Here is a 72,089-nt window from a genome sequence, read left to right on the forward strand (position 1 = left end):
AGCAAAGGTAGACGAACAAAGATTTCAGCCACAACGGCCAGGAATATTGTTCGGGATGCAAAGAAAAACCCACAAATAACATCATCTGAAATTCAGGACTCTCTGAAAACTAGCGGTGTGGCTGTTTCAAGATGCACAATCAGGAGGCACTTGAGGAAAAATGGGCTGCATGGTCGAGTCGCCAGAAGAAAGCCATTACTGCGCAAATGCCACAAAGTATCTCACCTACAATACGCCAAACAGCACAGAGACAAGCCTCAAAACTTCTGGAACAAGGTAATTTGGAGTGATGAGACCAAAATTTAACTTTTTGGCCACAACCATAAACGTTACATTTGGAGAGAGGTCAACAAGGCCTATGATGAAAGGAACACCTTTCCTACTGTAAAGCACAGAGGTGGATCGCTGATGTTTTGGGGATGTGTGAACTACAAAGGCACAGGAAACTTGGTAAAAGTTGAAGGAAAGATGAATGCAGCATGTTATCAGCAAATACTGAAGATAAATTTTCACTCATCAGCCCGGAAGATGCACATGGGATGTACTTGGACGTTTCAACATGACAACCATCCAAAATACAAGGCCAAGTCGACCTGTCATTGGCTACAGCAGAACAAAGTGAAGGTTCTGGAGTGGCCATCTCAGTCTCCTGACCTCAATATCATTGAGTCACTCTGGGGAGATCTCAAGCGCACAATTCATTTTAGACAGCCCAAGAATTTACAGGAACTGCAGGCTTTTTGCCAAGAAGAATGGGCAGCTTTACCATCTGAGGAAATAAAAAACCTCATCCACAACTACCACAAAAGACTTCAAGCTGTCATTGATGTTAAAGGGGGCAATACACGGTATTAAGAACTGGGGTATGTGAACTTTTGATCAGGGTCATTTGGATGTTTTTGGTTGTCATTAAGATTTAAAAAAGAGAAAACACATTAATGGCTTCACCCAACCAATAACCATGAGTGGAGAAAAAGTTTTTTTGTTATCATTCATATTCTCTGAAACAAGGCCAAGAAAGCAAAAATTCTGCCAGGGTATGTAAACTTTTGTGCACAACTGTATCTAATTATATGCTTAAAGAAATAAGTAATCATCTGAAAACTGTCTCTCTCATCAAGGAAGACTAGATTCATTTCAGGAGCTCATATGATTGGCAGGTTCCTTTCCCATCTGGTTGCATCACCATCAAGTTCCTGATCCATTGAACGCCTTCTGTGATGTGCTGGAACTCTCTGTGGCAATGGTGGAGCAGGTGGCCAGTCAGATATATGGAATGTCCAGGGCATCACAAATAGGTCTCATGTTGCTTGGATCTTTGAAAATTTACAGCTAGAATGGGTACCCCCAGGAGTACATCAGGCCATTTTCCCAGAGGGCATCAAGTAGTGGTTTCAATACCCTTCTTTTAGCAAGTGTCATTCAGGATAGATATGTGAGCAATTATATGCGTTTTCCATTGAAATCACCAGGACTCAACTCCTCTGCTTTCCTCACAATGGCCTCTTTTACATTGAAAAAATGTATGCGACAGGTAATGTCCCTTGGACGCTCAGGATCTGGGCCATGATTGCCTATTGTACGGTGTGCCTTTAAAATCTCCAGCTCCTTATCAATAGGATCACCAAGAATATTATTGAATAATGATCGCAGTGTTGGCATAATCACTTGTGCATTGATGCTTTCAGGTATACCCCTTATCCAGATATTATTGCGATTTTCTTGATCATCAACCATATTAAACAGATGGTTTATTTACTGGCTGTGAAGATCCAGTGTTAGTTTCTGAACATTATGATGGCCTCTAACTTGGACGACATTATCCTCTAATCTCTGTACCTCGTCAGTAAGCTGTGACAGGATAGAAGTGAGGGGACGTATTTCAGTATTGTATGTGGTCTCCAGCCTCTGAATATATTGCTCCATATCTTCTTTAGTAGGGATAGACGCAATCTGATATACAAATAAGTTATGTTGTTCCCCATATCAGAATAACCTGTGGCTGGGAGGTAAATGTCCCTGTGAAGCAAGCACTGCTCAGTATGGGGGCTTTGGTGAGCGTACAGGGAGATTTGTGGAGCTGTTTTCTTGTGAGGCCTACATTAAGAGAGAAATTGCTGCAGGACTTACAGGCTGGAGCTGTCTGGCATCATGAGGGTTTAGACTGCTTTTTTCCATGCTGAGGTGAGGCAGTAATAGCTCTGGAGCAGGAAGATAAGACCTTCCACAAGAAACGCTGCACACCAGGCATGCTGACAGAGGTGGAGGACCTCAGACTAACCTCTGATCTCTTCTTTCTTTCCCATATCGAAAGTCATGTTGGAGGCTGTAAATTGCTTATAATTCCCCCAGGAACACGGTCTGACGAGAGTGCTTTCAGTGTGTGCATTCTCTTGGTGCTATGTCCCTCCTGTTGATGTTCAATACATCCAAAGGCGAGGACAGTGAAGGCGGCGTTGATTGGGCACAGAGCTTGTGTGATGTAACAACTTTATGTGAGCCCCGGGAAAGCAAGTTGTGACACCAATGGAACAGTGCCAGAACGGGAGGTGCGTATGAGTGTTTTTATTTTAACAAGGCCAAACATGAGGAATGAGAAGGAGTTGTCCTAGTAGTGAACAACCCCTTTATGAAGATACAATTTTCGGTTAAAACATTTCCAACATTCTGAACATGAAAAAGATTTCTCCCCAGTATGAGTTTTCTGGTGACCAAGAAGAGATTATTTATTCACAAAACATTTCCCACATTTTGAACATGGAAAAGGCTTCTCAGCTATGTGGGTTCTCTGGTGTTTAACCAAATCGGATTTCTGGTCAAACATTTTCCACATTCTAAGCTGGAAAAAGGGGCTTCTTCTCTGTGTGAGTTCCCTGATGTTTGATAAGACTTGATTTCTCTGTAAAACATTTCCCACATTCTGAACAGGAAAAGGGCTTCTTCCCTGTGTGGGTTCTTAGGTGTATAACAACATTTGATTTCTGGTTAAAACATTTCCCACATTCTGAGCAGGAAAAAGGCTTCTTCCCTGTGTGGGTTCTTAGGTGTATAACAACATTTGATTTCTGGTTAAAACATTTCCCACATTCTGAACAGGAAAAGGGCTTCTTCCCTGTGTGGGTTCTTAGGTGTATAACAACATTTGATTTCTGGTTAAAACATTTCCCACATTCTGAACAGGAAAAGGGCTTCTTCCCTGTGTGGGTTCTTAGGTGTATAACAACATTTGATTTCTGGTTAAAACATTTCCCACATTCTGAGCAGGAAAAAGGCTTCTTCCCTGTGTGAGTTCTCTGGTGGATAACAAGATGAGCTTTCTGTTTAAAATATTTCCCACATTCTGAACATGAAAAAGGCTTCTCCCCTGTGTGTATTCTCTGGTGCTTAACAAAATCTGATTTCTGATTAAAACATTTCCCACATTCTGAACAGGAAAAAGGCTTCTCCCCTGTGTGAATTCTCTGGTGGTTAATAAGATGTGCTTTCCGGTTAAAACATTTCCCACATTCTAAACATGAAAAAGGCTTCTCCCCTGTGTGAATTCTCAGGTGAGTAACAAGATCTGATTTCTGATTAAAACACTTCCCACAGTCTGAACAGGAAAATGACTTCTCCCCTGTGTGAGTATTCTGATGTTTCATAAGACTTGATTTCTCTGTAAAACATTTCCCACATTCTGAACATGAAAAAGGCTTCTCCCCTGTGTGAATTCTCTGGTGGTTATTAAGATGCGCTTTCCGGTTAAAACATTTCCCACATTCTGAACATGAAAAAGGCTTCTCCCCTGTGTGAGTTCTCTGGTGAGTAACAAAATCTAATTTCTGATTAAAACATTTCCCACAATCTGAACAGGAAAATGGCTTCTCCCCTGTGTGAGTATTCTGATGTTTCATAAAATTTGATTTCTGGTTAAAACATTTCCCACATTCTGAACAGGAAAAAGGTTTCTCCCCTGTGTGAGTTCTCTGGTGGCAATCAAGATGCGCTTTCCGGTTAAAACATTTCCCACATTCTAAACATGAAAAAGGCTTCTCACCTGTGTGAATTTTCTGGTGAGAAACAAGATCTGATATCTGGTTAAAACATTTCCCACACTTGGAACAAGAAAATCTATTCTCCGCTGTGTGAATTTTTTGATGTTTAAGGAAAGATTTTTCGAGGGGAAAACTTTTTCTAGGTTCTGAAAGTGAAAATGGCTTCTTTGCTTTAGAAGCAGTTTGTTTTTTAATGCTTATTTTGTGACTTTGATTTTCCTAAGTAGTCGGTAATGAATCAGAAGACAGGACCTGTTTCAAAGGATCAGATGATAGATCTTTGTTGTGAAGGGATGATGTTATATCTGGAGTAATGGCATTCACTTCAGTTGTATCCTGTGGGATCTCGAGATCATCCGATTTAAAAATTGAAGTTGTCAGCTGTCCCTCTGATCTCCTGGTATAATCACCTGCTAAGAAAAAACACAATTATTAATTTTAAATAAAATATCTTTAAAATTTATATTTTTGAACATTTCTACAAACACTCCTTAAAATGCATGTTCTTTAAAAAATTACATTATTCACCAAGACAATGACAGTTCATAGTCTAATAAAGGCTCTTGAAAAGCAACATGGCTTCCATAAACCCATCCAGCAATATCCACTCTCCCAAAGTCAAATCTCCCCCTCGCTTCTGAGCCTTGCAGTGTGACCAAACCATACTTAGCATCCATGTATTTGGAATTACTATTGTGAGAAGAACCCACTTAATTTACGGTGTGTGTCTCCTGGAGCACAATCTGGGCACTATGTGTTGGGTAATAAAATGACACATTTGCAATTTTCACTCTCCAACATGCACTTCTTGATAATTTCCAGAAAGTGGCTGTGGAATCAAAATAGTCACTTTTGCTATAGACTGAAAAGCTCTGGAGAGGGACAGAAGCGCATACAAAATAGGGCAATTCCGCCTGGTTAGGGATAGGTTATAATCGATGATAGCACTAACCTAAGGCTGTTGTGTGTAGGCACAACACCTATAAGAACATAAAAAGCCGCTGCAGCTGCCCCGTGGCTGGAGGAAAGGTTCTTCCAGAGGTATAATGGTAAAAATGGAAGCTGACACGTTTAGGCGGGCTGGGCTCCAGAAATGAAAAGCCTTGGGATTCCAATACGGTTTGTATTAATACCAACACATTTTCTGTCATAAAAACCAAGCCTCTTGGTTTTATACAGGTGCATCTCACTAAATTAGAATATCATCAAAAAGTTAATTTATTTAAGTTCTTCAATACAAAAAGTGAAACTCATATTATATAGAGTCATTACAGAGAGAGAGATCTATTTCAAGTGTTTATTTCTGTCAATGTTGATGACTATGGCTTACAGCCAATGAAAACACAAAAGTCATTATCTCAGTAAATTAGAATACTTTATAACAACAGCTTGAAAAATGATTTTAAAATCCGAAATGTTGACCTAATGAAATGTATGTTCAGTAAATGCACTCAATACTTTGTTGGGGCTCCTTTTGCATCAATTACTGTATCAATGTGGCGTGGCATGGCGGCAATCAGCCTGTGGCACTGCTGAGGTGTTATGGAAGGCTAGGTGGCTTTGATAACAGCCTTCAGCTCGTCTGCATTGTTGGGTCTGGTGTCTCTCGTCTTCCTCTTGACAATACCCCATTGATTCTTTATGGGGTTAAGGTCAGGCGAGTTTGCTGGCCAATCAAGCACCGTTCTACTGTTGTTTTTAAACCAGGTATTGGTACTTTTGGCAGTGTGGACAGGTGCCAAGTCCTGCTGGAGAATGAAATTTCCATCTCCAAAAAGCTTGTCGGCAGAGGGAAGCATGAAGTGCTCTGAAATTTCCTGGTAGACGGCTGCGCTGACTTTGGTCTTGATAAAACACATTGGACCTACACCAGCAGAAGAGATGGCTCCCCAACCATCACTGACTTCACACTAGACCTCAAGCAGCTTGGATAGTGGCCTGTCCACTCTTCCTCCAGACTCTAGGATCTTGATTTCCAATAGAAATGCAAAATTGAGGACTTCTGGTTCCAGCGCTGGTCATGTAGGGAGGATGACTCCTGAGCTCCCGTCACCTCCACAGACCTTACTAAAATACCGGCTACAAATAGCGGCGATAGGCTCCGTAACCAGGCAAGTCAGGAAGACTGAACGGTGGGGCACGCGTCCCACCTACATGGAAAAATATCTACTGCGCAGCAATGCCAAAAACAAGACAGCCCGCGCTTTCAGGGAGGTGTCATGGTGCTGGTACATGCAGACGCTCGCGCCACTGCAGAGGAAAGCAGGCTGGAGACGCACATGAACACTGGCACTGATGGTAACAGAGACACCCAGGTACTGGGATTGGACTATAAGAGACTGGCCTCGGAGGTGGCCGATAAACTATTACCTGAGATATTACATACCTTGAAAGAATCAGTGACACAGGCACTGCAGGCAATGCAGGAACAGCTACATGAGGCCACTGAGTAAATAAACAGAATAGAAACAAGGATATCTGCAATAGAGGACGATGCGCACACTGATCAAGAGAGTCTGGCTAGACTTACAAGAGAAAATGTTGTATTGAGAGACTGAATAGACAACCTGAAGAACAGATCCAGAAGGAGTAATCTCGGAATAGTGGGACTGCCAGAGACATTCCCCTATGAAGAGCTGAAAAAACTCTGTGAAATAGACATACCCAAAGCACCGGACATCACAACAGGACGCAAATCTGAAAGGGTGCACCGCATTGGTCCACCAGGAAATATGGAGAAAGGGGACAATAAAAGACCAAGACAAGTAATAGTAAAGTATCTTGATTTTTCTGATAAAAATGACATTATACAGAAATATCGCCGCCTCAGACAGCCCCTGTTGGTCCGAGGGGTAAAACTTCCACTATTTGAAGACTTTTCAGCTGAAGTAACCAGACAACGCAGATCCTTTGCTTTAATCTTCTCAGTCTTATTTAGCAAAAATATACGTTTTCAATTAAGATATCCAGCAATTCTTCATATAAGACTGTGGGATGGATACTCCAGACCCTTCACAGATCCGAAAGCAGCGGAAGCGTTCATGGATAACATCTTGAATCTACAACAACAGTACAGCCCCTATGCACGAAGAACAGATCCTAGAGAGTCTCAAGGAACACCTGAAGAAGACATCGGGTGATCACCCCCCTCCTCATCAAATTCACCGAGAAAGCAAAGGCAAGACAGGAGATCAAAAACCCCATGAAAAGAAAGAACTGTTGGGACAGTGAGTAAAAGCACTCTTGGGGAAAGATATGGGAGTCTACTCAGGACGTTGATTATATAAGACTCTGTGATATTCCTCACATATACCCTCCAAGTGTCTCACCACCTTGCCTCATCCAGATCTTGGTCACTCTCCAGTAATATCCGTTAAGGGCTAACTGGTAGGAGGGTACTGAATGTTTTGTATTTTCATGTAATATGTTGGACGAGTCTGGGGGAGGGGGGGAGACAATAATAAGGGTATAATTTGAAAAGAGGGGCTATAGGAACAATCGGAAAGGAAAATGTGGCAAAAAAAAGGGGGTGATAGATAAATAAATAAAATGATACAGGAGGTGCCGTGGTGAGGGAGATTTGACCAGGAAGAAGTGAAGTCAAAGAAGCTTAAAATACTGTATATAAGCTTAGGGTCATTTATTAACATGGTCATCAAGTTTGGTTCATGTTTACAGTTTAAAAAAGCCAAGTTTTGTTTGTAGGGATCTATAATAAAATACAATCCTGGAGCGGTTCATCTACACACGTTATCTCACTTGAACAGTTGCAGCTGAAAGCAGGGAAAGGGGGAGAAAAGGGAAAACATGGGGGAGAAAAACCAGACAGTTGGGGGAAAAGGTAACCCAAAAAAATGTTGGAAAAAATTATGAGAATAATTTCATGGAATGTTAAAAGGATACGCTCTCCGCAAGAGCATATGATGATTCTTTGTCACCTGAAACGCCTGAAGCCAGATGTAGCTCTACTCCAAGAAACCCATTTTGAAAAAAAAGATTTCCGGAGAATGAAAAAAATGTGGGTGGGTAAAGTTTTCGGGGCATCATCAGTTGATAAGAAAGCAGGGGTGCTCACATTAATGAATAAAAATATAAATAGGCAGATGAGTGAAACTTATGTGGGAGAAGACGGTAGACTTCATATTCTGTCATTACCTGTAGGGGAGAAACGTATAGCTTATACAATGTCTATGCACCAAATACAAATAATAAAATCTTCTTTCATCAACTGGAGAAAAAGGTAATAGCAGACCTGGGCACAAATAGAATAGTGGGAGGTGCTCTAAGTTAGGTGGTCAATGTTGAGGAGGACAGGAAGAACTATCAAAAGGCGACCAAAACCGCCAAAAGACAGGATAGAGTTTTACCCATTTTGTTTGTCTATGGGGTTAGGTGATGCATGGAGACTACTACACCCTCAGAATAGGGAGTCCACTCACTATTCGCATGCGTGTGGCTCGCTATCCAGAACAGATTATTTTCTCATATCGGCAAACATACTAAGAAGGGTAGAGGATACCCAGATGCAAAACATAGTAATATCTGATCATGCATTGATACTGTTAGATATAGCTGATACACGCCAAAAGGTTCAGATTTGTTATGGAGATGCTCCTCCTTATTGAAAGATGATGAAGGCTTCACCCTAAGAGTAAAGGATTAGTGGTCAGATTTTCTAATAGATAACGAAGAGAATAGGGAAAATAATAAATGACTATGGGAAATGGTAAAAGCGGTAACAAGAGGCAGAATAATGTCATATGTCTGTGGCAAAAAAAGAAACACTCAAAAAAAATTCGAGGAGGCCTCTGAGAAACTTAGAGATGCCTACACCAAATTTCAAACCAGTATGAATAAACATAACAGGGAAAAGTGGTTGAAGGAACAAAGATCGTGTGGGTGGAAAAAAGGGAACAATTATACCAGCGGGATCTCGAAATTAACTTATCCAAATATGGAAATAAATCAGAGAAAATGATGGCGAATCTGGTGAGAAATAAGTTAACAGTACAAGGCCCCCAATGTTTGAAGGACTCGAAGGGTAACATCCCAGGGAAATAACAGAAAGACTAGGATCCTTTTACAGAGATCTGTATAGCAACACCTCTACTGAAAAGTTTGGAAATAGCACTTTACTAGAAAGGGTTAAACTACCAAAACTGACAGATGAGTTTAAACAACACCTAAACGCCAAAATCACACTAGAAGAGAAAATAACCACCATCAAAAAACTCCACAACCACAAAGCACCAGGCTCAGATGAATACACAAGTGAATTCTACAAAACGATAATAGAAGACATAGCCCCTCTTTTAACAGATCTATTTAATGACATACTGGAGGGAAAAGGAATGATTAATTCAAGCGTCATGGCCTATATCAAATTATTACATAAACCAGGAAAAGACCCAATGGCCCTGGGCTTATACAGACCGATTTCTCTCAGAAATGTTGACAAAATACTCTCCAAGATAATGGCAGATAGATTGGCCACCATCATGCCAAAGCTAATATCACGCGCACAGTCAGGTTTCATCAAGGGTAGACCGGCCACGATAAACATTAGAAAAGTACTATTGACACTTAAGATAAATCTTAACCCAAGGACAAGAGAAACACCAGCTTTACCTGCAATAGATGCTGAAAAAGCTTTTGACAATGTAAGATGGGATTGGATGTATATAGTGTTGAGAGGAATGTCTTTTGTAGGCCCCTTCTATGAATATATACGCACCATATACTCATCTCCGAAGGCACGGGTATACAGTACAGACCAAAAGTTTGGACACACCTTCTCTAAATTTAAACATTTTTCTGTATTTTCATGACTATGAAAATTGCACATTCACACTGAAGGCATCAAAACTATGAATTAATACATGTGGAATTATATACTTAACAAAAAAGTGTGAAACAACTGAAAATATGTCTTATATTCTAGGTTCTTAAAAGTAGCCACCTTTTGCTTTGATGACTGCTTTGCACACTCTTGGCATTCTCTTGATGAGCTTCAAGAGGTAGTCACCGGAAATGGTTTTCACTTCACAGGTGTGCTCTGTCAGGTTTAATAAGTGAAATTTCTTGCCTTATAAATGTGCTTGGGACCATCAGATGTGTTGTGCAGAAGTCTGGTAGATACACAGCTGATAGTCCTACTGAATTGACTGTTAGAATTTGTATTATGGCAAGAAAAAAGCAGCTAAGTAAAGAAAAACGAGTGGCCATCATTACTTTAAGAAATGAAGGTCAGTCAGTCTGAAAAATTTGGAAAACTTTGAAAGTGTCCCCAAGTGCAGTTGCAAAAACCATCAAGCGCTACAAAGAGACTGGCTCACATGAGGACCGCCCCAGGAAAGGAAGACCAAGAGTCATCTCTGCTTCTGAGGATAAGTTTATCCAAGTCACCAGCCTTGGAAATCGCAGGTTAACAGCAGCTCAGATTAGAGACCAGGTCAATGCCACACAGAGTTCTAGCAGCCGATACATCTCTTCAACAACTGTTAAGAGGAGACTTTGTGCAGCAGGCCTTCATGGTAAAATAGCTGCTAGGAAACCACTGCTAAGGACAGGCAACAAGCAGAAGAGACTTGTTTGGGCTAAAGAACACAAGGAATGGACATTAGACCAGTGGAAATCTGTGCTTTGGTCTAATGAGTCCAAATTTGAGATCCCAGGGGGAGGTGGATCTTCCTGGTTGCAAGTTCTATAGAAAAGGGTTTTCAATACCCAAAGTCATTTCAACAGTTTTGGGTGGAGGAGAATGTTGAGATCTAGAGGCAAAATGGAGATCACACGATTGTGATAAGGTCGGACTACACTACTGATAAAGCAACCACAGCCGGTGACTGAGAAGAATCAATGACTTCTCTGTATTTAGTGGTCACTACTCACCTGGCCAGCCATATGTAGGAATCTCCTCTTTACACCACTCAACACCCCTCACACATGTCTCTGTAGTATTAATATGGGTCAGATTTTCACCCTGAAACAAATATCGTAAAAGTCACAGACAGATGGAGAAGTCCCATCTATGATCAGCTCTAATCCTGCCATCTCCACCGTTCTCATTACACAAGTATAAAACATATAATACTGGTGGATAAAACAAGACTGAGCACAAGACCTTCACAGCCGTCTACACATCATAGGGGAAATCTCATGACACCTTCTCTCCATCTACCTGATGATCCTGAGGAACATTGGGATCTTCTTGTTTACAGTCCTGTCGAAGAAGAGGACGGGGACATCTCTCTGGTGTTGTCCTCTTACTGGATAGAACTGGAGGAAAGAAAATTCATGGACTGAATTCGTTCTTTACATACAGATAATTATAGGCCGTGTGTATTTAGTCCTGTCTATTACCTGGTGATGTGAGGGGCTGGGGAACCTCCATCATGACGTCCTTGTACAGATCTTTGTGTCCTTCTAAATACTCCCACTCCTCCATGGAGAAATAGACAGCGACATCCTGACACCTTATAAGAACCTGACACATACAATGATACCATCATCCCCCCGATCCATTCATAGCGTTACTGTATAATGTCCCAGCATTCCCAGCAGTGTCACCTCTCCAGTCAGCAGCTCAATCATCTTGTAGGCGAGTTCTAGGATCTTCTGGTCACTGATGTCCTCATGTATCAGGGGGTGAGGTGGAGGCCCTGTGATTGGGCTCAGGGGTCTTCCCCATCCCTCAGACACAGGGGCCTGACAGCGCTCACTAGAGGTCTTCTTCACTACTGTGTAATCCTGGTTATGGAGAGACACATTAATACATCTCACTCTAGACATTTCCAGAGTCCTCACCTCTCCAGTTCTGTCCATCTGTTATTCCCATAGATAAGAATGATGTAATGTAACGTCATCAGAATCTCTCACCTCTCCAGTAAGCCGGAAGAGGATCTCTAGGGTGAGGTGTAACATCCTCTCCACCATCTTGTCTCTGTCCATATCCATCCTTGATGGATAAAATCAGGAAAATTCTCTTATATAGAAGATCTTCACTGATCTGATATTGTAGAGACATGAATGAGAAGAAGATGAGCCGATGTAACATCATAAAAATCCTGTGTAATTGTAACATCCCTGGTGGCGTGCTTGCATAGTGCACCACCTCCCACTATGCAAGACCGCAATCTTACCCATCAGTCCAGCCTGCAAACCTTGCTCCAGTTCATGCTGTGTGCTTGTCCCTTGTCTGACTGCTTAGGGCGGCGGCCCGGTTGCTTCCTGATTCTTATAGCTGCTGTGGGCGCGCTCCTAATGCATCCCCAGCCTATTGCTGTGAGTCACTGGATATTTAAACCCCCTCCACCCTGAAGGTGGTGCCTGAGCAACACTAACAATCAGTGTGCTCCTTCGCCTCTGAGTTGCCAGGTCCTGTTCTCATCTTGTCTGTTTCCGCCATCCTGAGGGCTGTATTCCCAGGCCTGTTACCTGTGACTTCGTTCCAGTGTCAGTTCCTGTCTGAACTATCTCCTAGCCTGTTGTCTGTTTATTTCTATATCCATACCTTCCCTTTTTCTGCAGTGTCTGAACCTGCACCTAGCTCCAACTCGTTGTCTCTCTACTTCTGTTTGTGACTTTAGAGTCCACTCGCTACTTCGTTGTAAGTACCTTGTGTGTATCTGGTTCTGCTTGTCCCTTTTCCCTTCCTCCATATCTACCTCCTGTGTTCTAACCGTCTTCCTGTATTTTCCTGTCTGTTCCATGTGAACAGAGCCCAGTCCTCTCTGCCTGCACCTTCAGCCCTGTCCTGCTCTGCTTGTCCACCGCTCCTGCGGTTTCGCTCTGCTCCCCCTTGTCCACCGCTCCGGTGGTTCTTCTCTGCTCTGCTTGTCCACCGCTCCGGCGGTTTCGCTCTGCTCTACCTTGTCCAGCGCACCTGCGGTTTCGCTCTGTCTGCTTGCTCACCGCACCAGCGGTTTCTCTCTGCTCTGCCTTGTCCACCGCTCCGGCGGTTTTGCTCTGCTCTACCTTGTCCACCGCACCTGCGGTTTCGCTCTGTCTGCTTGCTCACCGCACTAGTGGTTTCTTTCAGCTCTGCCTGGTCCACCACTCCGGCGGTTTCGCTCTGCTCTGCTTGCTCACCGAACCAGCGGTTCCTCTCTGCTCTGCTTTGTCCACCGCTCCGGCGGTTTCGCTCTGCTCTGCCTTGTCCTCCGCTCCGGCGGTTTCGCTTTACTCTGCTTGTCTACCGCATCTGCGGCTCTGTTCCTGTATCCCAGTCTGTACTGGACCCTATCAAGCCTGCGCTCCAACCTGCTAGTGCCTCCCTATCTGCACGCCAGCCGTGCCTGCCAGTACCTCCCTGTTGGCATACCAGCTGTGCTTACCAGTACCCACCTGTCTGCATACCAACTGTGCCTGCCAATACCCACCTGTCTGTATGCCAGCCTAACCTGCCTGTTCCTGCATTCCCCAGTTCCTGCATTCCAACAGCGATGTCCGGGGTCTGACCTGGAGTAGCACCTGGTCCTTCTGCTCGGTTCCTCCCTGGTGCACGGAGTCGACTGAGCTGCCATGCGACCTTGGTCGGATCGGGTTGATACTTAGTTACGCCCCTCCAGGCACTCCTCGGTTCATGGCACAGTGGGATCACTAATCAAGCACACCCCAGTCAGTCCGGGCGTGTGCATAACAGTAATAATACAATTACTGGAGATAATAAGGGGAAACATATGAGGAGATTTATTATTTTACAGTATTTAGTTTTCTTCTTTACATCTAGTAATAAAACCTATATACACTGCTCAAAAAAATAAAGGGAACACTCAAATAACACATCCTAGATCTGAATGAATGAAATATTCTCATTGAATACTTTGTTCTGTACAAAGTTGAATGTGCTGACAACAAAATCACACATAAATCATTAATGGAAATCAAATGTATTAACCAATGGAGGCCTGGATTTGGAGTCACCCCCAAAATTAAAGTGGAAAAACACACTACAGGCTGATCCAAGGTTGATGTAATGTCCTTAAAACAAGTCAAAATGAGGCTCAGTATTGTGTGTGGCCTCCACGTGCCTGTATGACCTCCCTACAATGCCTGGGCATGCTCCTGATGAGGTTGCGGATGGTCTCCTGTGGGATCTCCTCCCAGACCTGGACTAAAGCATCCGCCAACTCCTGGACAGTCTGTGCTGCAACGTGACGTTGGTGGATGGAGCGAGACATGATGTCCCAGATGTGCTCAATCGGATTCAGGTCTAGGGAAAGGGCGGGCCAGTCCATAGCTTCAATGCCTTCATCTTGCAGGAACTGCTGACACACTCCAGCCACATGAGATCTGCCATTGTCCTGCATTAGGAGGAACCCAGGGCCAAGCGCACCAGCATATGGTCTCACAAGGGGTGTGAGGATCTCATCTCTGTACCTAATGGCAGTCAGGCTACCTCTGGCGAGCACATGGAGGGCTGTGCGGCCCTCCAAAGAAATGCCACCCCACACCATTACTGACCCACTGCCAAACCGTTCATGCTGAAGGATGTTGCAGGCTGCAGATCGCTCTCCACGGCGTCTCCAGACTCTGTCACATGTGCTCAGTGTGAACCTGCTTTCATGTGTGAAAAGCACAGGGCGCCAGTGGCGACTTTGCCAATCCTGGTGATCTGTGGCAAATGCCAAGCGTCCTGCATTGTGTTGGGCTGTGAGCACAACCCCCATATATGGACGACGGGCCCTCATACCACCCTCATGGAGTTGGTTTCTAACCGTTTGTGCAGACACATGCACATTTGTGGCCTGCTGGAGGTCATTTTGCAGGGCTCTGGCAGTGCTCCTCCTGTTCCTCCTTGCACAAAGGAGGAGGTAACAGTTCTGCTGCTGGGTTGTTGCCCTCCTATGGCTCCCTCCACGTCTCCTGGTGTACTGGCCTGTCTCCTGGTAGCGCCTCCAGCCTCTGGACACTACGTTAACAGACACAGCAAACCTTCTATATAATTCTATGTAAATATATATTTATTTTTTATTTTAAATTCTTTTTTTTACAGGTACCATGGTACCTGGGTCTGGAGGTGAGAGTCTCCTCTTCTCCAGCCCCGGGTACCATCCACACATTGAACCGCATTAACATCCGCATGTATACATGTATACATACGGATGTTAAGCATTTCAATGCAAGTCAATGGCGGCAATTACGCTGCATGTCCGCAAAATTAATGGACATGCTGCGCATTTTTCCGCAATGATACCCGCATCGGAAATTTCCGCAGCATGTGCACAGCACATGCGGATTCTCATTGGGGACCATGGGGCATGTATTATCAAGCGTTTTCGCTGCGGAAATTCCGCGGCAAAAACGCTTGAAAAACGCATAGTGGGCACGCAGCCTTACAGCTGCTGGCAATGATTGAAGGAGGTCCCCCCTGCCAGCCTAACAGTGAGTAAATACAAATGGGGGGGCCTTTAGTCAGGGATGATAGAGGGGAAGGGGTTAAGTTACTTAAGGATGAATGGGGGCCATATTCCCTCATCGCCCCTTTCACAACTGACTGACTGCACGGTGCACCCCATTCCCTTATCCCCTCTGACTGAGGCTTTTCCCTCCATATCACCCCTGGCTGCACCCCCTCCCTGTATCACACCTGACTGCACCCCCTAACTGATCCTCATCCCCCGTATTACCCCTGACCTGAGCCCCCTCTCCCCTTATCACCCCTGACCTGAGCCCCCTCTCCTCGTATCACCCTGACTGCACCTTCTCTCCCTGTATCACCCCTGACCTGAGCCCCCTCTCCCTGTATCACCCCTGACTGCACCTCCTCTCCCTGTATCATCCCTGAGCTGAGCCCCCTCTCCCTGTATCACCTCTGACTGCGACCCCTTTCCTATATCAACCCATGTGACCTCTCTCCCTTTATCACCTCAGACAGACTTAGCCCCCTCTCCCTGTATCACCCCTGACTGACTTAGCCCCTTCTCCCTGTATCACCCATGACTGACTTAGTCCCCTCTCCCTGTATCACCCCTGACTTACTAAAAGTCTTACTAAAAGTTACTAGCAAAGTGAGGCCCTTGATAAGAAGTTATGGCCTTAAATGTGGCAGAGAGATTTAAGTAAGGGAAAGCTCTTTTTTTATATCACTAATAACGCCATACATAAGTGATTTAGGGCCCCCACCACTATTAGTGGATACATTCACATTATGCATTTGCTGCAGAATTTCTACAATGGAAAACCCATAGCAAATTAACAGCGGTAATATCCACACAGATATAGTGCAGATATTGTTGTCTTTACTGCTGGTTCACCTTTACCACTGAGGCTATGTTCCCACGTTCAGGATTCTCTGCGGTTTTGAAACTGTGTGTTTATGCAGTGTCAAAACTGCAGTGGCCAGATGTTAAAGCATAGTGGATGGGATTTCTAGAAATCCCATGTCCACTATGTGTGCATCTCAGGCTGCGGATCACCCGCGGATTCTGACAAGTGGCACGTCTTTCAGATCCGCAGCATGTCAATTTCTCTTGCGGGTCCACATGTGGACTTTCCCAATAGACTAACATCTATTAGGAAAGTCCACAGGAGAAAAAAAAAATGGCGCTGCTCATTAGCATAATGAGGGCGGAAGTGCTGCGACTCTACTGCAGTGTCGGGGCCGCAGCGGCTTCACTCTGTGGGAATGTAGCCTGACTTGATCCTTTTGTATTGCAAAGGATGAAGTCGGTGGTGAATATCCGCAGCATCGGTTAATTCACGCTCTGGATTTTCTCAGCGTATGGATGAGATGTCATAAAATCCCATCCACTACGCTGGTGCTATAAAACATTGGTTTAGCTGTTATTACACATCAGGGGACATTTATCATTGAGTTTGCACCAAAATGTGGGCGCCATCTCTTTCTATAACAATAAGAAGTGTACTATCTTATATTATACCCTGATATTAGCGTGTTACCACACAATTGGAGGTCTTATATTTATTTCTATGTAGCTACGTAGTGGGCCCCAAGAATTATTTTCTCTGGTGGGCCCAATGTACTCCAGTCCGACGCTGTGTGAGCCTATAGTAACTCCACTAATATCAGGAATTTTATGTAATTCTACAGCTAAATGTTCCATCATCAATGTGTATAGCAGAGGTGATAAGGGACACGCTTGTCTCGTCCCCTTTTTAATAGAAAATGTGTCAGATAGAAGGCCGGTTACCCTATCACTTTAGGGTCAGTGAAGGATAGAATTTTAGATAACAAGAAAGAGCTCAACTCAATCTGTGGCAATGTGCTCTTCAAGAAAGTCCAGTGCACTCTGTTGAACGCCTTTTCAGTGTTGACAAAAACAAGGCACATTGGGATCCCCTGGTTTTTTTTTGCATGTGAAATTAACAATGTTTTATCCGTATTATCACGAGCCTCTCTACCTTTAATGCAGCCAACCTGATCGCTGCTAACAATTGAGGGTAGGTAGTGGGAGAGCCATGGTGCAATTATTTTAGAGAATATTTTGACATCTACATTAATGAATGATATTGGATGAATATTAGGGCAGGCATTTGGTTCTTTTCCAGGCTTTGAGAAAAACCATTATATGACTCTTAACTGATTGGGGGCAAAGGAGGGGAGTCTTCTGAGATATTATTGAGCTCTTCGGCTAAAATGGTAATAACATGGGTACAAATATCTTATAAAATCTATTATTGAATCCATCTGGCCCAGGGCTCTTCCCGATAGGCCAATAAATCATTCCCTCTCCTATCTCTTGTTCAGTGAAAGCTTTGTCTAGTAAATCCTGCTCAGGGGTCTGTCTGGAAGGAAAAGCAGTGTCCATATTTTGTTTCAAGAATATTAGGTGGCATGTCGTGGTATTGTCCATGAATATTATACAGCGAGCTATAACAGCAACGAAATGCTTCAGCTATGTCAATGGGGTTATGAATTTCTGGCACAGGTGTCCTTTTATTTTGTATACATATGTCCTTTACATGCATGGATGTAACCTCCTTCCCAGTCGGAGGCCACATTTATTTATGAATTTGTCCATACTTGTTGCTTGTGCTCTGAGAGCAGACAAGAATTATACACTCAGACACTGGCTGTGTGTTATTTTCTTTCTCCAATGCATCGTATTTATTTCATTTGAACAAAAATGGCAGATTTAGAGATAATATATCTTAATCCAAATTAGCTCTTCTTGAAAGGGCTACCACGGCAACACACACACCAACATACATACAGAGTGGAAATTAAGTATTTGATACTCTGCGGATTTTGCAAGCTTTCCCACCTACAAAGAATGGAGAGGTCTGTAATTTTTATCGCAGGTAGACTTCAACTGTGAGAGGCAGAATCTTGAAAAAAAATCCAGAAAATCACATTGTATGGTTATTACATAATTAATTTGCATTTTATTGCATGAAATAAGAATTTGATAGAAAAGAAAAACCGAAATTAATATTTGGTACAGAAACCTTTGTTGACAATTAGAGTGGTTAGACGTTTCCTGTAGTTCTTGGCCAGCTTTGCACACACTGCAGCAGGGATTTTGGCCCACTCCTCCATACAGATCTGCTCCAGATCTTTCTGGTTTCGGGGCTGTCGATGCACAACATTTTCAGTTGCCTCCAAAGATTTTCTATTGGGTTCAGGTCTCGAGACTGGCTAGGCCAGTCCAGGACTTTGAAATGCTTCTTACGGAGCCACTCCTTAGTTGCCCTGTCTGTGTGTTTAAGGTCATTGTCATGCTGGAAGACCCAGCTATGACCCATCTTCAATACTCTTACTGAGGGAATTAGGTTGTTGGGCAAAATCTCGAGATACATGACCCCATCCTCCCTTTAATAAGGTGCAGTCTTCCTATCCTCTTTGCAGAAAAGCACCCGCAAAGTATGATGTTTCCCCCCACCATGCTTCACAGTTGCGACGGTATTCTTGGGGTTGTACTCATCCTTCTTCCAAACACGGCGAGGGGAGTTGATTCCAAAAAGTTCTATTTTGGTCTCATCTGATACACATGACCTTCTCCCATGCCTCCTCTGGATCATCCAGATGATCACTGCCGAACTTCAAACAGGCCTGGACATGTGCTGGTGTGAGCAGGGGAACCTTGGGTGCCCTGCAGGATTTTAATCCATGACATCATGGTGTGTTACTAACGGTAATGTTTGTTACTGTGTTCCCAGCTCTCTTCAGATGATTGACCAGGTCCTACCATGTAGTTCTGGACGAATTCCAGACCTTTCTCAGAATCATCCTTACCGCACGAGGCGAAATGTAGCATGGAGCCTCAGGCTGAGGAAGATTGACAGTCATCTTGTATTTGTTCCATTTTCTGATAATAAATAATCTACATGCTAAAAAAATATGTTTGTTTCGCCGTGGCTGCATGTCTCATGGCTGTTAGACACCTACAACACATACAGGGATTGCCTAACAAACAGGCAATCCCTGCATATGTTTTGGATGTCTAACAGCCACGAGACATGAAGTCATGGTAATGCGAACATGTTTTTAGAGTACGCCAAAGATACTCAGTTAGCACCAAAGCATGCTTGGATAACCCCTTATCCGAGCACGTTCGCGCATCACTAATAATTGTGCCAACAATTGTTGCCCTCTCACCAAGCTGCTCGCAAATTGTCCTGTAGCCCATCTCAGCCTTGTGTAGGTCTACAATTTTGTCCCTGGTGTCCTTACACAGCTCTTTGGTCTTGGCCATGGGGGAGAGGTTGGAGTCTGATTTATTGAGTGTGTGGACAGGTGTCTTTTATACATGTAACAAAGGAGAAATTAATATAGGTAAGAAGAGAAGAGTAGGAGGGCTTCTTAAGGAAAAATTAACAGGTCTGTGAGAGCCAGAATTCTTGCAGGTCGGTAGATGATCAATTACTTATTTCATGCAATAAAATGTAATTTAATTATTTAAAAATCATACAATGTGATATTCTGTTTTTTATTTTTAGATTCTTCCACAGTTGATGTGTACCTACAATAAATATTAGAGACCTCTCCATTCTTTGTAGGTGGGAAAACTGGCAAAATAGTCAGTATGTCAAATACTTATTTTCCACATTGTATATACAGTATATGTACACTTTGGGTCACTTCCATCTACAATAGCCCATAGTATATTCCTAAATGGTCAAATTTGACCACTAATACATAATTAGAGAAACAAAAGGATCACCACACTTGTTAATTACTAAATAGTATATGTGGGAAATAACTGATAACACAATTCTGATATAGAAGCTCAGATTAGTGATGAGCGAGCATACTCGCAAGTACTCGGTACTCGCCCGAGCATCTCAGTACTCGAGATGCTTGGAGCTCGCTGAGTACTTGCGAGATGCTCGGGCGGATGCTCGGGTCCCCTCCCTGCATGTTTGGCTCTCTTTACAGAGCCAATGAACATGCAGGGATAGCTTATCACTCACTGTAATGCCGCAGCCATGTTGGTTGTGGCATTACAGTGATTGGCTGGCCGCACAGCGTCATCAGGTCTATATCAGACCTGGCACCGCTGTACTCGTCAGTCTACTCCGCAATCAGGCAGAGTAGGGAGAGGTACTGCTGAGCTAGGGAGAGATTCGCTTGTTTATTAGGTAGTGTAGGTAGAACAGATCCAAACATATGCATCTCAACAAACAGTCGTGAGGACTAATCCATCTTCAGAGATATCAGGCAGGCAGTGTACATAGGCAGGCAGGCAGTGTATATAGCAGACTGCAGTGCATATAGCACAAGAGGCTCCATTCCAATTCTGCCTTCTGCTGCTGTTAGATATTTCTATACAAAGGCCCAGGTCTCAGGGGCCAGGAATACTTTTTTTTTGGATCTTAATCCTCATTATTTGCTTAAAAAGCAATCCAGAGAACACAGTTTTTCTGCGACATTTGCTTGTTGGCACTGCAGAATACAGCCAGGTCCTTTCAATAATACAGTGCTAAAAATCCAGCTATTTAAAACTGTATTTTCTCCGTCACACGGATCATATATACGTTTTCAGAAAATACTACCATTTCTGGCCTCCATTAAAAATTTGTTTCAGTGTGTCAGCGAAGTGTTTGACACCGGTTTGCTGTTTAAAATAGTTACCTACAGGCCAGGTATTTAAAACTGTGGTTTCTCCGTCACATAGATCACATATAACTTCGCTCCAAATTCAGCCATTTGTAGTGAGTGTGGAAGATATTGGCCTCCATTTAAAATGGGCAAGGTGCGTGGCAAGGGACGGGGAACTGGGCGTAATGGTGATGATGCATGCAGAGGCCGAGGCCGTGGGCAAGCTGAAATTGTGCCACAACAAACACCCATATCTTCTCGCCTGTCCTTCCTGTACCAATGCCTAGGGGACCACAGCACACCACTATTGAACCCAGAGCAGTGTCAAAAGGTTGTTGGTTGAATAGCAGATAATGCCGAGTGCCTGGAGACAACAGATCCCACACTTGGACACTCCGAAGAGCTGTTCACTTTTCCATTTATAGATTCGGGTCTCTTGCCCAGTCCACTTGAGAGGGGCAAGAGGAGATCACATGTAGCGATGCCCAAATATTTGAGCAGCCACGGTCACACGAAGGCGACAAGTGTCACAAGAGGTGGACGATGAGGAGACACAATTGCCAGAAATTCAAAAGGAGGACCAGGGTGCGGAAGTGGAAGAGCGAGGACAGCAGGACACAGGGGGAGGGAGGCAGAGCATGCCAACAGGCAGGAAGAAGTAGTGTGGTGGCCACAGACAGAAGGCAGGCAAACGTTCACCGTAACACCAACACGAAGGAAGTTGCCAGTACAACTGTTAGGTCTTCCCGAGTCTGGTTGTTTTTTAAAGACTCTGCCGATAACCACACAAAGGCCATTTGCACCACCTACCAGGCCAGCATCAGCATCAGGGATGGCAAAACTACCAGCCTGACCACCGCCACCATGATCAGGCACATGGCAGCAAAGCACCCGACTTTGCGGGCCGAACTCCAGGGTCCAGGAAGAGTGTCTGCGGGTGGCACCACCGCTTCTTCCACTGTTGTGCATGCAAGCCAATCACCTGTCCATGGTGCATGCGAAGATGCCTCCTGCCCTGCACCTGTAATTGCACACTCTCAAGTAGCAGGGTCAGGAAGCATGTCCACATCCTTGTACCAGCGCAGCGTTCAGTTGTGCATACCCCAGTCCTTAAAACGCAAGAGCAAATACGCAGCCAACGCCCCACAGGCCACTCTACTAAATTCCCACATTTCGTGACTGTTTGCGTTCGAAATGTTGCCTTTTAGGCTCATGGAGACAGAAGCATTCAGCAATCTGATGGCGGTGGCCGTCCCTAGTTCCCCAGCCGCCACTATTTCTCCCGGCGTGCTGTCCCCGCATTACACAAGCACGTGTCCCAAAACATTAGCCGTGCCCTCAATAATGCAGTTACCGTGAAAGTCCTCCTAACCAGGGACACATGGACAAGTGCTCGTGGGCAGGGAACGGTACATCTTGCTGACGGCACACTGGGTTAACATAGTGGAAGCCGGGACCCAGTCGGACCTTGGGATGGAACACGTCCTCCCGACGCCTCAGATTGCGGCCTTTAGGTCAATCAGGGTTGCCCCCACAGTCTACAGCTCCTGCATCTCAGCCTCCATTTCCGAAATGACCACATCAGTCACAAGCTGGAAGCACTGCCTCGGCCAAGCGGCAACAGGCTGTGCTGAAGCTAATATGCTTAGGTGACAAACAATGCTGAGTTGTGGACCGCTCTGAAAGAGCAGGCAGATCTTTGGCTCACACCGCTGAACCTACAGCCAGGCATAGTCGTGTGTGACAATGGCCGGAACCTAGTGGCGGCTCTGAGGCAAGGCAAACTCACACACGTACCATGCCTGGCCCATGTGCTTAACCTCGTGGTTCAGCGGTTTCTCAAATCCTACCCGGAGCTTCCGGATCAGCTTTTTAAAATACGCCGCCGGTGTGCCCATTTTAGAAAGTCACCTACAGCTTCCGCAGCCCTTGCCGTGTTTCAGCAGCGTTTGCAGCTTCCGGCTCACAGACTAGTGTGTGATGTCCCCACAGTGCAGATGCTGGGAAGGATTTGTGAGCAGAAGAGGGCAGTTGTTGAGAACCAGCATCAACAAGGCCGTCTATATTTAGTTCAGACTCCACACATAAGACCTCAGGAGTGGACATGGATGTCAGACATATGTACCATCCTCCAAAACTTTGATGACTCCAACAAGATGGTGAGCGGTGATGAAGCCATAATTAGCATCACCATCCTGCTTCTCTGTCTTCTGAAACGCTCTCTGCTCACAATCAAAGAGGATGCATTGCAAGTGGAGAACAATGAGATGGAGCAAGGAACCATACATGGTGATTACACACAGCCCAGCCTCATCTCATCCCAACGTGGATTGGGTGACAATGAGGAAGAGGAGTAGGAGGAGGAAGAACAGGCGCTAGTTTCCTGCGCTATAGACGGTACTACCTGCACAACTGTAATACCATCTGTTCAGCGTGGATGGCCTGAGGACAGAGAGGAGGAGGAGGTGGAGAGCATGGTCAGTCGTCCTCTTGGTGAGGACACGGAAGTCTTGCCTGTTAGCAGTCTGGCACGCATGGCTGAGTTTATGTTACGTTGCCTTTCCCATGACCCTCGCGTTCTCAAAATTTTGTGTGACAGTCATTACTGGTTGGTGACACTTCCAGACCCACGCTACAAGGAGAACTTTATATCTCTTATTCCTGAGGCGGACAGGTCTACAAAAATGTGGCAGTACCAGAAGGCCCTTGTTGCGGAACTATTAAAAAAATTCCCATCTGAAAACGATGACGGCAGAGGTCACAGTTCGTTGGACAACCAAGGACTACAGGTGAGAGAGACACAACTCCAATCCAGCAGAGGCAGGGGAACACTGTAAAAGTTCTGGGAAAATTTTCTCAGCCCATCCCATCGCACAGGCCCTGAGGCGCGGGGTACTTTCACAAGGGGTGCAAAGTTTGGGAAGATGCTGAGGGAGTACCTTGCCGACCGTACCAACGTCCTCTGTGATTCCTCTGTGCCTTATTATTATTGGGCATCCAAGCTGCATATGTGAAATGAAATGGCTCTCTTCGTCTTGGAGCTACAGTGGTGGCCAAAAGTATTGGCACCCCTTCAATTCTGTCAGATAATACTCAGTTTCTTCCTGAAAATGATTGCAATCACAAATTCTTTGGTCTTATTATCTTCATTTAATTTGCTTGCAAGGAAAAAACACAAAAGAGAATGAAGCAAAAATCAAATCATTGATCATTTCACACAAAACTCCAAAAATGGGCCAGACAAAAGTATTGGCACCCTCAGCCTAATACTTGGTTGCACAACCTTTAGCCAAAATAACTGCGAACAACCGCTTCCGGTAACCATCAATGAGTTTCTTACAATGCTCTGCTGGAATTGTAGACCATTCTTCTTTGGCAAACTGCTCCAGGTCCCTGATATTTGAAGGGTGCCTTCTCCAAACTGCCATTTTGAGATCTCTCCACAGGTGTTCTATGGGATTCAGGTCTGGACTCATTGCTGGCCACCTTAGAAGTCTCCAGTGCTTTCTCTCAAACCATTTTATAGTGCTTTTGGAAGTGTGTTTTGGGTCATTGTCCTGCTGGAAGACCCATGACCTCTGAGGGAGACTCAGCTTTCTCACACTGGGCCCTACATGCTGCAAAATATGTTGGTAGTCTTCAGAATTCATAATGCCATGCACACGGTCAAGCAGTCCAGTGCCAGAGGCAGCTAAGCAACCACAAAACATCATGGAACCTCCGCCATTTTTGACTGTTAGGGACCGTGTTCTTTTCTTTGAATGCCTCTTATTTTTTCCTGTACACTCTATGTTGATTCTTTTTGCCAAAAAGCTCTACTTTTGTCTCATCTGACCAGAGAAAATTCTTCCAAAACATTTTAGGCTTTCTCAGGTAAGTTTTGGCAAACTCCAGCCTGGCTTTTTTTATGTCTCGGGGTAAGAAGTGGGGTCTTCCTGGGTATCCTACCATACAGTCCCTTTTCAATCAGATGCCGACGGATAGTACGGGTTGACACTGTTGTACCCTCGGACTGCAGGGCAGCTTGAACTTGTTTGGATGTTAGTCGAGGTTCTTTATCCACCATCCGCACAATCTTGCGTTGAAATTTCTCGTCAATTTTTCTTTTCCGTCCACATCTAGGGAGGTTAGCCACAGTGCCATGGGCTTTAAACTTCTTGATGACACTGCACACGGAAGACACAGGAACATTCAGGTCTTTGGAGATGGACTTGTAGACTTGAGATTGCTCATGCTTCCTCACAATTTGGTTTCTCAAGTCCTCAGACAGTTCTTTGGTCTTCTTTCTTTTCTCCATGCTCAATGTGGTACACACAAGGACACAGGACAGAGGTTGAGTCAACTTTAATCCATGTTAACTGGCTGCAAGTGTGATTTAGTTATGGCCAACACCTGTTAGGTGCCACAGGTAAGTTACAGGTGCTGTTAATTACATGAATTAGAGAAGCATCACATGATTTTTCAAACAGTGCCAATACTTTTGTCCACCCCTTTTTTAGGTTTGGTGTGGAATTGTATCCAATTTGGCTTTAGGACAATTCTTTTTGTGTTTTTTCATTGAAGACAAATTAAATGAAGATAATAATACCAAAGAATGTGATTGCAATCATTTTCAGGAAGAAGCTGAGTATTATCTGACAGAATTGCAGGGGTGCCAATACTTTTGGCCACCACTGTAGCATTTTATCTGAGAGGGTTTTTAGTGCCTCTGGTGGAATTATAACTGATAAGCGCATCCGCCTGACAACTGAAAATGCTGACAGGCTGACTCTTATAAAAATGAACAAGGGCTGGATTGGGCCAGACTTCTCAACACCACCGAATGATAGCAGCGTAACATAAACTCAAATCCAGTGTCTTTTTTGGGAGATGCATTCCTATGCACCTCTTCACACCCACACATGGGTATACGCTTCCTGATTTGGGCTATTTGCTCTTGTCCTCCTCCTTATCCTCATCCTCCACCAACATATTACCAGGGTGAGCGTGGTCCATGATGCAACACCCACATAATTTTTTTTGAAGGGTGTTTATGATGCCCGTAAAAAAAATTTTTTATACAGTATGTTCATGTAAACCCCCCAGGGATAAATGTTTGTCAGCCCATACACTTAGTACATGGGCATTACAAGTATAGGAGACCTGCTCCTTTCTAATGGTAACATTTTTTTATGAGGCCCTCCTCCACATCTCTTCCAAAGGGCATTGGAGTGCCTCCAAATTTTTGGCAACCCTTGCATTCACTGCATAGGCAAACGCAATGGAAGACCCACTTCCTAATAATGGGATCATTGTTTTCAGGAGGCCCTCTGACCTCCACATCTCTTCCAAGGGGCATTGGAGTGCCTCCAAATTTTTGGCAACCCTTGCATTCACTGCATGGGCAAACACAAGGGAAGACTCACTTTCTAATAATGGGAGCATTGTTTTCAGGAGGTCCTCTGACCTCCATGTCTCTTCCAAGGGGCATTGAAGTGCCTCCAAATTTTTGTCAACCCTTGCATTCACTGCATAGGCAAACACAATGGAAGACCCACTTCCTAATAATGGGAACATTGTTTTCAGGAGGCCCTCTGACCTCCACGTTTCTTCCAAGGGGCACTGGAGTGCCTCCAAATTTTTGGAAACCCTTGCATTCACTGCATAGGCAAACACAATGGGAGACCAACTTTCTAATAATGGGAGCATTGTTTTCAGGAGGCCCTCCTCTAAGTCTCTTCAAAGGGGTATTGGGGTGCGTCCAAATTTTCAAAGGGATATTGGGGTGCGTCCAAATTTTGGGCAGCCCTGCCACTCACTGCATATGCAATAACAGTATAGGAGACCCACTCTTTAGTAATGGGAACAACAAAGCATAGCCGGCTAATGGTTCTCTAAGAATAGTGAGGGCCGATTGCTGGCCCTTTAAGAATAGTAAAGGTCGCCTGATGGCCCTATAAAAATAGGCTTTGTGACTTTCAGAGTCCCTCCTTCATAAATGAAACAGGATGTGTCTGATCATGTCTCACACACCACATGGCCAGATAAGGTTGTAAAATGTTAAAATGACATTTCCTGGTGAAAGCATTTGTCACGATTCAAAAGCACTACGTGTGAAGATAGCCTATAAGGTGGAGGAGTATTTTTGTTTTTGGTTATTTATTTTGCCTTATATACAAGTCATTACCCTGGAAAGGATGTTCATTAACATAAATCCCAGGAAAATCCATTTTGTTTTTGTATGTTTTATTGTGAGTCCGTAAAAGTGGCGTAATAACTCTGACAACATTGTTGACAGCAGTGACCTGGGTGTCAGAAATGCTTCCAGGGGTCTTCCCATGCCATTTGAGCACTGTTCCCATCGATTTGGGCAATTTTTAGTCCCTCTTGGGGAGACACTGGAAAAAAGCTCGAGTTTCCCATAGACTTACACCGCGTGCAGAATTATTAGGCAAATGAGTATTTTGATCACATGATACTTTTTATACATGTTGTCCTACTCTAAGCTGCATAGGCTTGAGAGCCAACTACCAATTAAGTAAATCTGGTGATGAGCATCTCTGTAATGAGGAGGGGTGTTGACTAATGACATCAACACTCTATATAAGGTGTGCTTAATTATTAGTTAACTTCCTTTCCGTTGGCAAAATGGGTCAGAAGAGAGATTTGACGGGCTCTGAAAAGTCCAAAATTGTGAGATGTCTTGCAGAGGGATGCAGTAGTCTTGAAATTTCCAAACTTTTGAAGCGTGATCAGAGAACAATCAAGCGTTTCATGGCAAATAGCCAACAGGGTCGCAAGAAGCGTGTTGCCAAAAAAGGCGCAAAATAACTGTCCATGAATTGAGGAAAATCAAGCGTGAAGCTGCCAAGATGCCATTCGCCACCAGTTTTGCCATATTTCAGAGCTGCAACGTTACTGGAGTATCAAAAAGCACAAGGTGTGCGATACTCAGGGACATGGCCAAGGTAAGGAAGGCTGAAAAACGACCACCTTTGAACAAGAAACATAAGATAAAACGTCAAGAATGGGTCAAGAAATATCTTAAGACTGATTTTTCAAAGGTTTTATGAACTGATGAAATGAGAGTGACTCTTGATGGGCCAGAGCCTGGATCAATAAAGGGCAGAGAGCTCCACTCCGACTCAGACGCCAGCAAGGTGGAGGTGGGGTACTGGTATGGGCTGGTATCATCAAAGATGAACTTGTGGGACCTTTTAGGGTTGAGGATGGAGTGAAGCTCAACTCCCAGACCTACTGCCAGTTTCTGGAAGACAACTTCTTCAAGCAGTGGTAAGTAAGAAGTCGGTATCGTTCAGGAAAAACATTATTTTCATGCAGGACAATGCTCCATCACATGCATCCAACTACTCCACAGCGTGGCTGGCCAGTAAAGGTCTAAAAGAAGAAAAAATAATGACATGGCTGCCTTGTTCACCTGATCTGAACGCCATAGAGAACCTGTGGTCCATCATAAAATGTGAGACCTACAGGAAGGGAAAACAGTACACCTCTTGGAACAGTGTCTGGGAGGCTGTGGTGACTGCTGCACGCAATGTTGATCGAAAACAGATCAAGCAACTGACAGAATCTATGAAAGGAAGGCTGTTGAGTGTCATCATAAAGAAAGGTTGCTATATTGATCACTAATTTTTTTGGCTTTTGTTTTTGCATGTCAGAAATGTTTATTTCTAAATTTTGTGCACTGATATTGGTTTACCTGGTGAAAATAAACAAGTGAGATGGGATTATATTTGGTTTTTATTAAGTTGCCTAATAATTCTGCACAGTAAGGCTGGGTGCCCACATAGCGTTTTTCAAGCGTTTATGCTGCGGAATTTCCGCAGCATAAATGCTTGTGAAACGCTAGGTAATCCGCACCCCATGGTCCCCAAGGGGATTCCGCATGTTCTATGCACATGCTGCGGATTTTTCCGCAGCGTTTATGCTGCGTTCAAAAATCCGCAGCATGTCATTTAATTTTGCGGAAGCGCAGCGGAACTCCCGCCATTGACTTGCATTGAGACACATAGAAAACGCGACTGTACATTTGTACAAGCGGCTTCTATGCGTCTCTATGTGCGGATGGTACCCAGTTCTGGAGGAGAGATGACTCTCATCCAGACCTGGGTACCATTGTACCTGTGAAAAAGGAATAAAATAACAAATAAAGTTTATACTCACCTTTCCGAAGGCTTCTCTCTGAATGCCGGCATCGCTGAAGGACCTGCGGTGACGTCACAGTCATGTGACCGCAGGTCCTTCACCGCTCTGTCTCACGATATGCCGGCATCCAGGAAGCAGACAGGAACGAGCGCTGCAGCCACGCCGGGGCCTCGGGGGTGAGTATAGTTTTATTTGTTTTAATTTTTACGGTTCACACTGTATAAATCCATGCTATTTGCATGGATTTATACAGTGTGACCTAGTTGTCAAGCACTTTCCAAGTGATGCTATCGCCTGGAAAGCGCTCGTCAATCTGCATGCGTTTTTTCAGCCAGGGAGATGCAGAAATGCTGCAGAAATTTTCTGCTTCATTTCTACATCGTGGGCACATAGCCTAATAGTTACCTGCATAAACAGATATCCTCCTAAAATAGCTAAATCTAAAAAAAAAACACTCCAACTTCCAAAAATATTAAGCTTGGATATTTATGAGTCTTTTCGGTTGATTGAGAACATAGTTGTTGATCAATAATAAAAATAATCCTCTAAAATACAACTTGCCTAATAATTCTGCACAGTGTACATTGGGCTCGTTGCTCAGGTCGGGCACCTGAGCATTCCAATGTGCTTGACCCGAGCATCGGGCACCCGAGCATTTTAGGGCTCGCCCATCACTAGCTCAGATATCTCGATGAAGTACAACTATATGTGAACCCCATTCACAGGGAACTGAGTAGCAATGGGTAGAGTATAAAATCCAAAAATGTAATCCAGAATGGAACTGTATTCATACAAAACAGGCATAGGAAATTTTGCTTATTGAGTCCCTTAGGGGCTATTGGATTCAGTATGGAAATCCACTCATTTTCCTTTTTTGAGGATACATCTGTTGTGATCACTACCTCTCAAATTGGGCTTAAACACCTCAATGATACAAAAGAAGGTCTCCGGTTTCACCTCGATGTATACTGTTCAGGTGTCTCGCTAATGAGGTGTCCCAACCATTGCATATATATCGACCAAATGCTCCCCCACTCTCCTTCCAGACTCCCACTAAGTCGTGTCTACATAATCTAGGGGGCAGGTGCATGTGGCCATATATATAAGTCCTGAAGTTTTACAGTTGCAATAATCCCTTAAAAAAGGTATTACCCATGGAGAAATTCAAGAAAGATTTACATGGTCTCATGCAATTACATGTGCAACATTCTCCACATCTAAAGAAACCGCAGACTCTTCTATCCAGCCAAGTCCACTTGAGTGCAGGTTTTTAGTAGAAACTATTCACTAAACGGCCCCTAATTGTACTGACCCTTTCTGGAAGTTATTGTGGGAGTAGATCACACAGCACCCTCAGGTCTGGGTCGGCCACAAGTATATCCCAGTGTTTTCTGAGGATATTAAAGAAGTGGTCACTCTTATTGTCATAACTTCCTATTACTCGTGTTATGCCATCTTTTTCTTGGTGTCTTGGTTAGGTATGGAGGAGTGTCTGTCTCTCCCGCTTTTCTGCAAACTATCATGAGGAATCCAAAATGTACCAGGAGTACCCTTTTCCCTGAATCTGGTGTTCATGTCTATTGCCTGTATATTAAAATCTGTGACATTAGAACAGTTCCTTCTCAACAATAAAAATTGGCTCTTGGGAATTCCTTTTTTTAGGAGGAGGGAGTGGTGGCTATCCCACTTTCATAGACCATAAATAGACCATTAATGCTTGAAGGTTTATGGTAGATGAGTGTCCCTAGGGTCCCATCCAGTTTTTTCTTCATTAGTACATCCAGGAAAGGCAAAGGGTTATAATTAACCTCCAATGTAAATCTCAGGCCGACTCTATTGATGAGTTCTCTGACAAATTCAATAAATTGTTCACTCGTCCCTGACCAGATGATAAAAATGTTGTCAATATATCTATACCATACCCCAATATATGGCTGCCATCACTTATGATCATCCCTGAATATTGTGGATTCCTCCCACCAGTCCAGGAATAATTTAGCATACGACGGGGCACAAGGGCTCCCCATCGCAGTACCCCTGAGCTGGTGGAAGTATTTCCTGTCAAAAAGAAAGAAGTTATGAGTAAGAGTCAATTTTAGAAGATCCTCCATGAAGTCATTATGTCTGCTACACTCTATTGATCACAATTTCAAGAAACGTCTTGCTCCTCTGATACCATCCTCATGCGGTATATTACTGTACAAAGCCTCGATATCTAGTAAGGCCTGCTCCCCTACATGCATGTATACATGCTCGAGGGTCTACATGTAGGGGAGCAGGCAAAGGGAAAACCAATTCCAGAAGGATTATTCCAACTGTAAAACCTCAGGTGGTACTGGGGGAACATTACACTGTGTGGGGGCATCATACATACTGCATAAGGGGCATAATGGGGGCATTACACTGTGGGGGGCATCATACATCCTGCATAAGGGGCATAATGGGGGCATTACACTGTGTGGGGGCATCATACATACTGTATAAGGGGCATAATGGGGGCATTACACTGTGTGGGGGCATCATACATCCTGCATAAGGGGCATTACACTGTGTGGGGGCATCATACATTCTGCATAAGGGGCATAATGGGGGCATTACACTGTGTGGGGGCATCATACATCCTGCATAAGGGGCATAATGGGGGCGTATAGTGTGTGGGGGCATCATACATCCTGCATAAGGGGCATAATGGGGGCATTACACTGTGTGGGGGCATCATACATCCTGCATAAGGGACATAATGGGGGCATTACACTGTGTGGGAGCATCATACATACTGCATAAGGGGCATAATGGGGCATTACACTGTGTGGGGGCATCATACATCCTGCATAAGGGGCATAATGGGGGCATTACACTGTGGGGGGCATCATACATACCTCCTGCATAAGGGGCATAATGGGGGCATTACACTGTGTGGGGGCATCATACATACCTCCTGCATAAGGGGCATAATGGGGGCATTACACTGTGTGGGGGCATCATACATCCTGCATAAGGGGCATTACACTGTGTGGGGGCATCATAAATCATGCATAAGGGGCATAATGGGGGCATTACACTGTGTGGGGGGATCATACATACATCCTGCATAAGGGGCATAATGGGGGCATTACACTGTGTGGGGGCATCTTACATACTGCATAAGGGGCATAATGGGGGCATTACACTGTGGGGGGCATCATACATACATCCTGCATAAGGGGCATAATGGGGGCATTACACTGTGTGGGGGCATCATACATACATCCTGCATAAGGGGCATAATGGGGGCATTACACTGTGTGGGGGCATCATACATCCTGCATAAGAGGCATAACACTGTGGGGCAGTAAAGGGGTCCTGTACTATGAGAACAATACGTTTCCTCCCTTCCTGTCTCCATAGTTGGGTCGTATGTATCTATTACAGGAAACAGAACAAAAACCTTATGATTCTTATAAAGGGGCAACACAAGACCCCAAAAGAGTCTCCGTGCTGAAGGGGTTAATGTCCCCTGCGCCCAGTAATGGGGGGTCTCCACATACCTCCACCTGCAGAGCCGCCACCACATATATCGCTGCTTTGTGCGCACAGGAGCTGTGATGAGGTCACAGGAGGGGAGGAGTCAGGGGTCACATGATCAGGGGCCTCAGTGGATGCAGGACTCTGCTGTGCTGGTTGTCATGGTGCTGGATGAGCTGAAGTTTATGTGTGGGGTCAGGAGGGGTTTACAGTGTGGATGTAGCAGAGCCGCGTGTGTACGAGGTGTACGGAGCAGAGCCGTGTGTGTACGAGGTGTACGGAGCAGAGCCGCGTGTGTACGAGGTGTACGGAGCAGAGCCGCGTGTGTACGAGGTGTACGGAGCAGAGCCGTGTGTGTACGAGGTGTACGGAGCAGAGCCGCGTGTGTACGAGGTGTACGGAGCGGAGCCGCGTGTGTACGAGGTGTACGGAGCAGAGCCGCGTGTGTACGAGGTGTACGGAGCAGAGCCGCGTGTGTACGAGGTGTACGGAGCGGAGCCGCGTGTGTACGAGGTGTACGGAGCAGAGCCGCGTGTGTACGAGGTGTACTGAGCGGAGCCGCGTGTGTGCGAGGTGTACGGAGCAGAGCCACGTGTGTACGAGGTGTACCGAGCAGAGCCGCTTGTGTACGAGGTGTACGGAGCGGAGCCGCGTGTGTACGAGGTGTACGGAGCGGAGCCGCGTGTGTACGAGGTGTACGGAGCGGAGCCGCGTGTGTACGAGGTGTACCGAGCAGAGCCGCTTGTGTCCGAGGTGTACGGAGCGGAGCCGCGTGTGTCCGAGGTGTACGGAGCAGAGCCGCGTGTGTACGAGGTGTACGGAGCGGAGCCGCGTGTCTACGAGGTGTACGGAGCGGAGCCGCGCGTGTACGAGGTGTACAGAGCAGAGCCGTGTGTGTACAAGGTGTACGGAGCAGAGCCGCGTGTGTCCGAGGTGTAAGAAGCAGAGCTGCGCGTGTACAAGGTGTACGGAGCGGAGCCACATGTGTACGAGGCTTACGAAGCAGAGCCGTGTGTACGAGGAGCACAGAGTGTGTACGCATAGCTCCCAACCGTCCCGTATTCTGCAGGACTGTCCTGTCACTACGGTTCTATTTATACTCACCTCTCTGGTGTTGGGGTGTAGCTCTTCCTCCTTGGGGGCAGGCCACTCACTGGTCAGTGAATAAATTACATTATATTACACTCCCCTCTTCCTTTGCCTGCTGTGGCCTCTGCTTGGACTCAGACCTACATCTCAGTAGTCAGAGGCTTTATCTCTAACCACTGAGCTACAGCTCTCAATGGTGAACAGAGGAGGATTTCGTTAACTTAACTCTAGATTGCAGGCAATGCATTGTAGAGTCAAAAAAGCACAGACAGTACAGAAGCTGAGTATGCATCTCCATAGAAATACATTGTATATAGCAATGTATTTTTATGGTGCCTGTATACTGAGGTGAAGAAAATGATTTTTTGACCCTCTAAACAAAAGTAGAAAATTTGTGAACAATTACAAAAATATATATTTTTCTGGGAGTCCCTGGGTCTTGAATCCACAACCTTAATACATTATAGCCACAGCGGCCCCTGCTGAGCCACCAGCTCTAATGAAATCATTGCGACTCCGCTTGTAAATGAGGGAACAAAAACGAATCCTCAGGTCCCAACGAGAGATGAGCAGGACGCACAGATGACGTTGCGCTGCCCTGAAAGATAAGAGACTCCCGGTCTCCCGTCCACAGGTAGCACTGACCTGGACACTGGACCAGAGACTCAGGAATCCATCCGCTCATCTCCAGTCCCAACTGTCCGGAATACAGTGGACAGTCCTGGATTTGGGTCTACACACTGCAGTCTTGGCCATCTGGCTGAATTTCCCTCGCTGTTAGCGCCCCTCTGACAACTGCTCCTGTCAGCGGAAAAAGATACTAGTAAATGGGTGTCGATTGGGTTGTGGCCAGAGGCGTGGCCAAAATTTTCCTGTTTCTGATCTTCACGAGTTGGGAGGTATGCCTGTACGAGGTGTTCGGAGCGGAGCCGCGTGTGTACGAGGTGTACGGAGCAGAGCCGCGTGTGTACGAGGTGTTCGGAGCGGAGCCGCTCGTGTACGAGGTGTACGGAGTGGAGCTGTGTGTGTACGAGGTGTACGGAGCGGAGCCGTGTATGTACGAGGTGTACGGAGCGGAGCCGCGCGTATATGAGGTGAACGGAGCAGAGCCGCGTGTGTACGAGGTGTTCGGAGCGGAACCGCGCGTGTACGAGGGGTACGGAGCGGAGCCGCGTGTGTACGAGGTGTACGAAGCAGGGCCGTGTATGTACGAGGTGTACGGAGTGGAGCCGCGCGTGTACGAGGTGTACGAAGCCGTTTGTGTACGAGGTGTACGGAGCGGAGCCGTGTGTGTACGAGGTGTACAGAGCAGAGCCGCGTGTGTACGAGGTGTACGGAGCAGAGCAGTGTGTGTACGAGGTGTACGGAGCAGAGCAGGAGGTGTACGGAGTGGAGCCGCGCGTGTACGAGGTGTACGGAGCCGTGTGTGTATGAGGTGTAGGGAGCGGAGCCAGGAAAAAGCCATTACTCCAAAAGAAACATAAAAAAGGCCAGATTAATGTTTGCAAATACACACAGGAACAAAGACCTAAAAGAAGTTGGCAAGTACTTTTTACTATGGCTCAAATGCCCCCCAATATAATTACCCTGTTCAGATAAGGGTTTTTGTAAATATCCTTTGTTGTCCTTCATAGGCCTTGTTGACCTCTCCACTGTTGACCGCTGATGTCACGTCAAGTTCCGGGCTTGACTCAGTTCTGCGCTCCACAGTGAGTGATGGGCTGTGGGCAGGGTTACCCAGTGTGTCACACCCAGCATCTACCGCATGATTTCCCTCTCCTCATTCATTGGGAAAGCGCGCGGTGGATGCTGGGTGTGACGTGTGGTGTAACCCTGCCCACAGCCCAGCATCCACTGCGGGGACCACGTCACTGATATCGCGCCTCACTTGATGTGACATCAGTGGAAGGAAGAGCCGGATGCAACCGGGGGTCACATGATGCCTGTGAGCAAAACCCTTACAAAAACCCTTATCTGAACAGGGTAAATACATTGCGGGATATTTGGGCCACAGTGAAAAGTGCTGGACAACTTTATTTTTTGGAGACATGTTCTGTGGTCTGATCAAACTAAAATAGAATTTTTGGGCATAACGACCTTCGTTACATTTGGAGGAAAAAGGGAGAAGCTTGGAAGCCTAAGAACACCATCCCAACTGTGAAACACGGAGGTGGCAGCATCATGCTGTGGGGTTATTTTGCTGCACGAGGGACTGGTGCACTTCACAAAATAGATGATAGAATGAGAAAAGAAGAGTATGTGGCAATACTGAAGCAACATCTCAAGACATCAGCCAGGAAGTTAAAGCTTGAGCGTGAATGGGTCTTCCAAATAGACAATGACCCAAAGCCCTGATCTCAATCCTATTGAAAATTTATGGGCAAAGCTGAAAAGGCAGGTGCTAGTAAGGCGACCTACAAACCTGGATCAGTTACACCAGTTTTGTCAGGAGGAATGGGCCCAAATTCCAACCAGCTATTGTGAGAAGCTTGTGGAAGGATATCCCAAACGTTTGACCCAAGTCATTTAGTTTAAGGGCAATGGTACCAAATGCTAATTAGATGTGACTCGCCCCCTGGGCCGTGGGGTACTCGGAACCGGGCCTTCTAGTGTACGGTGCTGATGGGGGTAGTAGTGGCAACCCAGTCCCGTGGCTCAGGGTGGTCAGACCAGTGGCAGTCTTCTATATATTTTGTAATGTCCGACTATGCCACCCGTGGATTGCGGTCAGAGTGAACCGCCGCTGCAGAGCAGACCGCTGAGGCTGGTGTTGTGGGTGCAGCAGGGAATAGTTCAACTCCCCACGGGAGGAGTGTAGCCTCAGGGCAGTGAGCGTAGATGGTGGGGGTTGTGGTGGTGCAGGGCGTCCCTGTACCGTTAGTGCTGGCGAGGTAAGAAACACAAAGACAATGTGTTGCAGTCCAGGGTCTTTTACTCACAGTTCGTATACTCCAAGCCACTTCTGTACAGGTAGTGACCGCTCAAGCCGTGCTGCGTCCACCAGGTGAGGGGCTCGGTCAACCCCCAGGCAATTCAGGAGCATGGCACAGAACTCCCTTCTATCCTTTCTCTGGCCGTGCCCCACCAGTGACCAAACTTCTGTCCAGCTGCCTCCGGCCTTCTCTGGGAGAACTTGGCGCCAGCTTCCCTGGCCCTATGTGGTGCCTTCCTATTAGGTTTAGCGAGGGGTCGCACCATTAAATGATCACGACCTCCGATTCTTGGCTGAGGATTATTTGCCTCCACCAACTTGGGATCCGGTACCCTTTCCTTGCCTGACCCGTCACCCGTAATCTCCTGGGTCCTTAGGGTCCCTTCTACCTTCGTGTTTCTGGGCCTTTCTGTTCTGTTCCTTTTCTTTCTCTCCCTCTCGTGCCCTGCCCGTGTCCCTGGGCCTGGCTCTGGAGCAGAGCTCCTGCAGAGCCTCTGCTCCCTGTCTTCTCCTCACAGACTGAACTGAATTCCAAGATGGTGCCCACCTTTTATACCTCCTCCGTATCTGAGCTCAGGTGACCTGCATCCAATGAGCTCCTTCCTATGCCCAGAAACCAGCCCCTATCTGCTCCCACATCACTAGGGTTCCCCCCCTCCCCACTCCAGCCAGGGACATAGTCAGTCGTGCCTGCATACTAATGGGAGCACCGTAGAGCTGTCCCCCGGACATGAGGAGTGTATATGTGTGCAGCTAAATGAGCCCTGGTCCATACTCCATCCTTACCCAGGAGTGGAATACCACACCTCTGGTTGAGGTGCAATACCCCTGTAGCGGCCGAACCCTCGGGGCGCTACAGATGCACAGGAGAAATCTTGCATGCAATTGTTGGGAAGAGGAGATAAGAGGGGAGTAGGGAAGGAGATCTTGTGAGGATCGGAGGTTGCGTGCAGGTAAGTACCAGGAGGCTAAGTCACAGAGTTTAGGATAGATTGGAGGGGCGCGAGAATGTTGGAAGGGAGGCTACAGAGCAGGAGGTTGCAGTAGTCAAGGCGGGAGATGATGAGGGCATGCACTAGTGTTTTTGCAGAGTGTTTGCTGAGGAATGCGCGGATGCGGGAGATAGTATCATTGGCATGTAGAAAAAATAAAAATATTGGGATACAAATACAGAATAAATATAAAAACGAACGATATACCATGTCGAAGCTGTAAACATAACTGTTATTAATATTGTAGTATTAGATCCTACCTGAGATTCAATCCAAAGGGTACTCGGGTTTCTAACATAAAAATTCAATATGATTCCCTATTTAGCAGTATGTGTCTATGGTCTCTACCCTCTAGCCATTGACTTTGATGGATAGGTCAGATGGGGGGTTGAGCGAGATGGTTGAAAGATGATGAATTTAGTTTTATCCATATTGAGTTTTAGGTATCTAGCAGAGAAGAAAGTTGAAATAGCAGACATCACATACCCTGGTGATTTTGGCCTGATAACATACACAGAATTTGACACAAATGGATTTGAATGGCTACTATAGGTAACATCCTCACCTGTGACCTTTTTGCTTGTAATCAATGTGTGTGCATAAAAGCTGAGTGGGTATCTGGGATCCAGACAGATTCTTGCATCTTTCATCCAGCCACTGACGTTTCTGGATTGTGAGTCATGGGGAAGGCAAAAGAATTGTGAACAGGTCTACGGGAAAAGGTAGTTGAACTGTATTACACAGGAAAGGGATACAAAAAGGTATCCAAGGAATTGATAATGCCAGTCAGCAGCGTTCAAAATGTGATTAACAAATGGAAAATCAGGGGCTCTGTAAAAACCAAATCACGGTCAGGTAGACCAACGAAAATTTCGGTCACAACTGCCGGGAAAATTGTTCTGGATGCAAAGAAAAACCCAGAAATAACATCAGCTGAAATTCAGGAGTCTCTGAAAACTAGCGCTGTGGCTGTTCCAAGATGCACAATAAGGAGGCACTTGAAGAAAAATGGGCTGCATGGTCGAGTTGCCAGGAGAAAGCCATTACTGCGCAAATGCAACAAAGTATCTCGCATACAATATGCCAAACCGCACAGAGACAAGCCTCAAAACTTCTGGAACAAGGTAATTTGGAGTGATGAGACCAAAATTGAACTTTTTGGCCACAACCATAAACGTTACATTTGGAGAGAGGTCAACAAGGCCTATGATGAAAGGAACACCATTCCTACAGTAAAGCACGGAGGTGGATCACATGTTTTGGGGATGTGTGAGCTACAAAGGCACAGGAACCTTGGTAAAAGTTGAAGGAAAGATGAATGCAGCACGTTATCAGCAAATACTGGAGGCAAATTTGCACTCATCAGCCCGGAAGCTGCGCATGGAACGTACTTGGACGTTCCAACATGACAACGACCCAAAACACAAGGCCAAGTCGACCTGTCATTGGCTACAGCAGAACAAATAGAAGGTTCTGGAGTGGCCATCTCAGTCTACTGACCTCAATATCATTGAGGGTTTCTGGGGAGATCTCAAGAGCGCAGTTCGTGCTAGACAGCCCAGGAATTTACAGGAACTGGAGGCTTTTAGCCAAGAAGAATGGGCAGCTTTACCATCTGAGAGAATAAAGAACCTCATCCACAACTACCACAAAAGACTTCATGATGTCATTAATGTTAGAGGGGACAATGCACTGTATTAAGAACTGGGGTATGTGAACTTTTTATCAGAGTCATTTGGATGTTTTTGGTTGTCTTTAAGATTTAAAAAGAGAAAACACAGTAGTTTGACAATAAATGGCTTCACCCAACCAATAACCATGAGTGGAGAAATTTTTTTTTTGTTATTCATATTCTCTGAAACAAGGCCAAGAAAGCAAAAATTCTACAGGGTATGTAAACTTTTGAGCACAACTGTATCTGTGTGAATAAAGTCCTCCTTATCTGTGTGAATAAAGTCCTCTGTATCTGTGTGAATAAAGTCCTCTGCACCTGTGTGAATAAAGTCCTCTGTATCTGTGTGAATAAAGTCATCTATATGTGTGTGAATAAAGTCTTCTGTATCTGTGTGAATACAGTCAGACATTGTCGGCAACTTTCCCTGGAGAGATGCTCCCGTTACTTGTTCTCTTTATCAGTGTTTAGCTGGTTGCCTGTACAAGTCCTTCATCCACAACTACAGGATTCTGCTGCTCTTCCTCCTTCCATGTCACATCCTTCTAGAAGCAGATATGTCAGGTAAGGCCGGAGTCACACTACCGTATAACACATAAAACATCGCACAGCACTCGGCCCAGTGTTATTCTATGGGGCAGCTCAGATCACCGTTTTGTTTCTCAGGCGTATTCGGAGTGCGTGCTGTGATTGCAGGCGTATATCGCGCAAGACTCGCTAATACAAGCAGGGGTGGATTAAGAGTAGTAAGGGCCCCGGGCAGTTTAGAAGGCGCGGCCACCCCCCCCACCAACACACACACACACCTGATTTATCACGTGACATGTCACATGATTCCCTGTGATAGTTCACGTGAAATTAATTTGGCACAATATTAATTATAATATTTTTTTTTTAGGCTGTGTGCCCACTATGCGTTTCTTAAGCGTTTCTGCAGCGGCAATTCCGCTGCGGAAATGCTTAAAAAACGCTTGGTAAAAGGTCTGCCATGTTCCCCAATGATAATCCCCATGTGCTGTGTACATGCTGCGGAAATTTCCGCTGCGGATTATCATTGCGGAAAAATCCGCAGCATTACCAATTATTTTGCGGAAGCGCTGCGTTTTCGCCGCCATTGACTTGCATTAGAACGCATGGAATCCGCATCACTGCATCTGTAGATGCGTAATCCATGCGTTTCAATGTGCGGATGGTACCCGGGTGCGGAGGACAGGAGACTCTCCTCCGGACCCGGGTACCATAGAACCTGTAAAAAAAGAATAAAATAAAAAAAAAATATTCTACTTACCTTCTGATGGCCCCCGGTGTCTTTATCCCATGTGTCCTGGCTTGCCGGCAGCTCGCGATGGTCTGAAAAGGACCTGCTGTGACGTCATTTAGTCATGTGACGGGTCATGCGACCGCTGACGTCGGCAGGCCATCAGAAGGTAAGTATATATTTTTTATTTTTTACCATTCTTTTACGGTCACACTATATAAATCCATGCTGATTGCCAGTTGTCAAGCACTTTCCAAGTGATGCTAAAATCGCTTGTCAACCCGCATACGGAAATGCATGTGAAGAACGCTTCACTTCCGCTTGTCCCTGGCAGGAAAAACGAATGTACAATCCGCATGTACAATCCGCATGTACAATCCGCATGCGTTTTTTCTGCCAGGGAGATGCAGAAACGCTAAAAAAAATCAGGAACATTTCTGTATCGTGGGCACATAGCCTTACATTAATTGTATGACTCAATATTGAGCACATGTAGCCATCTATACACAGTGGGAGGCCGCACGGTGCCATCTATACACAGCGGGAGGCCGCACGGCGCCCCCCCCAGAGACAGCAGGAGACCGCACGGCGCCATCTATACTCAGCAGGAGGCCGCACGGCGCCCCCCCCAGAGACAGCAGGAGACCGCACGGTGCCACCTATACTCAGCAGGGAGCAGTACGGTGCCATCTATACACAGCGGGAGGCCGCACGGCGCCCCCCCCCAGAGACAGCAGGAGACCGCACGGCACCATCTATACTCAGCAGGAGGCCGCACGGCGCCCCCCCAGAGACAGCAGGAGACCGCACGGCGCCATCTATACTCAGCAGGAGGCCGCACGTAGCCATCTATACACAGCAGGGGGCCGCACGGCACCATCTATACACAGCAGGGGTCCGCACGGCGCCATCTATACACAGCAGGGGGCCGCACGGCGCCATCTATACACAGCAGGGGTCCGCACGGCGCCATCTATACACAGCAGGGGGCCGCGCGGCGCCATCTATACACAGTGGGAGGCCGCACGGTGCCATCTATACACAGTGGGAGGCCGCACGGCGCCCCCCCCACCCCACCCCAGAAACAGCAGGAGGCCGCACGGCGCCATCTATACTCAGCAGGAGGCCGCATGCAGTCGTACACACACACAAACATATACAGATATACATACACGAATAAACACATTTGAAACACAAAAATACATATAAACAAACATCACACAATGATATCTGCCTGCACACACACACACACACATACATACATATACACACACATACATACATACATATACACACACACACATACATACATACATATACACACTGTAATGCAGCAGCTTGCTAGCATTACTGTAAATGGTCCAGGATGTGTTTTACCTAACCATGTACCTTCCCCTTTAACTGACTGGTCACATGACTGTGACATAGCACAGGTCCTGCGTGCACAGAATGTCTGTCTGATCACATGACTGTGACATCAGCAAGGTCCTATCAGTGTGTGTGTGTGTGCACAGGATGCATATATAAACCCTGCTTAATTTGAGACAGGTGTTCGGTGTGAGGCGTGAGGCCTGTGCTCCGTGTGAGTGGGACACCGTTTGTGAGAGGCCTAGTGAGGCCGAGTGAAGCCTGGCAGCCTGGCAGCCTGAAAGGCAAAGACTGGATCCTGTGCGGATGCTAGTGGCCTTGGAAGGCAGCGGCTTTGGAGTGAAGCCTGGTACCTGGAAGGTCGAGCCTGGATCCTGTGTGGATGTCAGTGGCCTTTGAGGGAGAGCCGGCTTGAGTAAGAGTCCTGAAAGGCAGAGCCTGGATCCTGTGTGGATGTCAGTGGCCTTTGAGGGGACGACGGCTAGAGACCCCTACCTGGGAAGCCACAGTGGTGGCAAGCGTAATGGACTGAGACAGCTAAACCCGGCAAAGGCAATACCCCGTGCTATATGGACATTGTGATATGAACATTGCTATTTTTACCTTGCCGTAAGCTGTAACCTGGAGCAAGTGGGCCTGTGTGCCACTTGGCTCATGAACATTGTGTTAATGTGTGTCGGCGTGCCACGGAGTTGGACCCGACGAACTGTGGCTTATGAAGTAATAAACTGCAGCATTGTGAGAAAATACGTAAAGACATTGCACGTGTGCATTGATTGACGCAGCGAAGCGAGTAACCCCAGTATGATGACTAGCGCTGCCTTACATATGGTTCGAGGATGCGGGCAACTGCAACCCAGTTGCTAGGGGCAACTGCAGCCCGGTTGCTAGGGGCAACGGCTCAGGACGAGTGTGGATTAAAGCATCTTGCGGCAACTCGGCGGGGTTGCGAAGATTGGCGTCGCACTCAAATCCGGTTTGCTGTAGCTGGGCGGGGCCACGAAGATTTTTTCCGGGGAGAGCGGTGTGTGAATAGTGTCCTGAGGAAATGCAGGAGCAGATAAAAATGGCTGTGAAAGGAGCAGCAACTGGGTCTGAAGCTATTGAGCGATTAAAGTGCCTGTTAAAACCGGAGCAGGTATTTGAGAAACGTCTACTGGACATGAAACTGGACATGGTGCAGGAACCACAGGAGCTGTGGGCACCATATGGAATGGCGGCAGTGGACCATTCTATGAACTCTACAGGGGCGCCATCGTTGTCGCAGAGTGCCCGGAGAGGTGGTAAGAGATGTTGTGAACTGAGTCCTAAGACTACTGCTGATTTTTTGTGTAAAAATTACCCTGCCGGTGTGGTTGTTAAAAAGGGGGCGGAGTCTAAAAAAAGGGACGGATTTTCACAAGAGTGTGGAGTGTAGAAAACTGAAAATTGTTACTGGTTGTGGGTTGGTACCTCCTAAAAATGACAATGTGACCGTTGATAACGGGGTAACTCCAGTAGAAGGGGGTGACGTCAAAGTGGGAGGTGACCTGTTAGTCCACAACACCATGGGGAGTGACACAGGCCCCGTAGCTGACTGTGACACTATGAAAGTAAAAAGTGAGTTCAGTCAGGAGGGGCTAGACGAGGGGAGAGAGTCCCCCTCTCGTCGTCGACGGCGCAAGGGCCACAAAAAGGTTGCTCCGGTAGTCCTCGCTGAAAATGAAAATAAAGAGAATGTAGTACTGTGTGCCTTTGCTTCAAGTGTGGGTCCTCCTGTAGAGGTAGAAGAGGAGATGACGTTGCCAGTAGCAACCTCCGGTACGGTACTGAGACTGACGGATCAGGATCTGACCGCCCTGAAAGAGAAGGTGGCCAGTCATGACCAAGAGCTGGAGCCTATCAGGCAACAGTGTCAGAGTGACGTGCAGCAGTTATGTGAAAACCTGGGGAACGTGTCCGCAGACCAGCTGAACCTGGAGTCTGAACAGCAGAAAATATACCAGGTTATGAGGAACTGGCAGCGAGACGTGGAGGGAAGCAACGCGGAAATTAACCATTGGAAGGAAATGTTCTACGCAATTAAGGAGGACCGCCACAAAATCAAGGAAGAGGTTTTGCAGTTGAAGCTTGAGAAGGAGGCGCAGCAGGATGGTGTTTCTGGACGTGAACAAATCCTAGAACGACTGCACAAACAGCTCAACCAGGAGCTGTGTGACTCCAAGAAGGAGTGTGGTGAACGCAGTAGTGAACTGCAACAGAGTAAGAGAGATTATGAGGATCTCCTCAAGGTGAAGAAAAAACTAGAGGAGGATAAGGCGGGTGCAGAGCAAGTGCGCCAAGTGGTTGAGACCACTCTGCAAGACACCCGTGAGGAGAATGTTGGTCTCCGGAGAGAGAACCTAGATCTGGAAGCTCAGGTGAAGGAGCTACAGATGTCCTGTGATACTCTCCAGAAGGCGGAGACGTACCTTAAGGAAACAGTCAGCAAGATGGAAGCTGAGCGAGAGAGGATGGAGGAGTCCATCGAAAAAGCCACATACCAGGGCCAGGAGTTGACCGCTGGTGATGGGAGGTATGAAGCAGATACCCCCTCGAGTGATGTGGGCTCGGAGGGTTCGGTGGATGTCGGAGCCGACATCAAGCAGCTCAAGGAGTTGCTACAAACCCAGTGGACGCAAGAGAAGCGTGAGAGACTAGCTATTGAGAGCCGAGTGGGCGCATTGGAGACGGTGAGGTCTGAGAGAACTCTGCAGCTGGAAGAGCAGTTGAAGCAGGAAGAGCTTCAGAGACGGGCCGCTGAGAGGCGAGTGGCGGAGCTAGAGGAAGAAGTTTCCGGGCTCAAAAGTCGCCTGACAAAGTATCACTCAGTGAACAAGGCCTTCTTGGAGAAGGAAAAGGGCGAACACGTTGCACCCACTCCCTTATACCATGAGAAGGTGGACTTGAGGAGAGCTAAGAGAGTGTTAACCACAGATAAATATGAGATGGAAGTGGTCAAGACGAAAATTCGTGAATTTGTAGCTGTGAGTCAGCTCAGGAGAGGCATACAGGGTGAAGAAGCTGGAGGTCAGTTGTCCCTGAAACCTGAGCTGGTTGGTCATCTGGAAACCACTGGTGAGACCGAAACGTCTCGGTAAAAGTGCCTCGTAGATGTACCTGAGGATTTGAGGGAAGAATGCACCCGTTAGTCCGTGCATGAGGAGTTTAAGAAGGCCGTGGGAGCCTGTAAGGTGTACTTGACCTCAGAAGCTAAACAGCTGGTGGTCTTGTCCACGACCGAAGTCACAGTGAAGAGGGTGGCTATCCTAAGTGACATGCACTGGCGATGTATTCGCACGAAACGGTTTCTCCAGTTGAAGACGGAACAAGCCGTTAGACAACTGGAGTTGATGAGGAAAGCTCACAGTATGCGTGAAGAGGTCGTCCGGGTGCCGCATGTTTTGGTGAGGAAGCTCATTGGGAGAAATGGTCAAGCCATGCAGATGATGGTCAAGAAGTCTGGTGTGGTGAAAGTAAGCAGTCCACGTGATCGTCAGGACTGGAAACCAGACGAAGACGGCATGGTATCATTCTCCGCTGTAGGTACAGAAGAAAGCCTGGGATATATGCGCATGCTGTTGGAGTACCGAGTGACCTACCTGCGAGAGGTAGAACAGTTGAATCTCGCTAGACTGCGAGTGGATAGACAGCATCATCTGAGTAACAGAAGATGGCAGCCGTCTAGAAATTACGAGACCAGACAGAGAAAGGGCCCCCTAAATAACAGAACAGCTATAGCTGGAGTTAGGGACCTTTCAAGATGTCCTGAGAGTAGTGGGCGTGGGTTTAGAGGTAGTGAGACCTCCAGTAACTCAGGTTTGAAAGGCCCATACAAACGACCCAATAGAGGACGGGACATTACGGACTCAAACCGGACCTTAAATACCAGGGCATGTGAGTCACACCGCTGTATGACTGACCGCTGGGAACGGGGGAGGTCTGACAAGATTATGACTGACCGCTGGGAGCGGGGAAGACCTGACAAGGTTACGACTGACCGCTGGGAGCGGGGGAGGTCTGACAAGATTATGACTGACCGCTGGGAGCGGGGAAGACCTGACAAGGTTACGACCCGGAAAGGTGACCTGACGAAGTCAGTGACAGTGACAAATGGTAGGTCCCTAAGGAATGGGCTAATGTCATTGACTAAGGTTCCAGGGGCTGAGTAGCACAATTGTAAAGTACATGGTCTCTATGTGAGCTGGGGATTATAATGTTATTGTGTATATTATGTGTTCAACCCCACAAGTTTGAACAGAGGGGGGGGATATGTAATGCAGCAGCTTGCTAGCATTACTGTAAATGGTCCAGGATGTGTTTTACCTAACCATGTACCTTCCCCTTTAACTGACTGGTCACATGACTGTGACATAGCACAGGTCCTGCGTGCACAGAATGTCTGTCTGATCACATGACTGTGACATCAGCAAGGTCCTATCAGTGTGTGTGTGTGTGCACAGGATGCATATATAAACCCTGCTTAATTTGAGACAGGTGTTCGGTGTGAGGCGTGAGGCCTGTGCTCCTTGTGAGTGGGACACCGTTTGTGAGAGGCCTAGTGAGGCCGAGTGAAGCCTGGCAGCCTGAAAGGCAAAGACTGGATCCTGTGCGGATGCTAGTGGCCTTGGAAGGCAGCGGCTTTGGAGTGAAGCCTGGCACCTGGAAGGTCGAGCCTGGATCCTGTGTGGATGTCAGTGGCCGTTGAGGGTGAGCCGGCTTGAGTAAGAGTCCTGAAAGGCAGAGCCTGGATCCTGTGTGGATGTCAGTGGCCTTTGAGGGGACGACGGCTAGAGACCCCTACCTGGGAAGCCACAAAGCCACAGTGGTGGCAAGCGTAATGGACTGAGACAGCTAAACCCGGCAAAGGTAATACCCCGTGCTATATGGACATTGTGATATGAACATTGCTATTTTTACCTTGCTGTAAGCTGTAACCTGGAGCAAGTGGGCCTGTGTGCCACTTGGCTCATGAACATTGTGTTAATGTGTGTCGGCGTGCCACGGAGTTGGACCCGGCGAACTGTGGCTTATGAAGTAATAAACTGCAGCATTGTGAGAAAATACGTAAAGACATTGCACGTGTGCATTGATTGACGCAGCGAAGCGAGTAACCCCAGTATGATGACTAGCGCTGCCTTACAACACACACACATACATACATACATAAACACACACACATACATACATACATACATATACACACACACACACACACATACATACATACATACACACACACACACACACACACACACACACACACACACATACATACACACACACACACACACACACACACATACATACATACACACACACACACACATACATACATACATACACACACACACACACACACACACACACACACACACACACACACACCATCCCCAGGCTCGGATCCAGTTCTCCTGGCTCCAGCTCGGCTCCAGTCCTCCTGGCTCCTGCTCCTCTCCGGTGGTAAGTAGCAGTGCAGGCCGGGCGCGCACCGTGTGACGTCACAGCTAGGAGACATGGCCGCGCACAGGGCCGTGTCTCCTAGCAGTGACGCGGCCGGGCCAGCACAGGGAAGTTAACTGCTGCAGTGCTGGCCCGGCCGATGAAGAAGTAGCGGCCGTGCGCCGCTGCTGGGGGAGTGGTCTGGCCCGGACCCCCCCTCCCGCCACTGCTGCCGGTATGTGCCGCGGCGGTGGCCCGCACATATAATGAGGGCAATCCGGACATAGACACCCCGCCCGGAGCCGCGGGCCCTCTGGAGGCTCGGGGCCCCGGGCGGTCGCCCGGATTGCCCTCATTATAATCCGCCTATGAATACAAGCCTATGGGTGCGAGAAACAATCGGACACCACACAGACCATCCATGTGGCATCCGATTTTTATGGACACATTATCATCATTCTGTAGCACAGAACACTGTAAATGGTCCTGTAAATGATTGGAGAATTAGTTGCAGAGAAAAAAAAGCGTTGCATACTGATGATGGGTGACAATCGATCACATTATTGCATTGCAATCGCATTACACATGGATTACCATACGAAGAACACTCGTGCGACTCTCATCAGTGAGGATTGGGACAATTTTGTCTCCGTGTAGTGTGACTCCGGCCTGAAGCTTCTGTTCTCAAGTGGGGTACCACAGGGCTCCGTCCTGGGACCTGTATTGTTCAACATCTTTATCAATGATTTAGATGAAGGAATTGAGGGTAAACTGATTAAATTTGCTGATGACACAAAGCTAGGAGGGATAGCTAATACTAGAGAAGAGAGAGAGAGGATTCAAAAAGACCTAAATAAACTGGAGCAGTGGGCAGCAACCAACAGAATGGTTTTTAACAGGGAAAAATGCAAAGTACTACATCTGGGCAATAAAAATGAAAAAAGCATATACAGAATGGGAGGAATAGAGCTAAGCAACAGTACATGTGAAAAAGACTTAGGTATACTAATAGATCATAGACTGAACATGAGTCAACAGTGTGATGCAGCAGCAAAAAAGGCAAATACAATTCTGGGATGTATTAACAGAAGCATACAGTCTAGATCACGTGAAGTCATTATCGGTCTTTACCCCTCTTTGGTCAGACCTCATTGGGAATACTGTGTACAGTTTTGGGCACCACATTTTAAAAAAGACATAGACAAACTGGAGCAAGTTCAGAGAAGAGCGACCAGAATGGTGACCGGTCTGCAAACCATGTCCTATGAGGAACGGTTGCAGGATTTGGGAATGTTTAGCTTGCAAAAAAGAAGACTGAGAGGAGACTTAATAGCTGTCTACAAATATGTCAAGGGCTGTCACATTGTAGAAGGATCATCTTTATTCTCATTTGCACAAGGAAAGACTAGAAGCAATGGGATGAAACTAAATGGGAGGAGACACAGATTAGATATTAGAAAAAACTTTTTGACAGTTAGGGTGATTAATGAGTGGAACAGGCTGCCACGAGAGGTGGTGAGTTCCCCTTCAATGGACGTCTTCAAACAGAGGCTGGACAGACATCTGTCTGAGATGATCTAGTGAATCCTGCTTTGAGCAGGGGGTTGGACCAGATGACCCAGGAGGTCCCTTCCAACTCTACCATTCTATGATTCTATGATTCTGCTCCAATAGTCTCAGAGATTCAGAGATTAACAAGGACACATCCTTCACAATAAGACTTTATGCACATAACACTTGTTTTATTGTGGAAATTTATACCTCAAACTGTGTTTTCCTTTGAACTTTATGTCTATATCTATAGATGTACACTACCGTTCAAAAGTTTGGGGTCACCCAGTCAATTTTGTGTTTTCCATGAAAACTCATACTTTTATTTACCAAATGAGTTGAAAAATGATTAGAAAATATAGTCCAGACATTGAGAAGGTTAGAAATAATGATTTTTATTTGTAAGAATAATTTTCTCCTTCAAACTTTGCTTTCGTCACAGAATCCTCCCTTTGCAGCAATTCCAGCATTGCAGACCTTTGTCATTCTAGCTGTTAATTTGCTGAGACAATCTTGAGAAATTTCCCCCCATGCTTCCTGAAGCCCCTCCCACAAGTTGGATTGGCTTGATGGGCACTTTTTGCGTACCATACGGTCAAGCTGCTCCCACAACAGCTCAATGGGGTTGAGATCTGGTGACTGCGCTGGCCTCTCCATTACAGATAGAATACCAGCTGCCTGCTTCTTCCCTAAATAGTCCATGTATAATTTGGAGGTGTGCTTTGGGTCATTGTCCTGTTGTAGGATGAAATTGGCTCCAATCAAGCGCTGTCCACAGGGTATGGCATGGCGTTGCAAAATGGAGTGATAGCCTATTTACCTTGTACAAATCTCTCACAGCACCAAAGCAACCTCAGACCATCATATTACCTCCACCATGCTCGACAGATGACTTTAGGCACTCTTCCAGCATCTTTTCAGTTGTTCTACATCTCACAAATGTTCTTCTGTGTGATCCAAACACCTCAAACTTTGATTCGTCTGCCCGTAAAACTTTTTTCCAATCTTCCTCTGTCCAATGTCTGTGTTCTTTTGCCCATAGTAATCTTTTCCTTTCATTAGCCAGTGTCAGATATGGCTTTTTCTTTGCCACTTTGCCCTGAAGGCCAGCATCCCGGAGTCACCTCTTCACTGTAGACGTTGACACTGGCATTTTGTGTGTACTATTTAATGAAGCTGCCAGTTGAGGAGCTGTGAGGCGTCGATTTCTCAAACTAGAGACTCTAATGTACTTGTCTTGTTGCTCAGTTGTACAGAGGGGCTTCCCACTTCTCTTTCTACTCTGGTTAGAGCCTGTTTGTGCTCTCCTCTGAAGGGAGTAGTACACACTGTTGTAGGAAATCTTCAGTTTCTTGGCAACTTCTCGCATGGAATAGCCTTTATTTGTAAGAACAAGAATAGACTGTCGAGTTTCTGGCCATTTTGACAGTTTCATAGAACAAACAAATGTAATGCTCCAGATTCTCAACTAGCTCAAAGGAAGGTCAATTTTATAGCTTCTCAAATCAGCCAAACTGTTTTCAGCTGGGCTAACATACTTGTGCAAGGGTTTTCTAGGGTTTTCTAAACATCCATAAGCCTTCTTACACAGTTAGCAAACACAATGTACCATTAAAACACTGGAATGGTCGTTGTTGGAAATGGGCCACTATACACCTATGTAGATATTGTAATAAAAACAAGACGTTTGCAGCTAGAATATTCATTTACCACATTAACAATGTATAGAGTGTATTTCTGATTCATTTAATGCATTATCATGCATGAAATGATCTCAATGGTCCAGATGGATGGAGTGGAGGATGGCTGTGGACACCCCATGCAAACACGGCTACGGCGCTAACAAGGAGGAGGTGGAGTAATGTTTTGGGCTGGAATCATGGGGAGAGAGATTGTCGGCCCCTTTAGGATCCCTGAAGGGGTAAAGATGAACTCCATAATGTATGTGGAGTTTCTCAAACAGCACTTCCTTCCATGGTTCAAGAAGAAGAACCGTGCATTCCGCAGCAAGATCATTTTCATGCATGATAATGCCCTGTCTCATGCTGCACATAACACATCTGCATCTCTGGCTGCTATGGGCATAAAAGGGGACAAACTTATGGTGTGGCACCCATGCTCCCCTGACCGCAACCCCATTGAGAACCTCTGGAGCATCATCAGAAGGAGTGTCTATGATGGCGGGAGGCAGTTCACATCTAAGCAACAGCTCTGGGAGGGTATTCTGTCCTCATGCAAAACAATTAAAGCAGAAACCATCCAAAACCTGACAAATTCAATGGACGAGAGAGTTCAGAAGCTCCTTTCGAACAAGCGGTCCTATGTGCAAATGTAACATCACCTAGAATAAAGTTTTGAGTTGAAAACTGTTTGATTTCAGTTTGTAATAACCTGCTAATGCTTATAATTTCAAAAATGACCATTTTTTTATTCTTTATTAAAATGAAAAGGTTGAAAACTCTGCTGTGCATAATAATTTGGAACATGCATTTTGAGTGCAGTTTGAGTTTTTTTTTTTTTTTTTAAATATACTGTTATCATAGGCAGTTTGTACAAAAACCTTTCAATTGTACTCTAATAGTTATTTGACTGGAAAATTACAATGACTGCAATTCATATAGATAATTTGGGAAAATCTGAGAAAATATTATTTGCATAATAATTTGGAACACAGTGTAGATGGCTATTTCAGGGGAGGGGCTTACTCTTAAGCCTATGGTAACCTGAGGCCAAGTAATGGCCTTTGGGTTAGCCATCTTTGGGGCCTGGAATATGCAGGGTCCTACATGTGAACTGTCAATATAAGACAGACAGACAGACCTAATATTCTGCAGTACAGAAGTATTGCAGGATATTAGATCAGTTACTATAAAGTAATAGTTAAAAGCTACATAAAAAGAATCTAAATAAAATATGAAATAAAAGTATTTTGCTACTAAACTTGAAAGTTAAAAAAAAAAAAAGTACACATTTGTGGTATAAATCTGTACCATATCCCTGGCTTACTGTGCTTTCACATTACACTCAATGTCCCCATCGGAGCATACGTCCGGACCCCCCCACAAAACGGGATTCAGACATATGTGCCCATGGGGCCATATACTGTAATGGTGCCGACAGAGCGAACGTGCGTTCTGCTGGCATCATTTTCGGAAGTGTACACATACTGGAAGCGGACAGCTATTATGTCTGAGTGTCCGCCTCCTGTAGGCGTGCACTCCAGAAAATCAGGCAGAGCGCACGTTTGCTCTGCCGGCATCATTACAGTCTATGGCCCTGTAGGCACAAATATCCGTATACCGTTTTCTTGTAGGGTTCGAACGTATGCCCCAACGGGGACATTGAACAAAAGCATTTTTGCAGCGTTTTTCACCCATAGCAATAAGAAAGTGGGAAAACACTGATTTTGCAGTTTTTTTGGTGAATAAAACTGACTTTATTAAAAGTACTGTAGATTCCTATAATCTCCACCAAAAAACGCCACAAAACCTGTTTTTTAGGCCGGTTTCACATATATTTCCGTTACCGGAGATATCCGTTTTACATGTTGCATCCGTGTGCGGCCCATGTGCTGCATCAGGATCACACATACCGGCACCAGGGAATCAGCGTACAGCTAGCCCTCATCATGATTCCTTGCCTGCACTGCAATCAGCACCAGCAGGGACAAGGATGAGGGTAGTGGTAGTGTCTGCTCCCACTGTGTCCCTGTGTAAAACTAAGAATAAAACAATAAAATCCATATACTCACCTCTCCTAGGTGTCCCCCGCTGTAATCCTTTGATACCGAGGAGCCGGGGAGAATGAGTGGCTCCAGAGCTGAGCTCAGAAGCCGTGTCCTGTTACTCACTGAGAGCAGCTCCGGAGCCGCTCATTCTCCCCTGCTCCTTGGCAGCATTGGTCAGAGGATTACAGCGGGGGACACCTAGGAGAGGTGAGTACAGTCATATGAAAAAGTTTGGGCACCCCTATTAATCTTAAGCTTAATGTTTTATAAAAATTGGTGTTTTTGCAACAGCTATTTCAGTTTGATATATGTAATAACTGTTGGACACAGTAATGTTTCTGCCTTGAAATGAGGTTTATTGTACTAACAGAAAATGTGCAATCTGCATTCAAACAAAATTTGACAGGTGCATAAGTATGGGCACCCTTATCATTTTCTTGTTTTAAATACTCCTACCTACTTTTTACTGACTTACTAAAGCACTTTTTTTGGTTTTGTAACCTCATTGAGCTTTGAACTTCATAGCCAGGTGTATGCAATCATGAGAAAAGCTACTTAAAGTGGCCACTTGCAAGTTGTTCTCCTGTTTGAATCTCCTCTGAAGAGTGGCATCATGGGCTCCTCAAAACAACTGTCAAATGATCTGAAAACAAAGATTATTCAACATAGTTGTTCAGGGGAAGGATACAAAAAGCTGTCTCAGAGATTTAATCTGTCAGTTTCCACTGTGAGGAACATAGTAAGGAAATGGAAGAACACAGGGACAGTTCTTGTTAAGGCCAGAAGTGGCAGGCCAAGAAAAACATCAGAAAGGCAGAGAAGAAGAATGGTGAGATCAGTCAAGGACAATCCTCAGACCACCTCCAGAGAGCTGTAGCATCAACTTGCTGCAGATGGTGTCACTGTGCATCAGTCAACTATACAACGCACTTTGCACAAGGAGAAGCTGTATGGGAGAGTGATGCGAAAGAAGCCGTTTCTGCAAGCACGGCACAAACAGAGTCGGCTGAGGTATGCAAAAGCACATTTAGAGAAGCCAATTTCTTTTTGGAAGAAGGTCCTGTGGACTGATGAAACCAAGATTGAGTTGTTTGGTCATACAAAAAGGCGTTATGCATGGCGGCAAAAAAACACAGCATTCCAAGAAAAACACTTGCTACCCACAGTAAAATTTGGTGGAGGTTCCATCATGCTTTGGGGCTGTGTGGCCAATGCCGGCACCGGGAATCTTGTTAAAGTTGAGGGACGCATGGATTCCACTCAGTATCAGCAGATTCTTGACAATAATGTTCAAGAATCAGTGATAAAGTTGAAGTTACGCAGGGGATGGATCTTTCAGCAAGACAATGATCCAAAACACCGCTCCAAATCTACTCAAGCATTCATGCAGAGGAACAATTACAATGTTCTGGAATGGCCATCCCAGTCCCCAGACCTGAATATCATTGAACATCTGTGGGATCATTTGAAGAGGGCTGTCCATGCTCGGCGACCATCAAACTTAACTGAACTGGAATTGTTTTGTAAAGAGGAATGGTCAAAAATACCTTCATCCAGGATCCAGGAACTCATTAAAAGCTACAGGAAGCGACTAGAGGCTGTTATTTTTGCAAAAAGAGGATCTACTAAATATTAATGTCACTTTTCTGGTGAGGTGCCCATACTTATGCACCTGTCAAATTTTGTTTGAATGCAGATTGCACATTTTCTGTTAGTACAATAAACCTCATTTCAAGGCAGAAACATTACTGTGTCCAACAGTTATTACATATATCAAACTGAAATAGCTGTTGCAAAAACACCAATTTTTATAAAACAATAAGCTTAAGATTAATAGGGGTGCCCAAACTTTTTCATATGACTGTATATGGATTTTATTATTTTTATAGTTGGAAACTGAGAGATCAGACACTACTACCGTCATCATTGTCCCTGCTGGTGCTGATCGCAGCGCCGGCAGGGAACCATGATGAGGGCAGCATTCAGCACCCAGCGCTTGGGAACAGCGCTAACTGTAGCGCTGATTCCCAGGCACCGGTACGTGTCACACGGATGACACATGGATGTCATCCGTGTGGTACATTTTGCGGACCGTGCATCTGCAAAAAAACAGACATGTCAGTATGTGGAGCACATGGACACACGGTCTGTGGAAACACACTGAGATGTGCACAGACCAATTCATTTGAATGGGTCTACCTGTATCAATGTCTCCAGCATTGGAGATACTGACATGTGAAAGAGCCCTTATAAGCAAGAGCAAATTTTGGTTGCAGAAAAAAACACTGCAAAAACGTAATGTGTGATCATAGCCTTATGATGAATAAAAAATAATAAATGCACCAAAAATGTAGCTTTTCCATCATACTGACAGAAAGTAGAATAAAAAATTATCAAAAAGCCATATACCAAAAATGGTATAGCTGAAAACGTCAGAGAGAGGAATAATCTGCAGGTAAATAGTGTTACAACGTTTCCTGGCAGCTTTACTAAAAGTTCAGCTACTGGGAAACTGAACTATATTTCTTTCAAGAGCTATTGGCTTTCAGTCATGCAAGGAGTTGCTTAAGCCTGCTTACTACACTATGAGTAGTTGCTGTAAGCACGCTCCAGCACTTGGGTTGCCAAATCAGTGTGCAGCGCATCTGTGCGGAGAAAATCAAAAGTTCTGGGGCGTGCTTACAGTATAGTGAGCAGTGCTGTGAGCCATGAATGTAACTTCTATGACTGAAAGCCCAGAGCTCCCGGGAGGAAATAAGTTACTTCTTTCCTGGTAGCTGCACTTACAGTAAGACGGCCATGTAGCATTGTAAAGATATTTACCTGCAGATTGACTCTATATCACCAGGTAAATAGCGTTTTCTGACATTACAGGTTCTCTTTAATATTGACATGTATGGCATTGCTATGGTGAGAAGCTACATAAAGAGATTCTGCAGGACTTAAAGGGATTGTCCATTGCTTTTATATTGATGGCCTATCCTTTATAATGGCTGCAACTGGGTAATGCAAATCTACGCCTCAATAAGAGTGGATATGAAGTGCCCAGCCGTGCCCACTATGCAGTTGATGGAGCTGTGAAGTTCAGCTCCGCAAGTGAGCACATACCACGGGCACCGGGAACTGCTGATCAGTGGGGGGAGCTGGATGTTGCATCCCACCGATCAGATATCGATCACCTGTTCTAATGATAGGCCATCAAAATAAAATTGTCTGACAACCCCTTTAATGATTAAATGGCCAGTTCATTGAATAAATCAGTGATATGAAATCAGTGGGGTGCGGACGCCCGGCACACCCCTTTATCAGCTGAAAACTGCTCTGGCAGTGAACTAAGCAATGTATGGGCAGAACACAGCAGCCTCATATATTGCTGACGCCCCTTTCACATTGTGTTCTTGCCCATGTGTGTTGGTCCCGTCGGGGCTTATGTCCGAACCAATATAAAATGGGATTTGGACATATGTGCCAACGAGGATCATAGAATATATAATGGTGCTGACAGAGTCAACGTGTGTTCTGTCCTGCATCATTTTCGGGCGTATACACCTACTGGACGCAGTCTACTATGTCCAAGTGTCTGCCTCAAGTAGGCGATGCACGACAGAGCGCATGTTCACTCGGCCAGCACCATTATAGTCCATACTCAGCATACGCCCGCAGACTATGATGCATTTCTATGGGAGCAGGACGGAGTTGCTAACAGACATATTTTTCAATACACAGAGCACCTGTTTAACATCATAAATGGCATCGTCGTCAAAAAAGCGCAAGATTGCTGATGAAAAACGAATATTTCAGGAAAAGTGGGAAAACTTATATTTTGTCACAGAGGTCGGAGAGAGAGCCCGGAGTCTGATTTGTCTTCATTTGTCGCAGCTTAAGGACTACAATGTGCGTTGTCATTACATGACGCAGCATGGAGGACAGCATGGAGCAATGTCTGACAAACAGAGAGGAAAAGCTTCAGCAGATGAAAGCGTCTCTTCAAAAACAGCGAAACTTCTTCCCAAGTATTAACGGGTCAAGTGAAGCTTCTGGAAAAGCGAGTTTTGTACTCAGTAACATGAGAGCAAATCATTCACGACCATTTACTGAGGGTAACAGATACTCCATACTGTGCTGTGTTCATTCGTGGGGTTGATGAAAACCTAAACATTCACGACCATTTACTGAGGGTCCATATATTAAAGACTGTTTTATAAAAGCAAGTGAAATTATTTGTCCGGACAAAAAAAAACTGTTTGAAGGTGTAAGCTTGTGGGCGAATAGTGTTACTAGTAGAATCAGTGAATCTGCTAGTGACGCTCATCAGCAACTGATTACAGCACCGCAAAGGTTTGAAGCATTTTCCATAGCGCTTGACGAGACCCCCGGGGTAACAGATACTTCATACTGTGCTGTGTTCATTCATGGGGTTGATGAAAACCTAAACATAACCGAGGAATTATTGGATTTATTACCAATGAAAGGCACAACGACCGGTCGGGACATTTTTAAAGAGCTTGAAGGTTGTATTAACCCAGCAGGACTGCCATGGGATAAACTGGTGTCTGTGGTAGCGGATGGGGCACCAGCAATGTGTTCTGAAAACATTGGTGTTGTGGGATTATTGAAAGCAAAACGAAGCCAGCGTTCATTGTCAGGTCCTTTCAGTGCTATACACTGCATTCTGCATCAGGGGGCGCTGTGCGGAAAAAGTGTACAAATGAAAGAAGTTATGGACTTTGTGCTTAAGACTGGTAACTTTATAAGGGCAAGAGGTCTTAACCATAGGCCGTTCACTTCATTCCTGTCTGATATGGACAGTGAATATGGAGACTTGCTGTAGCATACCGAGGTCAGATGGTTGAGTCGGGGAAGAGGGTTGGAAAGATTTTTTGCTTTGAGACAGGAGATAGATTTTTATGGCGCTGAAAGATAAAGATGCTTTCCAACTTTCCTTCCCAGCTTTTCTATCTGACTTAGTGTTTCTAACAGATGTCACAGAACACCTCAACGCACTCAACTTGAAGCTCCAGGGCCCAAAGCAGATGATTACAATGATGATTGCTGGTATAAAAGCAATCAGATGTAGCTGTCTATGTGGCCCAGCAGCTGCAGTCTGGCAATTTGGCTCATTTCTCAGCTGTGCAGTCGCTGGTACGAGCGGAACCCGAACGCTTGAACTACTCTTCCAATATAATTTCTCAGTTACTACAAGAGTTTGATAGACGTTTTCATGGGTTTCAGGATCTTGAAGCTGAATTTACACTCTTTGCCACTCCGTTTGCGGTAGACATTGCTTGTGTTTCAGAAGATCTGCAGATGGAGATTGTGGACTTGCAATGCGACGCTGTTCTTAAACAGAAGTATATGGACATTGCTGTTCCAGATCTCTATAGGTTTGTCGCACGAGAAAAATTTCCAAATCTTCTTAAAGCCGCTGCCAGGATCATGGCCATGTTCGGAAGTACATACGTACAGTACAGACGAAAAGTTTGGACACACCTTCTCATTTAAAGATTTTTCTGTATTTTCATGACTTTGAAAATTGTACATTCACACTGAAGGCATCAAAACTATGAATTAACACATGTGGAATTATATACTTAACAAAAAAGTGTGAAACAACTGAAAATATGTCTTATATTCTAGGTTCTTCAAAGGAGCCACCTTTTGCTTTGATGACTGCTTTGCACACTCTTGGCATTCTCTTGATGAGCTTCAAGAGGTAGTCACCGGAAATGGTCTTCCAACAATCTTGAAGGAGTTCCCAGAGATGCTTAGCACTTGTTGGCCCTTTTGCCTTCACTCTGTGGTCCAGCTCACCCCAAACCATCTCAATTGGGTTCAGGTCTGGTGACTGTGGAGGCCAGGTGATCTGACGTAGCACCCCATCACTCTCCTTCTTGGTCAAATAGCCCTTACACAGCCTGGAGGTGTGTTTGGGGTCATTGTCCTGTTGAAAAATAAATGATGGTCCAACTAAACGCAAACTGCATGGAATAGCATGCCGCTGCAAGATGCTGTGGTAGCCATGCTGGTTCAGTATGCCTTCAATTTTGAATAAATCCCCAACAATGTCACCAGCAAAGCACCCCCACACCATCACACCTCCTCCTCCATGCTTCACGGTGGGAACCAAGCATGTAGAGTCCATCCGTTCACCTTTTCTGAGTCGCACAAAGACACGGTGGTTGGAACCAAAGATCTCAAATTTGGACTCATCAGACCAAAGCACAGATTTCTACTGGTCTAATGTCCATTCCTTGTGTACTTTAGCCCAAACAAGTCTCTTCTGCTTGTTGCCTGTCCTTAGCAGTGGGTTCCTAGCAGCTATTTTACCATGAAGGCCTACTGCACAAAGTCTGCTCTTAACAGTTGTTGTAGAGATGTGTCTGCTGCTAGAACTCTGTGTGGCATTGACCTGGTCTCTAATCTGAGCTGCCGTTAACCTGCGATTTCTGAGGCTGGTGACTCGGATAAACTTATCCTCAGAAGCAGAGGTAACTCTTGGTCTTCCTTTCCTGGGGCGGTCCTCATGTGAGCCAGTTTCTTTGTAGCGCTTGATGGTTTTAGCAACTGCACTCGGGGACACTTTCAAAGTTTTCCCAATTTTTCGGACTGTCTGATCTTCATTTCTTAAAGTAATGATGGCCACTCGTTTTTCTTTACTTAGCTGCTTTTTTCTTGCCATAATACAAATTCTAACAGTTTATTCAGTAGGACTATCAGCTGTGTATCCACCAGACTTCTGCACAACACAACTGATGGTCCCAACCCCATTTATAAGGCAAGAAATCCCACTTATTAAACCTGACAGGGCACATCTGTGAAGTGAAAACCATTTCCGGTGACTACCTCTTGAAGCTCATCAAGAGAATGCCAAGAGTGTGCAAAGCAGTCATCAAAGCAAAAGGTGGCTACTTAGAAGAACCTAGAATATAAGACATATTTTCAGTTGTTTCACACTTTTTTTGTTAAGTATATAATTCCACATGTGTTAATTCATAGTTTAGATGCCTTCAGTGTGAATGTACAATTTTCATAGTCATGAAAATATAGAAAAATCTTTAAATGAGAAGGTGTGTCCAAACTTTTGGTCTGTACTGTATAAGAACAGTTTTTCTCTTCAATGAAGCTTAACAAATCAGCATTATGGTCAAGACTTACAGATGAACATCTTCGTGCAACATTGCGATTGGCCGACACTCATGATTTCAAGCCCAATCTTGACATTCTCGTATCTGGCAAATGCTACCAACTGAGCAGCCAGACTGAATTCTGCGACACTTGAAGTGGAAAACTGGATTGTTAAAATAAGCATGTGGAGTAAGCCGGCAAATTTCCGTTAAGTTTAAACCTAGCAGTATTATAGTAACGTAATGGAGAATTGTTATAGTAGTTCAAATAGATAATTGTTTAACAATAATTTTGTACTGTATTAAATTTGAAAGGAATGCGGCCCGCCAGCTTACAATTTTTTTTAAGTGCGGCCCATTTACTCTATCGAGTTTGAGACCCATGTACTAGTGGAAGTCACGAGTGCAAGGGTTCAAGGGCGCCAGTAGTGGAAGACATAGTGCTCGAAACCGAAGAACAAGTAAGCAGACCTGCTGATCAGCACTGCAGTGCTGAGGCCGAGTTATGGCGAAATAGGGAGCGACAGTGCGCCTCACCAGTCCTGGAGTATATTACAGAGGAAGGATACTGTGTGGAAAATGCTTCATACTGTAAAGGAAACGTCCAGAACACTTTGTGCCCCCCGATATCCCTTGTATGCCGGGACGTTGCTAGGGTCCTAAAAGATCAGGGGCCAAAGCCCCAAAGTAGGTGTTTCCCCATACAACCTCCCCGCCACTTAAAAGAGGACCTATACATATATAATTACAGTACACCATTGTTGCTAACTTAAAATACACAACTGAAAGACCAATATTCCCAAAATTACTTCTACACAATGCAATAATAATCCCGCTACACAATGCCCTCTACCATCAACACTACACAGTGAGTACATAGTATTATGATATGACCATTGCCTCTACATAAAAAACACACTGTACAAAGACCATCTGACTTCTCACATTTCCAGCACCGTCCCCATCTATTCCCACCCTGCACAACCTCCCCATGCTGCCTGCTCCTCCGACGTGGAATAGGAACCTCAATACTTCAAAAATTATGTCATTACTATGATTACCCTCCACCAATTAATGCTACAAAGACTGTGTGCCAGACAGAGGGGACCTATAAAAATAATAGCGTCCCATAGAAAGTAGTAAAGACCCCACTGTGCTACCTAGCAAGTAATAATGCCAGATATGCTCTTATGAAAGTTTCAATATCTGAAGTGTTCCCTCCAAGCAACAAATACCGTTGAGTATCCCCTTTAAGTAATAATGCCCCCTTAAATCCACAATCAAACTACACCCAACTACAAAGTTCTTCTTCAAGTCTATGGACGATGATTTCTGGGAGGTGAAAGAAGAAATTTCTGATGATGCACCCATTTAAAGTAAATAATGTCCTTAGTGCCCCCATAGCACCCTGTATATTGTATGATAGTCCAACAGCTCACTACACACTGTATGATGGTCCCCACAGCTCCCTATGCACTGTATGATGGTCCCCACAGCTCCCTACGCACTGTATGATGGTCCCCACAGCTCCGTATGCACTGCATAATGGTCCCCACAGCTCCGTATGCACTGCATAATGGTCCCCACAGCTCCCTATGCCCTGTATGATGGTACCCACAGTTCCATATGCACTGTATCATGGTCCCCACAGCTCCCTATACCCTGTATGATGGTCCCCACAGCTCCGTATGCACTGCATAATGGTCCCCACAGCTCCCTATGGCCTGTATGATGGTACCCACAGTTCCATATGCACTGTATCATGGTCCCCACAGCTCCCTACGCTCTGTATGATGGTCCCCACAGCTCCCTATGCACTGTATGATGGTCCCCACAGCTCCCTATGCACTGTATGATGGTACCCACAGCTCCATATGCACTGGTATCATGGTCCCCACAGCTCCCTACGCTCTGTATGATGGTCCCCACAGCTCCCTATACACTGTATGATGGTCCCCACAGCTCCCTAGACACTGTATGATGGTCCCCACAGCTCCTTAGACACTGTACGATGGTCCCCACAGCTCCCTAGACACTGTATGATGATCCCCACAGCTCCCCCATGCACTGTATGATGGTCCCCACAGCTCCCTATGCATTGCATAATGGTCCCCACTGCTCTCTATGCTCTGTATGAGGGTCCCCACAGCTCCCTATGCTCTGTATGATGGAACCCACAGCTCCCTATGCACTGTATGATGGTCCCCACAGCTATCTAAGCTCTGTATTATGGAACACACAGCTCCCTATGCACTGTATGATGGTCCCCACAGCTATCTACGCTCTGTATGATGGTCCCCACAGCTCACTATGCACTGTATGATGGTCCCCACAGCTCCTTGCTCCTTAGATACTGTATGATGGTCCTCATACTTCCCTATACACTGTATGATGGTCCCCACAGCTCCCTACACACTGTATGATGGTCCCCACAGCTCCTTAGATACTGTATGAGTGTCCCCACAGCTCCCTAGACACTGTATGATGGTCCCCACAGCTCCCTATGCTCTGTATGATGGTCCCCACAGCTCCCTATGCTCTGTATGATGGTCTTCACAGCTCCCTATGCATTGTATGATGGTCTTCACAGCTCGCTATGCATTGTATGATTGTCCTCATAACTCTCTACGCACTGTATGATGGTCCCCGCAGCTCCTCATGCACTGAATGATGGTCCCCATGGCTCCTTATACACTGTATGATGGTCCCCATGGCTCCTTATGTACTGTATGATGGTCCCCGCAGCTCCCTACGCTCGGTATGATGGTCCCCACATCTCCCTATGCACTGTATGATGGTCCCCAAAGCTCCTCAGGCACTGTATGATGGTTTCCACAGCTCCCTATGCATTTTCTGATGGTCCCCACAGCTCTCTACGCATTGTATGATGGTCCCTGCAGCTCCTTATGCACTGTATGATGGTCCTCACGGCTCCTTATACACTGTATGATGGTGCCCACGGCTCCTTATACACTGTATGATGGTCCCCACGGCTCCTTATACACTGTATGATGGTCCCCACGGCTCCTTAAGTACTGTATGATACTCCCCACAGCTCCCTACGCTCTGTATGATGGTCCCTACAACTCCCTATGCACTGCATAATGGTCCCCACAGCTCCATATGCACTGCATAATGGTCCCCACAGCTGCCTACGCACTGCATAATGGTCCCCAAAGCTCCCTATGCACTGTATGATGTTCTTCACAGCTCCCTATGCACTGTATGATGGTCTCTATAACTCCTTATAACTGGCATGATTGTCCCTACAACTACCTATATCCTGTATAATGGCCCTCACAGCCCCATATATACAGTACTGTATGATGGCCCCCGCAGCCCAATATATACTGTATGATGGCCCCCACACCCACTTGTACATTATATTATGGCCCTTACAGCTCCCTTTATACTGTATGATGGCCCCACGGCCCCTTATAAACTGTATTCTGGCACCCACTCCCCATTTTATATAATATGATGGCCCCACTGCCCCTTATATATAGCATGATGAATCCCATAGCCCCTTATAGTATAATGGCACCCACACCCCTTATATATACAGGTGCATTTCACTAAATCAGAATATCATTAAAAAGTTTATTTATTTTAGTTCTTCAATGGTGAAAATGAAACTCATATATTATATAAAGTCATTACAATCAAAGTGATCTATTTCAAGTGTTTATTTCTGTTAATGTTGATGATTATGGCCAGGGGCGCACATAGAAATCATGAGACCCCATAGCAGAAGCTCTAATTGGACCCCCCCCACCAAAAAAATAAAGAAATATTTGTCTGTGTCACAGAAGAGCCGATCTCACAACTTTCCAGCCTTTACTTCGTTTTTCTAATGTTCCTCCTACTGAAGTCCTAGATCCCTCTTTCATTGCCCCCATGAAGTATGATGCCAATAAAAGTGCCCCCCAAACACAGTATGATACCCCCATGGTGCATTCCTCCACATTAGCCTCTACATGAACAGTATAATGACCTTATTGTACCCCACTTCAACTCCCAAGGCAAAGTATGGTGACCCTAACACAGTATGATTCCCCCAACTGTGACTCCCACACAGCCCTCCATACAGTATAATGGGCCTACATACAGTATAATGGCCCACACTAGCCCTCCAAACAGTATAATAGCCCCACACAGCCCTCCAAACAGTATGATGGACCACACACAAACCTTCACACCGTATAATTGCTTTCATACAGTATAACAGCCCCCCACATAGCCCTCAAAATATCAGAATGACCCCACATAGACTTCCATATAGTATAATATGCCACCCATAATCCTCCATATAGTATAATGCACCCTCCAAAATCCTCCATATAGTATAATGCACCCCCCATAATCCTCCATATAGTATAATGCACTCCCCATAGTCCTCCATACAGTATATTTCACACCCCAAAGGGTAAAATGCAGCCCTCATATAGTATAATGCACCACATAGTCCTGCAGTATTATGGGCACCACATACTCACTGATTTTAAAATACCATATGTTTTAAATAAGACGACCCGAGTATAAGCTGAGGCCCCTAATTTTACCACAAAAAAACTGGGAAAACGTATTGAGTTGAGTATAAGCCTAGGGTAGGAAATGCAGCAGCTACTGTAAAATGTCACCATCCTGGTATGTATGGCTCCATCATCACCAATCCTGGTATGTATGGCACCCCTCATCCCTCAATCCTGGTACATATGGTACCCCTCATCCCCCAATCCTGTTATGTGTGGCCCCCTCATCCCCCAATCCTGGTATGTATGGCTCCCTCATCACCAATCCTGGTGTGTATGGCACCCCTCATCCCCCAATCCTGGTACATATGGCACCCCTCATTCCTGAAAACCCCTTTAATCTGACTTTATAGAAAAAGTCTATATCCGGCTACTGTCCTCCCCTCATGAATCACAAAATATGCCAAGTGTGAACAACTTCTGTCCCCAAATGAGGACTTGCAGGCGATCAGTTGATAGTCGGGGATCTGGCAGTGAACACCCTCAGGCCACACCACTGCTATGTAGCACGTGAGCCTCGGGGGAGCGAGGAGGATAGGTGAGTATTGGGGGGTGGGAGGTTGCGGCGGCGGAGGAGCGGGCACACTCAGTAGCGGCTGCTGTAGCTACCACGTGTGCCCGCTGCTAAAGGGACATGAATATTACCTCTTCTCCACTTCCATGGGCGTGGAGAAGAGGGAATATTCATTCTCTTTAGTAGCAGGCACGGAGGAGCGCTGAGCCGTGGCTCCTGCTTACAGTGCCTGCTACTAAAGAGAATGCATATTCACGCTTGTCAATGCTCATAGTCCCGGCGTGGAGAGGAGTGAATATGCCAACAGGTGAACGGCTCAGCGCTCCTCCGTGCCCGCTACTAAAGAGAATGAATATTCCCTCTTCTCCACGCCCATGGAAGTGGAGAAGAGGTAATATTCATGTCCCTTTAGCAGCGGGCACACGTGGTAGCTACAGCAGCCGCTACTGAGTGTGCCTGCTCCTCCGCCGCCGGAACCTCGCACCCCCCAATACTCACCTATCCTCCTCGCTCCCCCGAAGCTCACGGGCCCCATAGCAGTGGTGTGGCCTGCCATCATTGGCGGTACGCCACTCATTATGGCTTATAGCCAATGAAATCACAAAAGTCATTATCTCAGTAAATTAAAATACTTTATAACATCAGCTTGAAAAATGTTTTTAAAATCCGAAATGTTGGCCTACTGAAATGTATGTTCAGTAAATGCACTCAATACTTGGTCAGGCTCCTTTTGCATCAATTACTGCATCAATGCGGCGTGGCATGGAGGCGATCAGCCTGTGGCACTGCTGAGGTGTTATGGAAGCCCAGGTTGTTTTGATGGCAGCCTTCAGCTTGTCTGCTTTGTTGGTTTGGTGTCTCTTATCTTCCTCTTGACAATACCCCATAGATTCTCTATAATAGATTCTCTATGGGGTTAAGGTCATGTGAGTTTGCTGGCCAATCAAGCACAGTGATACTGTTGTGTAAACCAGGTATTGGTACTTTTGGCAGTGTGGATAGGTGCCAAGTCCTGCTGGGGAATGAAATTTCCATCTACAAAAAACTTGTCAGCAGAGGGAAGCATGAAGTGCTGTAAAATTTCCTGGTAGACAGCTGCGCTGACTTTGGTGTTGATAAAACACAGTGGACCTACACCAGCAGATGATATGGCCCCCCAAACCATCAGTGATTGTGGAAACTTCACCCTAGACCTCAAGCAGCTTGGATTCTGGCCTCTCCACTCTTCCTCCAGACTCTGGGACCTTGTGGATGGTGTTAATGACTGCCTTCTTGGCATTTGTCAAGTCACCAGTTTTCCCCATGATTGTGGAGCCTACTGAAACAGACTATGGGACATTTTTAAACACTTAGGAAGCCGTTGCAGGTGTTTTTGGTAATTATTCTAATTTACTGAGATAATGACTTTTGTGTTTTCATTGGCTGTAAGCCATAATCGTGAACATTAAAAGAAATAAACACTTGAAATAGATCTCTCTGTCTGTAATGACTCTATATAATATAGGAGTTTCACTTTTTGTATTGAAGAACTCAAATAAATTAACTTTTTGATGATATTCTAATTTAGTGAGATGCACCTGCATATGATGACTGTTGCCCCCAGTGGAATATGTGCGGTGTCTATTTTGGGATATTTTAGTATACCCATGATGATACTATAGACAGCCATTATACCTGGAATGGCCCCTTCCTTGCGTGCCTTGCTTTTTGTCGCTTACATGTCTAACAATCACATATGTGTTGTGTCCCTTCCCCCATCATCCTATTTTTCTATTGCTGAATAAATATGATATATTTTATACTCCCTGGACTCCTTTGATCGTCTTTTACCCTGCGGGGTTTTCTTTCATATATGGACTCACTGTGTGGTGGTGATGGTAGAGGACATTGTGTAGCAGGATCATTTTGGCCTTGTATAGTAGTAATTTTGGGAATATTGGTCTTTGTATAGTGTATTTTAGATTAGTAACAGTGGTATACTGTAATTATATATGTATAAATCCTCTTTTAAGTGGCAGGGAGGTTATATGGGGAAACATGTACTTTGGGGCTGGGGTCCCTGATCTCTTAGGACCCCAGCAACGCTCCTGCACTGGGGAAAAGCAGGGTCTGGAGGCCACTTTAATATCATCATTTTATGGATATGACGCCAAAGAAACTAATGAAGTGCTTTGCAAAGTGCCATAATTAAAAAAAATAAAATGGCGCAATTTTACAAGACCCGTAGCGTCTCCATTTTTCGGGATCTGGGACCGGGTTTATTTTTTGCACACCGAGCTGAAGTTTTTATTGATACCATTTTGGGGTAGATCCGATGTTTTGATCGCCCGTTATTGCATTTTATTGCAATGTTGCGGCGACCAAAAAACATAATTCTGGCGTTTACAATTTTTTTCTCGTTACGCCGTTTACCGATCGAATTAATTCTTTTTTATATTGATAGATCGGGCGATTCTGAACACGGCGATACCAAATATGTGTATGTGGGTGGTATTTTTAGAATTTTATTTTGAATGGGACGAAAGGGGGGTGATTTAAACTTTTATATATTTTTTATTTTTTTTTAATATTTTCAAAAACATTTTTTTTGTACACTTTTTGCTTGCTTCTATAGTCTCATTAGGAGACTAGAAGCAGCAACTGTCCAATCACCTCTGCTACATAGAGGTGATGAGCAGATCAGCTCTATGTAGCAGAAATGCTCCTGTGCTATGAGCGCCGACCACTAGGTGGCGCTCATAGCATCAGTACATGACAATCACTGGGGTCTGCTGCAGACCCAGAGTTGTCATGCCCACCCATCAGTGACCCGCGATTACGTGACGGGGTCACCGATGGGCGGGGTAAGTGATGCGCTTCCGGCGCAGCGCTGTTAAATGCCGCTGTCAGAGATTGACAGCGGCATTTAACATGTTAACAGCCGCGGGTGGATTGCGATTCCACCCGCGGCTGTTGGGGGCACATGTCAGCTGTATAAATCAGCCGACATGTGCCCGGTTCAGTGGGGGCTCAGCGCCGGAGCCCTCACTGAACCGGGGGTGATAGCCTAGTGCGTACTATTACGCCCCATGCTTTAAAGGGGTTAAATGGAGTATAATATTTGACAGTTCCCAAAAATTTCAGGATGTTTACGGCAGTAATATGGGATCACGTCTGATGACCACGGTTTTAGGCACTGGCCTTGTAGTGTGGTATTGGTCTGCGACCAAGTGTGAATAGGTTCAAGAAAACACAGTTGGCAGACTTTAAATGGAGAGTAGTATTTGGCACGCTCCACAAAATGTCACGGTTATTAGGTAAGGTGTGTATAGGAAAATGTTATTTAAGGAAATAAAATGTACATTTTATTGGGGATTCCACCGCAGTCAGTGATTTTAGTCCAGTGTTTTCCTGTAACTCACATAGCAGTAGAAGACAAAGACAGAAACACAATACACAAATCCCCTGCAGTAAAATAAACCGCAATAGTGCATGAAAATAACAAAGGGGACTTAGTTAACAGAATTGTGATCAAAATAATGTGAAAGCCATGGGTAAAGTTTTAAATATTAGAGTTAGGACTGTCCCATAAGGGTCGCCGTGACGAGGCGGGATGGCTTTCGCATTATTTCAATCAAAATTATGTTAACTAAGTACGCTTTATTATTTTCATGCACTATTGCGATTTATTTATTTACTGCAGGGTGTTTGTGTATTGTATTTCTGTCTTCGTTTTTTTTCTGGCTAGTGGCCATGTGTGAACATGCTCTTACATGCTGCATGCACGACAATTAAAATTCCAGTTCAGGTCTCGAGTGTTTTTCATATAGCAGTAGATTATATGGATTAAAATAAAGGTTCATTTAAATAGCTGTCATGAATTATAACATGGGGCTGTGGGATATTTGCAGTCTGTGACTTTTTTGTTTAGTAATTTATTTCCTGAAGTGTAAACTTGATACATAAAACAGCAGTGTCCGTTATGATGACATCACAAAGCACATGACAGCACCGAGAACATGACATCATAGACCTCACATGACATCATAACTGCTACAGAATGTACAAAGTTCTATTCCTGAGCCATCTTGTGTCACAGCTTGAAGAGGACCAGTCCAGGTAAGTAGCTCATCACTGAACGCTGGGGATCGGGTCACTTCGGAAAGGGAGGAGGACTGGCTGCACAGCATTGTGTCACAGCACAAACAGCAGAGCAAGATCAGGAAGAGATCTGCAGTGTGTGCTGTATGGACTGTGTCCTCATCCCCATGATATTTCCAGATGATTATTAGCTGCATTGATTTCTTTCTTCCTGACCTTCCTCAAGGCTGTTCTGAGATCTGTGGAGTAACTATCATACGTCCGGCAATTATCAACTGAGAAGACTTTTTGGGATTCAGCAAGAAGGTAGGTGTGCGTGCATGTGAGTGTGTGTGTAGGCACAGCATTGAAGGTTTGTGTGACCCCAGATCTAAAGGGAAGTGTGTCTGTGACCCCAGCACTAAAAGGATGTGTGTCTGTGACCCCACCAATAAAGGCATGTGTGTCTGTGACCCCAGCACTAAAAGGATGTGTGTCTGTGATCCCACCAATAAAGGGATGTGTGTCTCTGACCCCACCAATAAAGGGATGTGTGCCTATGACCCCACCAATAAAGGGGTGGCTGTGTGATGGTTTGTGTGTCCCTGCACTAATGGGGTGTGTGTTTGTGTCCTCAACACTGCAGCACTGAAGGGGTGTGTGCACGTGTGTTTGGCACATGTGTACATGTCCCTGAAATGCAGCACTGAAGGGCTGTGTGTGTGGCTCCAGCACTGAAGGTGTGTGTCTGTGTCTGTTTGTGTGACCTCAGCACCAAAGGGATGTGTGTCTGTGACCCCAGCAATGAAGGGCTGTGTCTCTATGGCCCCATTAATAAAGGGGTGGCTGTGTGATGGTTTGTGTGTCCCTGCACTAATGGGGTGTGTGCTTGTTTTCTCAACACCGCAGCACTAAAGGGGTGTGTGCACGTGTGTTTGGCACATGTGTACATGTCCCTGAAATGCAGCACCGAAGGGATGTGTGTGTGGCCCCAGCACTGAAGGTGTGTGACTGTGTCTGTTTGTGTGACCTCAGCACCAAAGGGATGTGTGTCTGTGACCCCAGCAATAAAGATGTGTGTCTCTATGGCCCCATCAATAATGGGGAGGCTGTGTGATGGTTTGCGTGTCCCTGCACTAATGGGGTGTGTGCTTGTTTCCTCAACACTGCAGCACTGAAGGGGTGTGTGCACGTGTGTTTGGCACACGTGTATATTTCCCCTGAAATGCAGCACTGAAGGGCTGTGAGGGTGGCCCCAGCACTGAAGGTGTGTGTCTGTTTGTGTGACCTCAGCACCAAAGGGATGTGTGTCTGTGACCCCAGCAATGAAGAGGTTGTGTCTCTATGGCCCCATTAATAAAGGGGTGGCTGTGTGATGGTTTGTGTGTCCCTGCACTAATGGGGTGTGTGTTTGTGTCCTCAACACTGCAGCACTGAAGGGGAGTGTGCACGTGTGTTTGGCACACATGTACATGTCTCCAGAAATGTAGCACTGAAGGGCTGTGTGTGTGGCCCCAGCACTGAAGGTGTGTGTCTGTGTCTGTTTGTGTGACCTCAGCACCAAAGGGATGTGTGTCTGTGACCCCAGAAATGAAGGGGTGTCTCTGTGACCCCATCAATAAAGGGGTGCATGTGTGATGGTTTGTGTGTCCCTGCACTAATGGGGTGTGTGTTTGTGTCCTCAACAATGCAACACTGAAGGGGTGTGTGCAAGTGTGTTTGGCACACGTGTACATCTCCCCTGAAATGCAGCACTGAAGGGCTGTGTGTGTGGCTCCAGCACTGAAGGTGTGTGTCTGTGTCTGTTTGTGTGACCTCAGCACCAAAGGGATGTGTGTCTGTGACCCCAGCAATGAAGGGCTGTGTCTCTATGGCCCCATTAATAAAGGGGTGGCTGTGTGATGGTTTGTGTGTCCCTGCACTAATGGGGTGTGTGTTTGTGTCCTCAACACTGCAGCACTGAAGGGGAGTGTGCACGTGTGTTTGGCACACATGTACATGTCTCCAGAAATGTAGCACTGAAGGGCTGTGTGTGTGGCCCCAGCACTGAAGGTGTGTGTCTGTTTGTGTGACCTCAGCACCAAAGGGATGTGTGTCTGTGACCCCAGCAATGAAGGGGTTGTGTCTCTATGGCCCCATCAATAAAGGGGTGGCTGTGTGATGGTTTGTGTGTCCCTGCACTAATGGGGTGTGTGTTTGTGTCCTCAACACTGCAGCACTGAAGGGGTGTGTGCACGTGTGTTTGGCACACGTGTACATTTCCCCTGAAATGCAGCACTGAAGGGCTGTGTGTGTGGCCCCAGCACTGAAGGTGTGTGTCTGTTTGTGTGACCTCAGCACCAAAGGGATGTGTGTCTGTGACCCCAGCAATGAAGGGGTTGTGTCTCTATGGCCCCATCAATAAAGGGGTGGCTGTGTGATGGTTTGTGTGTCCCTGCACTAATGGGGTGTGTGGTTGTTTCCTCAACACTGCAACACTGAAGGGGTGTGTGCACGTGTGTTTGGCACACGTGTACATCTCCCCTGAAATGCAGCACTGAAGGGCTGTGTGTGTGGCTCCAGCACTGAAGGTGTGTGTCTGTGTCTGTTTGTGTGACCTCAGCACCAAAGGGATGTGTGTCTGTGACCCCAGCAATGAAGGGCTGTGTCTCTATGGCCCCATTAATAAAGGGGTGGCTGTGTGATGGTTTGTGTGTCCCTGCACTAATGGGGTGTGTGTTTGTGTCCTCAACACTGCAGCACTGAAGGGGAGTGTGCACGTGTGTTTGGCACACATGTACATGTCTCCAGAAATGTAGCACTGAAGGGCTGTGTGTGTGGCCCCAGCACTGAAGGTGTGTGTCTGTGTCTGTTTGTGTGACCTCAGCACCAAAGGGATTTGTGTCTGTGACCCCAGAAATGAAGGGGTGTCTCTGTGACCCCATCAATAAAGGGGTGCATGTGTGATGGTTTGTGTGTCCCTGCACTAATGGGGTGTGTGTTTGTGTCCTCAACACTGCAACACTGAAGGGGTGTGTGCACGTGTGTTTGGCACACGTGTTCATCTCCCCTGAAATGCAGCACTGAAGGGCTCTGTGTGTGGCTCCAGCACTGAAGGTATGTGTCTGTGTCTGTTTGTGTGAC

At 45.8% G+C, this 72,089-nt stretch overlaps 1 protein-coding gene across 1 annotated transcript; it reads right to left on the bottom strand.

Annotated features, from left to right (window-relative positions):
- Window positions 1-3,880: 3,880 nt before the first annotated feature.
- On the bottom strand, window positions 3,881-32,776 carry LOC141223163 (gastrula zinc finger protein XlCGF53.1-like). The gene is made up of 7 exons (XM_073666788.1): window positions 32,712-32,776; window positions 11,913-13,691; window positions 11,604-11,783; window positions 11,397-11,520; window positions 11,215-11,312; window positions 10,926-11,016; window positions 3,881-4,447 (listed from the first exon to the last, which is right to left on the bottom strand). The coding sequence occupies exons 2-7, from the start codon at window positions 11,988-11,990 to the stop codon at window positions 4,254-4,256; spliced, it is 765 nt and encodes a 254-aa protein (XP_073522889.1). The 5' UTR covers window positions 11,991-13,691; window positions 32,712-32,776; the 3' UTR covers window positions 3,881-4,253.
- Between the last annotated feature and the right edge of the window lie 39,313 nt (window positions 32,777-72,089).

This window comes from Phyllobates terribilis, unplaced genomic scaffold, assembly GCF_046119375.1.
Source record: "Phyllobates terribilis strain yellow unplaced genomic scaffold, ASM4611937v1 Scaffold_374__1_contigs__length_1864666, whole genome shotgun sequence".
Classification (NCBI taxonomy): Eukaryota; Metazoa; Chordata; class Amphibia; order Anura; family Dendrobatidae; genus Phyllobates; species Phyllobates terribilis.

Coding starts and splice junctions, on each gene's coding strand:
- LOC141223163 (XM_073666788.1), bottom strand. CDS start 11,990: ATGGATATGGACAGAGACAAGATGGTGGAGAGGATGTTACACCTCACC. Junction 11,784..11,912: donor TCTTCCGGCTTACTGGAGAG/GTGAGAGATTCT, acceptor CTCCATAACCAG/GATTACACAGTAGTGAAGAA. Junction 11,313..11,396: donor CCAGCCCCTCACATCACCAG/GTAATAGACAGG, acceptor TCTTTCCTCCAG/TTCTATCCAGTAAGAGGACA.